The following is a 63,502-nucleotide window of genomic DNA, read 5'->3' on the forward strand; positions in this document are numbered from 1 at the left end:
TGGCGGGTGGCGGGGCTCCCTCCTGACCACCACGCTCGGGGCAGTTGCCCACATCACCCACCCATAAGGTTGGCCCTCCCCCCCCCAGCAGCTGCTGCTCTTTGGCCGCCCAGCTCTGAAGGCAGCGTAGACGTAAGGGGGGCAGTACTGGGACATATTTCCCGCCCCCCCCAGACAGATTTCACAGGGGAGACCAGATTTCACAGGCTGTGATGCATTTTTCATGGTCATGAATTTGGTAAAGCCCTACTCACGGGGCGGGACTGGGGCTTTAGGCAGAGCAGAACTCTGGGCGGGGCTGGGACTCAGGTGCCCCGCGCAGTCACAGTTCCTCTCCTCGGTCCTCCTCACTGGGCTGGGGCCTTGGGGTGTCATTTTTAACTGCCCCAAACCTGCAGTAAGTTAATACCCTGCAATGCTTCCCAGGGTACCCAGGGCTGGGAGGCACCTCGCCACCACCTGCCCTTTGCCTGAGGGAGCCTTGTCTGTGCCTGCCAGGGGTCAGCTCCCCAACTCCACTGGCCACACGCACTCGCTGCTGGGCCTGCCGTCACTGCAGGGTAGCAATAGGCCCACTCTGCCCTCAAGCCCTATGAGCATCTGTCTGGAGCGAACAGTCCCTGGTCCCCTGGGCACTGGCAGGATTCACAGATTCACTGTTTCCAAAGGAACAGTAACATCCTTGGCCCCAGCTTACCAGGTCCAGCTCAGATCACTGCTCCACTTAACACACAGCACTGCCATAGGCTCACAGCGAAATCACCCCTCAGTTCAACAAAGCCAAGAGTCAAGTAGAAGTGTTGGAAACAAACAGTTACATATAACAAAGTCATAACATGTGTTCTAGAGCCTAGACCGAACTAACAAGGTATTCTCCTGTCTAACCAAGTACAGCTCACCCGAAATCCTTGCAGCACTTCACAGCCAGGCAGGCTCGGACCCTTCTTTCTTGAGACACGTGTATGGTCAGTTTGTCTCCGAGGGGAAGGATCCAGTAGGTCTCTGCGCACCGAGAGAGATCAGACCGATCCTTTGTCTTTATGCTTCAACACCACAGATGGACACACACACAGCCCCCTGCTGTGAGTTTCTTCCTGTAGATTTCCCTTTTTTGTGGATTTTGCACTCTAATTTTGCACCTGGCTCAGTGCGCAAAGAGACATCCTACATCAGGCACAGAATACACAGATGACCAGACAGGGAGGTAACTTCAGTTGTCTCCTGTCTGAAAGGAGCATCTGGGGTACATCACCTCCCGTGACCTGCCTTAACTCCAAGACCTTAAGGGCACCATTCTCCGTCTGGAGACACAGCTCCTTACATAGTATCCGTACAGAGGTCTTGCTCCGATTATGGTGACCATTGGGCTACTGGCTCTTGACACAGAGAGAGTGCGCGCCAATCTCAGGGCAGACTGCTGGGAACCAGGGCACAAATCCAAACTGGCTGAGAATTCTTGACCTAGATTTCACCAACCAAACATGCAGGGTAACCTCCCCCGGCATCCTAACAGCCTAGCCATGCAGTCCCCTTGGGTTCTCCGATCTGTCTCGCAACCCAGGTGAGCCTGCCTTTGAGAGACAGATGGTCTCTCACACTCAGAATCACAACAGTATTCAGGTTACTCCCAGTCCCACAGGCCCAGGCACCCCAGGTGAACTGCACCTTAGACGTCACACCAAAGACCACGCATGTAGCCAGTCTTATTCTATGACAATTTATTAAAAAGGAAATAAGATTTATTTACAAGGCTAAAGCAGGTGAACATACATACCTTTTGAAACTTTGTAGCTTAGTTGTGTAACAGAAGCATCTATAGCAGACATGGGGACTTTGGCATGACCTGGCACCTGGTCTGTCTGTGTCACACCTACCCCCTCCCTGCCCTTTTCAAACCCACTGGGCTCCAGGAAGGGAGAGAACAGACATTTCTCCTCTTGCTCCTACGTTCCAGGCCCTAGGTGTCCCACGAGGAGTGTAACAGGGGGTCTACTCCCTTGGCAGGTACAGCGCTCTTAAAACTAAAAATGGAAAATTGAAACCAGTTTAAAACATTCATGCTTTTATCCAAAGCAATATCTGGCAACAGCAAAAACCAGGAACTGGTGGTGTAAACTTGCAAACTTCAAAATCAATTGGGTTTTCAAAAGACCCCAAAAACTGACCCATAAAAAAAACTTTGTTAAAAAGTTCCTGGGCGGGGGGGGGGGCGGGCAGCGGCGCGGGAATGTAGAACATCCCCCCATAGCTCTATGCCAGACCACCGAATGGGAATGATGAATATTTTTCAAAGATTCCATACATAATTTTCTAGAGTAAAAAGCTTCTGTGGGGGAATGTCAGGGCAGCGAAAGCTGAGGCTGGTGCCTTGGCTCAGTTAGGCAGAGCTCCTGGTCCAGCTGAGGTAGGTTAGAAAGGCTGGATTTGAGCCGTTCCACTGGCGGAAAAAGAGACGGCACGGGTGGGGGGACAAGATGTGCAAACAGCATCTCTGGTTTTCACCTGAGTCCACAGTGCTCTGTCCAGTGATGCGCAGAGCATTCCCTGATATTCCGGAATTGCTCAGATGTGATCTTGTAAAGAGATCAGTCCGGCTTTTCCGGGACTAATTCCACAGTACTCTCCTTACGAGCCCCCTACCACGGCAGCCTCCTGTGCCTCTGTAAATGCATCGGGTTTGGTGCAGATCCAGGGTCTCTCACTGCTGCATCGCCAGCTGCTGACCCCATTCACATCGTTCAGATACGCGCAGTCTCCTCCTCCTCCTATCGGAAACCTGCAAGACAGAAGCCAGGGAGCTGGTGTCAGGTAGGAGTTGGACATTTCCCATCAGTCACAGGCAGGGAGAGACGCTCTCGCACAGTGCAGGGAGCTGCTGCACTCACAGCCCCTCACGATTCCCCTTCCTGCACCTGCCACAGGCCCCAGCTAGAAAGGGGGCAGTGGGGCAGGAAAGCCAGGAAAGGTTCGAAGATCAAGTGACCTCCATGGAGCATTTATGCTGGGTGGGTATTAACCCAGTTCCTACTCTCCCCCCCTACACACCCAGCTGGGTCTGGATGGGCCCCTGCAGGCCCAACCCACCCAAACTGCCCTGGGCGCAGGTTCCAGGTGACTCTCAGCGTGGCGAGGAGCAGCAGCAACGCTGCACAGAAGAGCTGGGTCCAGGGCTCCCTGGACAGTTTACATCAGCTCTCAGGCCAGAGGCCTGTCAGGACAGGCTGTATTGCAGGGGGTGGCTGGAGTGAAATGCAGGCAGCACAAACCCAGCAGCCATGGGGTGACCCCAGCCACTCACACAAAGCTTCCCGTGAGAGCTGGAGGCCAGCGCTTCCCACCTGGGAACAGGGTGGGATCCAGGTCCACAGGCAAATCCTTCCCCATGGTCCCATCCTGGCTACTCACAGTAGACATGTGCTCGGCTAGGAGAAGGCCCAGCACTATTCTTTGGGCAGGCCGGGATCTCCCTGCCCTCAGGCCACCAGCCTCTGGCTCGGGGTGAGATCTGTCCCAGAGAAGGGAGAACCCAGCTCACAGCCACCTGAGCAGATGGCTGTGGGTGGCTCCCCCACCGGCATCACCCCAGACGAGCTCTGAGGAGATGGCAATGATGCACCCAGAGCCTTCTGCTGGGGTGGGCGCCCACAAGGTGGCAGATTTCAGGGTTAACACCGCACTGAGATGCCTGTTTACCCAGTTCTGGTAAATTGGCATCACATTAGCTATCCTCCAGTCATCGGGTACAGAAGCGGATTTAAATGATAGGTTACAGACTACAGTGAGTAGTCCTGCAATTTCACATTTGAGTTCCTGGTCCCGGTGACTTGTTACTGTTTAGTTCCTCGATTTGTTTCAAAACCTCCTCTAATGACACCTCCATCTGGGACAGTTCCTCAGATTTGTCACCTAAAAAGGACGGCTCAGGTTTGGGAATCTCCCTCACACGCTCAGCCATTAAGACCGCTGCAAAGAATTCATTTAGTTTCTCTGCAATGGCATGGTGCCAGCTGCGGTGTGGACAGACCCCAAACAGGCCGGCTAACAGATGGGCTCATGAGGCAATCACAAAGACAGACTGCTGCCGACATCAGGGTATCCTTGCTGGAATATGTGAAAATATCTGACTGGGATCAAACAACAGGTCATCAACTGACTTGTTTTCTAAGCCTCCTCTGGGCATATTTTCCAGCTTCCCATCAAACGCCAAGGGCTCTTTTAAAAATGCCATTCAGCTGTAAGTACCTAAGACTGGCCACATGAGTCAGACCAATGGCCCATCTAGCCCAGTGTCCTGTCCTCCGATACTGGCCAGCGGTAGGTGCTTCCAAGGGAATGAACAGAACAGGGTCAGTATCGAGTGATCCATCCCATTCACACCCAGCTTCTGGCAGTCAGATGTTTATGGACACTCAGAACATGGGGTTGCATCCCTGACCATCCTGGCTGATAGGAACGGTAGAGCTATCCTCTGTGAACTTATCTACTTCTTGTTTGAACAGAGTTATACTATTGGCCTTCACAACATCCCCGGCAACAAGCTCCACAGGTTGACTGTGTGTTGTGTGAAGAAATACTTCCTAATAACATCAGCCACACTATCAGAGGCTCGTTCACCTGCACATCCACCAATGTGATATATGCCATCATGTGCCAGCAATGCCCCTCTGCCATGTACATTGGTCAAACTGGACAGTCTCTACGTAAAAGAATAAATGGACACAAATCAGATGTCAAGAATTATAACATTCATAAACCAGTCGGAGAACACTTCAGTCTCTCTGGTCAAGCAATCACAGACATGAAGGTCGCTATCTTACAACAAAAAAACTTCAAATCCAGACTCCAGTGAGAAACTGCTGAATTGGAATTAATTTGCAAATTGGATACTATTAATTTAGACTTAAATAGAGACTGGGAGTGGCTAAGTCATTATGCAAGGTAGCCTAATTCCCCTTGTTTTTTCTCCACCCCCCCAACCCTCCCGACATTCTGGTTAAACTTGGATTTATGCTGGAAATGACCCACCTTGATTATCATGCACATTGTAAGGAGAGTGGTCAGTTTGGATGAGCTATTGCCAGCAGGAGAGTGAGTTTGTGTGTGTATGGGGGTGGGGGAGTGAGAAAACCTGGATTTGTGCTGGAAATGGCCCACCTTGATTATCATGCACATTGTAGGGAGAGTGGTCACTTTGGATGGGCTATTACCAGCAGGAGAGTGAGTTTGTGTGTGGAGGGGTGGAGGGTGAGAAAACCTGGATTTGTGCTGGAAATGGCCAACTTGATGATCACTTTAGATAAGCTATTACCAGCAGGAGAGCGGGGTGGGAGGAGGTATTGTTTCATGGTCTCTGTGTTTCATGGTCTCTGTGTATATAATGTCTTCTGCAGTTTCCACAGTATGCGTCCGATGAAGTGAGCTGTAGCTTACGAAAGCTCATGCTCAACTAAATTGGTTAGTCTCTAAGGTGCCACAAGTCCTCCTTTTCTTTTTCCTTTTGTTTGTGTCAGACCTGCTGCCTATTCATTTAATTGTGACAGGTTTCAGAGTCGCAGCCGTGTTAGTCTGTATTCGCAAGGAGAAAAGGAGGACTTGTGGCACCTTAGAGACTAACCAATTTAGTTGAGCATAAGCTTTCGTGAGCTACAGCTCACTTCATCGGATGCATTCAGTGGAAAATAACAGTGAGTAAATTTATATATACACAGAACATGAAAAAATGGGTGTTTAAAACTATTCCCCCTCCTCCCCCCACCACCACCACTGTTCCTCAGATGCTCTTGTAAACTCCTGGAAATGTGCTGGAAATGGCCCACCTTGATTATCACTTCAAAAGGTTTTTTCTCTCTCTCCCCCCACCCCACTCCCCTGCTGGTAATAGCTCATCTTAAGTGATCACTCTCCTTACAGTATGCGTGTTAAACACTCATTTTTTCATGTTCTGTGTGTATATAAATTTACTCACTGTTATTTTCCACTGAATGCATCCGATGAAGTGAGCTGTTAAATGTTAAATTTAATTACATTATGGTCACTATTACCGAGCAGTTCAGCTACATTCCCCACTTGGACCGGACCCTGTGCTCCGCTTAGGCCTAAATCAAGAATTGCCTCTTCCCTTGTGGGTGCCAGGATTAGCTGCTCCAACAAGCCGTCATTGATGGTGTCTAAAAATCACTTCTCTGCATCCCATCCAGAGGGGACATGTTCCCAGACAATATGGGGATAGTAGAAAACCCCCATTATTATTGGGTTTTCTGCTTTTGTAGCCTCTCTAATCTCCGTAAATTTCACAGTCCCCATCCTGGTCAGTAATATATTCCTGCTGCTAGATTCCTATTCTTCAAGTGTGGAATTTCTATTCTGAGAGATGCTAGGATACAGTTGCATTTGTTTAAGATTTTTACTCTACTTTACTCTATGCTTTCCTGGACGTGTAGTGCCATTCCCCCGCCAGCGTGACCTACTCTGCCGTTCTTTCAGTGCTGATGGTCCAGGGTCAAACCCTGCTATCGGCTCAACTGCGGTTTGGTTATTTGATCACACCCAGATCCCACTGAAATCCCTCTTGGGATGTCATCTGGGCCATCTCTACTGTACCCCCGTTGTCATGGCAGCCCCAGGCACTCAGCATTTGTGACTATCAGGCATCTTTAACGCAGATGGCCCCACTAAAGCCAGACAGATCTGAAAGCTTTGGCCAGTCTCCCAGCAGACAACACTTGCTTCCACCCATCACTAATACACAGATTACATAGCACTGACTGGTGAGTCGGCTGAACTCGCTATCTCAGACACCAGGGACCCAAAGCCCAGGCAATTCACAGAGGACTTACAGGTTGTTGAATTTGGTGCCATTGGCCCATTTCCAGAGCTGCCCACTGTCCCTCCAGAGGCCAATCCAGTGGTCAAGTCTGCCTTTATAGCGCAGCACGAAAGCCTAAAAACAGCAGAGGGAGAGGTGGGGTCAGAGCACAGGCTCTGTGCACCAGAGAATCACAGGTAGACACTGAAGGGCTCTGTTTTCAGGGAACGGCTGGGGATTTTCACCTTCCTCTTGCCCAGCTCTGGGTAATTCAGTATTAACTTTCCCATCCCAAACCCAGCTCCCCCTCACACCAATCTGCCCTGGGCTGGAGCAGCTCTTGGGTGCTGCTGGGTCTAAGCTGCCCCCCCCCCCACCTCTCTATAGAAGGCCACATTCTCTGTCAAAGCCTCGCCTTACAGAACAGCTGAGTTCCCCTCCCCATCAGAGGGGAAGGAAAGAGCCCAGCTGAGCTCAATAAGGGATGCTGGGAAGGACCAGGGATGAGAGAAGAGCCACCAAATCCTCAGCCAGAAGGGGCCAGGGCTAAGAGGAGCCCCCCCCATCCTCATCTGGCTGCCCAAGAGCACTGGCTCTTCAAGTCAATCTGGGATCTCAGTACCCCTTTGGCCCCACGCCACCCAGAAGACACTCAAGCCAGCCTAGCCCGAGAGAGGGGCGGTCTCCTTTGAGAGGGCTGACAGTGAGTGATCCCTGCAGTCAGACACGGACACTAGAGGTGCCCCGGGCCAGCCAGCCAGGCCTGGCATTCAGCAGCTGGAAGCTCATTTACTCAGAGCTGCTCCTCGAGCCCAGGTTCTCCTGCAGCAGCTGCTGAGCCAAGACCAGAACGTTGCAATTCGAGCATCTCTCACCACTTCCTGCTCACTGTTGATCTCAGCCAGGGAGGCGCTGAGCACAGAGCAGTGGGTCAGGCTGCAGGTCCAGGTCCTTTCGGCCTCAGAGAAATAGTAGCATTTCCCTCGGTATCCGATCCAGCAACGGGCCCCGGTTCAGGTGATGGAAGCTTAGGTCTCCACACTGAGCACTGAGAATGAGACAGCGACACGTGGTGTGAGCGAGACCCGCCACCCGCCAACGAGGAGAACAGGGGAGATCATCCCCTGCGCCCCAGGCTTCTGAGACACCTCGAACCAGGGTGGGTACTGAAAGGCCATGAGGGAGCCAGGAGGACACTGGGAATCCAGCCCCAGAGAGGGTTTATCTGACTCTGCTCTCACTCTCTTGGGTTCACATTCAACAGGGATGCAGCTGACAAACCGCTCATGCCAGGAAGCCCAGGACAGAGAGCTGGGCCCAAGCTCCGTATTACAACACGGGGTGGTCAGAGAGCTGCAGAGGGAGGGGACAGTTACCAGGGGGCCAGCAGGGGGGCAATAATTAATGGGTAGGAGATTAACTTCAACATGATTTGCCAGGTCTAGTACCCCAAGGAGTTCTGCTAGCCTGGACTGCTGCCCCCTCCCCCTGCTCTGCGCTTTGCTTCCCTGGAGAGGCAGGTTGAGATGAAGACGGGAACAAACTCCCTTCCCTTCAGGAGACCGAACGCCCGCTGCCCGGCCTGTCCAGCGCAGCCAGCCAGGTTCACGATCACCATAAGCAGCTGCCATCTGCGCTCGCACACGCTGTCTGTGCAGGCGGGGACGTCAATAGCGCGACGAGACCCTGCCCTGCCGAGGTCACCAATGGGTGGGTTTCACACTGCGTTAAGGGAGGTGTCCGTACTGCGTTCCACGGCTCCTTTCAGTGACACGCCAGCACCTGCCCAGCACTGGGCACCACCCGGGGATGCAGGAAGGCCAGGCTGGCACCTCAGGGCGACACGCTGCAGGCAGAGGGCCCAGCTCATTGCTGCCCTGCACCGTCAATCACCCCCACTCTGCACGGGTATCAGTGACCGTGCCTGGGGCCCGGCAACAGTGACTTGGACCCAAAGTGCTCAGAGATGGGCTGGGGGGAGCTAATGTCAGTCCCGACACAGAGAGTGCCCAGGTGCAGGGGTCTGGGAGGGAGCAGGAGGAGGGTTGGGGTCTGAGAGGGAGCAGGAGGGGGGTCTTGGAGGAACATCCCCCAGGAATCCTCTGTCCCAGGGGCAGAAGCCAGACAGGCCAGGAAGAGAGACTGACTGTGGTGGCTCCCGGGGGAATGGGATGTGAAGAGAGGGGGAAGGGAAGGGAACGGTGAGAACTCACCTGCCAGGAGAATGATGAGAACTAAGAACATGGTTGCGAGGGCGACTAGGAGCACAATTGTACATTTCTTGTAGTTACATTTCCTGCAGTTAGGACGAGGGTCTGAAACAGAAAGACCCATCAGGCAGGGCCGCGAGAACACGTCTCCCCGATGGCACCAGGGCTGGAGCTGCCTTAGAACAGTGGTTCTCACCCACCGGTTCGTGTACCCCTGGGGGTAAGCAGATACGCGCAGTCTCCTCCTCCTCCGATAGGAAACCTGCAAGGATCATTTTCAAAGATCAGTCTGACTGTGTCAGGAACATGCCCGTGCTCCACCAAAGAGCCCAACCAACCATTATTCCTGGTGGGCTGTGGAATCAAGGTGGAATACAGGCTGGCCCACCAGGGCTCCTCATCCTCAATAGGTGGCAAAATGTCCAGCCATTTTGTATCTGGGCAGGACACGAATGCAAGGAAATGAGTAGGGGTGAGTGTGAGTGTCTGTAGTTTCTCTTGCGATGTGGCTGAGAGGCTCACTGGCTGGATAAATATGAGTCAGCTGAAATGGGAGATTCTAAGTGATGGGTGGGAGCTGATGCGGCAGGGGCCTGACATCATGCTCCAGAGAGCCAGGGGATATGGGCAGGTGGGGAACACCTTGCCTGAGAACAGCCACAGAGGCAGGGGACAGGGTAGATTTACCTCCTGGACCACACAGTGGGGGACATGTGGGGTGGGCAGTGCTATATACTGGGCAAGCATACTGGGGTCCACTCAATTCTGCGAGCCATAGTCAAGAAGGTCACTGACTTGGGTGACACCAGCGAAGACCAGCCTCCCATGTGCCACAAGATCTGGTTTGTGCAACAGGAGTTCAGGAAGGAGGTCTCCACCCTCGGCTGATGTGAGAGATCTGGTTGCGGAGAACTTGCAGGGCCTGAGGAGACCTCTGTCAGTTCACAGAGATTTTGGAGGAGACATCTCACATGAAGGACAGCAGGCTGCTGGTCATATCAGAAGACTAGGAGGCAGCAGAGGAAGGCATAAGACCACAAGACAATAAAAATGGCCCTGGGGGACTCCACAATTTTCACCAGTTCCTCAGGGCATGAAGGTTCCTCTTCTCCACCAGAAGGGTGTGCACAGCCCTTCTGCATGACAGGAGGAGCACCATGCTGCCCAGTGGTTCTGCCCAGATGATGGCAAGGTCCAAGCCAAGGCCATCCCAGAATGTGTGGTACAACTGCTTGTCAGCCATTGATGCCTGCAGATTTTGTTAATGGGCATGAAACAGAGGTCTTCTGAGAGCTTGTCCAGAGTGAAAGGAAACAAGAAGTCCACGGACTTAATGGAGCCCGCAGACTCGTGGTCTATCTGAGTAAGGCACACAGTGTCATTCCCACTCCAACTGCCAGGGAGGGACAGCTCCTCTCCCCCCTCCACATCAACCTCCATTGAGCCCCAGTGCACCACCTCCTGAACCACATGGTCCATGTGCCTTGATGCAGGCGGAAGGAGCCCCAGCGGGAGGGGAAGAGAAGGCCCAACGAATGCCACCAAAGCCTGCGCATATAGTGACACGTGGGACAAGGCAGCTGCCACAGGAGGTAATGATCCCCTTGCCTCCTGGTTAGGCCTGGAAGGAGCAGGTGCCACGGGTAGAATTAGCAGAGGCAGTTGTCTTTGATGTAGTAGATGTTGAATTAACCGCAGACACTTGAGCATAGGCCTGGGAGTGGGCCCTGCTGGTGGGCAGATGCCTTGCAGAAGGAGGGGAAAATGCACCCATCAGCCTTCTCTTTGGCAGGGGGCTTGCATTTGCTCTGAAAGGAGGAGGAGTCATTATCCTTCCAGGGATAACTAATGGTCAGACCTATTGAGGGGAGTATTGTGACAAAGTGGGGATTTTCCCTTGTTATGCTGCATGTGAGTCTATGTGAGTCTTACTGTGTTGCATGAATTCTGTTTGTGACTTTTGCAGAGGCTGCTCCAGCTGCCTGCAGGGATGCTATGGGCACCCCTTCATAACCTGAGATCCAGGAGGGGAATACAACCAGGTGACTTTGGCCCGGGAAGTGAGACAAAGGCTGGAGGCGGAGCAACAGGCAGGGCAAGGGCCAGGCAGCCGGAAGCGAGTCAGTCTCGGCTGCCTTGGGGGGCAGGGAGAGGACCAGAGCCCTGGCTCTAGGGTGACCAGATGCTAAATCCAAAATATCGGCACCACCGCAGCGGGAGCGCCTTTTCAATTGTTACAGTCACCCGGCACATTCGGCGGGGGGAAATAAATCTTGCCGATGAAGAAAGAAGTACCTGCTGCCGAAGTGCCGCCGAAGCCCGTCAGCGACTGAGTTGCCGGCCGCCGAAGTGCAGCCGCAGACCCGGACGTGCCAGGCTCCCCCAGCCCTCACCACCGCCTAAGCAAAAAAAAAAAAGGCTGCCACACCAGAAGCTACGTTGGTCGGGACACGGGACACACTGCTCAGTATCGGGATGTCTGGTCGCCCTACCTGGCCCTGGGCTCCCCTCCCCCCAGGATGGACTTGGCTGAAAGTCACTGATTTCTGTGCTAATAAGTTCTGCCCTACACCGCGTTCCTGTCGACTAATTAACCTTCTGTTTTACCGGCTGGCTGCGAGTCACGTCTGACTGCAAAGCGGGGTGCAGGGCCCTCTGGCTTCCCCAGGAGCCCAGCCCAGGCAGACTCGCTGCGGGAGGCGCACAGTGGGGCAGGGGATGCTGAATGCGCTGAGGTCAGACCCAGGAAGGTGGAAGTTGTGTGAGCTGTGTGTCCTGAAGACAGTCTGCTCAGAGAGAGGAGGAGGCTCCCCCAGAGTCCTGCCTGGCATCACAGGGAGTAGATCCAGAGCATCGCCCTGATGACTCCGTGACAACTGGTGGCAGAGGTGGGATAAACTGCACCCCTATGGACAGAGCATCCTGCAGTAAGTGACTGGTGAGCAGTAAAACAAAGGGGGATTAGCGAGAGATGGGCGTGCTGAAGGCTCCAAGAGGTGCAGTTCCTGGAGGTGGAGGAGTCTACGGCTTAACCCAGAGAGAGAGTGGACCCCCGAGAAGGGCTGTCGCATTGAAGGGGTTCCTCCCAGGAATCATGGGGAGCTGAGAGAGCACAGGCCTGTAAGTCCGTGACCACTTGGGAACAGCTGGGAACAGCATGGTGATGGCCTATAACCACCTCCTTATGAAGGACATTGTAGAGCTGTGCAGAGAGAGAGGGCTGTGCATTGGAAAGCTCACTAAGGCACAACTGATTGCTCAGCTGGAAGAGGACAATCACTCTAAGGAGCCAGTTCCTGACTCAGCTGGGGCTGCAAGAGAGGCTGGGAGCAGCCAGGCAGCCCCAGGTCCCACACCGGTTCCTGACCCAGCTGGGGCCATGAGAGAGGCTGGGAGCAGCTGGGTGTCCAAGAGACCCGTGTCCCCAACCAGCAGGGGGTCTCCAACTGGTACCCCGTTGGTGGATCTGAGACGGATGGAATTGGAGCTGAGAGCAAAGGAGTCAGAGGACCATAAGAGACAGGGAAGGCATGAAGCAGAACAACAGGAGAGACAGAGGCAGCATAAACTGGCGATGGCTAAGCTGAGAAGCAGAAGGACCCATCCAGGGGATCCAGACCCTGCCCCTGTAACAGCTGAGGATTTGAAGACAGAGAAGGGCAACAGGGTTTGTTACAGGGATTCGTTCCTGGGTTAGTGTTTCTGTGGTGTAATATTTGCTACAGGTTGGGGGGCTGTCTGTAAACGAGGATTGGCCTGCCTCCCAAGGCCTGTAAGTGGGGGATTGTTTTCCAGGATAGGTTGTAGATTGTTGATGATGCGCTGGAGAAGTTTTAGCTGGGGGCTGTATATGATGGCCAGTGGTGTTCTGTTATTTTCCTTGTTGGGCCTGTCCTGTAGTAGGTGATTTCTGGGTACCCGTCTCATTCTGTCAATCTGTTTCCTCACTTCCCCAGGTGGTATTGAAGTTTTAAGAGTGCTTTATAGAGATCTTGTAGGTGTTTGTCTCTGTCTGAGGGATTGAAGCAAATGCAGTTGTATCTTAGGGCTTGGCTGTAGACAATGGATTGTGTGGTGTGTCCTGGATGGAAGCTGGAGGCATGTAGGTAAGTATAGCGAACAGTAGGTTTCCAGTATAGGGTGGTGGTTATGTGACCATCACTTATTTGCACTGTAGTGTCCAGGAAGTGGATCTCTTGTGTGGACTGGTCCAGGCTGAAGTTGATGGTGGGGTGGAAATTGTTGAAATCATGGTGGAATTCTTCAAGGGCCTCTTTCCCGTGGATCCATATGATGAAGATGTCATCAATGTAGTGTAGGTAGAGGAGGGGCGCTAGGGGACGAGAGCTGAGGAAGCGTTGTTCTAAGTCAGCCATAAAAATGTTGGCATACCGTGGGGCCATGCGGGTACCCATAGCAGTGCCGCTGACTTGAAGGTATAAGTTGTCCCCAAATCTGAAATGGTTGTGGGTGAGGACAAAGTCACAAAGCTCAGCCACCAAGTGGCACATGGCCTCATCAGGGATACTGTTCCTGACGGCTTGTAGTGCATCCTTGTGTGGAATGTTGGTGTAAAGAGCTTCTACATCCATGGTGGCCAGGATGGTGTTTTCAGGAAGATCACCGATGGATTGTAGTTTCCTCAGGAACTTGGTGACGTCTCGAAGATAGCTAGGAGTGCTGGTAGTGTAGGGTCTGAGGAGAGAGTCCAAATAGTCAGATAATCCTGCTGTAAGAGCAACAATGCCTGAGATGATGGGGCGTCCAGGATTTCCAGATTTATGGATCTTGGGTAGCAGATAGAAGACCCCTGGTCGGGGCTCTAGGGGTGTGTCTGTGTAGATTTGTTCCTGTGCTGTAGCAGGGAGTTTCTTGAGCAGATGGTGTAGTTTCTTTTGGTACTCCTCAGTGGGACTGGAGGCTAGTGGTCTGTAGAATGTGATGTTGGAGAGTTGTCTGGCAGCCTCCTGTTCATAAGGGCTGCATTAGGGAGGCTGTGTTGGTGAGTATCTGAGTGTCTGCTGTGGGGACAGTTTGACAGTTTGACCGTGTGTTTGATTGGTGGTTTGAAAATTGTGAATTGGGAGTGCTTTGTTCCAGGTGAGCCTTGAGTGGGCCTGACTGTATAAAAAACCAGTCAGTTGCGAACCAGCTGAGCAGCGAACAGCAGAGCGGCTAACAGAGGGAGTTTGCCTGGGAGTTCGCCTGGGGAGAGCCCACTGAGGCTTACATCTTGCCAGCTTCTCTGAGTAGATACTACAACTCCTGAAGAAGCTCGTAGAAGGAAGGTAATATGGACGGGGGGTGTTCAGCTGTTGTGACCTGCACTGGATGTGCCATGTTTATCTTTCTTCCACAGGACAGAAACGTCTTTGTCTGTACAAAGTGCAAGCTGGTCTCCATATTGGAAGAGAAGGTTCAAGGTCTGGAGCAACAGGTATCGACCCTGCATTGCATAAGAGAAACTGAAGATTTCCTGGACAGATGTCAGGATATGCTTCTACGGGCACAAAGTTCTGAAGATTCAGAGCAGGCTGCGCAGCGGGGACAGGAGGATGGGGAAGAAATTTGGCAGCATGTGATCTCCAGAAGAAGAAAGGGGAGCGTCCATGTACCAGCAACGCAGATACAGGTAAGTAACCATTTTCATGTTCTCTCCACAGGTACTAATGCGGAGAGTGGACTAGATGATACATCTGAGGGAAGGGAACAGAAGGAGACTCCGCCGATTGAAAGGCATGAGATGCACTGTCTTGGGTTGGGGGTTCCATGACCACCGCTCCCAAGAGAAGGAGGCAGGTGGTAGTGGTTGGCGACTCTCTCCTCAGGGGGACTAAGTCATCTATCTGCCGTCCCGACCGGGAAAACCGAGAAGCCTCCTGCTTGCCAGGAGCTAGGATTCATGATGTGACGGAGAGACTGCCAAGACTCATCAAACCCTCGGATCGCTACCCCTTCCTGCTTCTTCACGTGGGCACCAATGATACTGCCAAGAATGACCTTGAGCGGATCACTGCAGACTACGTGGCTCTGGGAAGAAGGATAAAGGAGTTTGAGGCGCAAGTGGTCTTCTCGTCCATCCTCCCCGTGGAAGGAAAAGGACTGGGTAGAGACCATTGAATCGTGGAAGTCAACGAATGGCTACGCAGGTGATGTCGGAGGGAAGGCTTTGGATTCTTTGACCATGGGATGGTGTTCCAAGAAGGAGGAGTGCTAGCAAGAGACGGGCTCCATCTAATGAAGAGAGGGAAGAGCATCTTCGCAAGCAGGCTGGCTAACCTAGTGAGGAGGGGTTTAAACTAGGTTCACTGGGGGAAGGAGACCAAAGTCCTAAGGTAAGTGGGGAAGTGGGATACTGGGAGGAAGCACGAGCAGGAGCGCGCGAGAGGGCAGGGCTCCTGCCTCATACTGAGAAAGAGGGACGATCAGCGAGTTATCTCATGTGCCTATACACAAATGCAAGAAGCCTGGGAAACAAGCAGGGAGAACTGGAAGTCCTGGCACAGTCAAGGAATTATGATGTGATTGGAATAACAGAGACTTGGTGGGATAACTCACATGACTGGAGTACTGTCATGGATGGATACAAACTGTTCAGGAAGAACAGGCAGGGCAGAAAAGGTGGGGGAGTTGCACTGTATGTAAGGGAACAGTATGACTGCTCAGAGCTCAAGTATGAAACTGCAGAAAAACCTGAGTGTCTCTGGATTAAGTTTAGAAGTGTGAGCAACAAGGGTGATGTCGTGGTGCGAGTCTGCTATAGACCACCGGACCAGTGGGATGAGGTGGACGAGGCTTTCTTCCGGCAACTCACAGAAGTTACTAGATTGCAGGCCCTGGTTCTCCTGGGAGACTTTAGTCACGCTGATACCTGCTGGGAGAGCAATACAGCAGTGCACAGACAATCCAGGAAGTTTTTGGAAAGTGTAGGGGACAATTTCCTGGTGCAAGTGCTGGAGGAACCAACTAGGGGCAGAGCTCTTCTTGACCTGCTGCTCACGAACCGGGAAGAATTAGTAGGGGAAGCTAAAGTGGATGGGAACCTGGGAGACAGTGACCATGAGATGGTCGAGTTCAGGATCCTGACACAGGGAAGAAAAGGAGAGCAGCAGAATACAGACCCTGGACTTCAGAAAAGCAGACTTTGACTCCCTCAGGGAACCGATGGGCAGGATCCCCTGGGAGAATAACATGAAGGGGAAAGGAGTCCAGGAGAGCTGGCTGTGTTTTAAAGAATCCTTATTGAGGTTACAGGGACAAACCATCCCAATGTGTAGAAAGAATAATAAATATGGCAGGCCACCAGCTTGGCTTAACAGTGAAATCCTTGCTGATCTTAAACACAAAAAAGAAGCTTACAAGAAGTGGAAGATTGGACAAATGACCAGGGAAGAGCATAAAAATATTGCTCGGGCATGCAGGAGTGAAATCAGTAAGGCCAAATCACACCTGGAGTTGCAGCTAGCAAGAGATGTTAAGAGTAACAAAAAGGGTTTCTTCAGGTATGTTAGCAACAAGAAGAAAGTCAAGGAAAGTGTGGGCCCCTTACTGAATGAGGGAGGCAACCTAGTGACAGAGGATGTGGAAAAAGCTAATGTACTCAATGCTTTTTTTGCCTCTGTCTTCACAAACAAGGTCAGCTCTCAGACTACTGCACTGGGCAGCACAGCATGGGGAGGAGGTGACCAGCCCTCTGTGGAGAAAGAAGTGGTTCAGGACTATTTAGAAAAGCTGGACGTGCATAAGTCAATGGGGCCGGATGCGCTGCATCCCAGAGTGCTAAAGGAGTTGGCGGATGTGATTGCAGTGGCATTGCCCGTTATCTTTGAAAACTCGTGGCGAACGGGGGAAGTCCCAGATGACTGGAAAAAGGCTAATGTAGTGCCCAACTTTAAAAAAGGGAAGAAGGAGGATCCTGGGAACTACAGGCCAGTCAGCCTCACTTCAGTCCCCGGAAAAATCATGGAGCAGGTCCTCAAAGAATCAATTCTGAAGCACTTAGAGGAGAGAAAAGTGATCAGGAACAGTCAGTATGGATTCACCAAGGGGCAAGTCATGCCTGACTAACCTAATTGCCTTCTATGATGAGATAACTGGCTCTGTGGATGAGGGGAAAGTGGTGGACATGTTGATCCTTGACTTTAGCAAAGCCTTTGACACGGTCTCCCACAGTATTCTTGCCAGCAAGTTAAAGAAGTATGGGCTGGATGAATGGACTAGAAGGTGGATAGAAAGTTGGCTAGATTGTCGGGCTCAACGGGTAGTGATCAATGGCTCCATGTTTAGTTGGCAGCCAGTATCAAGTGGAGTGCCCCAAGGGTCGGTCCTCGGGCCGGTTTTGTTCAATATCTTCATTAATGATCTGGGGGATGATGTGGATTGCACCCTCAGCAAGTTTGTAGATGACACTAAACTGGGAGGAGAGGTAGATACGCTGGAGGGTAGGGATAGGATACAGAGAGACCTAGACAAATTAGAGGATTGGGCCAAAAAAAATCTGAGGAGGTTCAACAAGGACAAGTGCAGAGTCCTGCACTTAGGAAGGAAGAATCCCATGCACCGCTACAGACTAAGGACCGAATGACTCGGCAGAAGTTCGGTAGAAAAGGACCTAGGGGTTACAGTGGACGAGAAGCTGGATATGAGTCAACAGTGTGCCCTTGTTGCCAAGAAGGCCAATGGCATTTTGGGATGTATAGGTAGGGGCATTGCCAGCAGATCGAGGGACGTGATCGTTCCCCTCTATTCGTCACTGGTGAGGCCTCATCTGGAGTGCTGTGTCCAGTTTTGGGCCCCACACTACAAGAAGGATCTGGAAAAATTGGAAAGAGTCCAGCTGAGGGCAACAAAAATGATTAGGGGACTGGAACACATGACTTATGAGGAGAGGCTGAGGGAACTGGGATTGTTTAGTCTGCGGAAGAGAAGAATGAAGGGGGATTTGATAGCTGCTTTCAACTACCTGAAAGGGGGTTCCAAAGAGGATGGGTCTAGACTGTTCTCAGTGGTAGCAACAAGGAGTAATGGTCTCAAGTTGCAGTGGGGGAGGTTTAGGTTGGATATTAGGAAAAACTTTTTCAGTAGGAGGGTGGTGAAACACTGGAATGCGTTACCTAGGGAGGTGGTGGAATCTCCTTCCTTAGATATTTTTAAAGTCAGGCTTGACAAAGCCCTGGCTGGGATGATTTAGTTGGGGATTGGTCCTGCTTTGAGCAGGGGGTTGGACTAGATGACCTCCTGAGGTCCCTTCCAACCCTGATATTCTATGATTCTATGATAATCCGACCTCTTCATGAGGACTACAGAAGCTCCTTTGTCAGCCCCTTTGATTATAATGTCAGAGTTGCTTCTGAGGCTGTGGATGGCGTTGCATTCTGTACAGCTGAGATTATGGGCAAGTGATGCTGTTTGTTCAAAATTTCAGCCTGTGCACATCTGTGGAAGCACTCTATGGAGAAGTCCAGTCTGTCATTTCGACCATCAGGAGGAGTCCACACAGAATTCTTCTTCTTGTAGTGTTGGTAGGACGGTTCCTGTAGGTCAGTGCTCTGTTCAGTGGTGTGTTGAAAATATTCTTTGAGTCAGAGACAGTGAAAGTAGGCTTCCAGATCACTGCAGAACTGTATAATGTACGTGAGGGTGGTGGGGTAGAAAGAGGCTCTGAAATAGGACAGACTATTCTGCCAGGCTAAGTGTGTGGTTGGATAGATTAACAATATTGTTGGGTGAGTTAAGGGTACCACTGTTGTAGCCCTGTGACATGTATAAGTTTAGATAGTTTACTGTCCTTTTTCCTCTGTAGAGAAGTAAAGTGTGCATTGTAAATGTCTTGTCTTGTTTTTGTAAAGTCCAGCCACGTGGAAGTTTGTGTGGAAGGTTGGTTTTGTATGCAAGGTAATGCATTTAGGGATTAATAACAAGAGTTTTTGTTATAAACTGGGGACGCATCACTTGGAAGTAACAGAGGAGGAGAAGGACCTCAGAGTATTGGCTAATCACAGGATGACTATGAGCCGCCAATGTGATATGGCTGTGAAAAAAGCTAATCCGGTTTTGGGATGCATCAGGCGAGGTATTTCCAGTAGAGATAAGGAGGTGTTAGTACCATTATACAAGGCACTGGTGAGACCTCATCTGGAATACTGTGTGCAGTTCTGCCCTCCGATGTTTAAGAAGGATGAATTCAGACTGGAACAGGTACAGAGAAGGGCTACTAGGATGATCTGAGGAATGGAAAATCTGTCTTATGAAAGGAGACTCAAAGAGCTTGGCTTGTTTAGCCTAACCAAAAGAAGGCTGAGGGGAGATATGATTGCTCTCTATAAATTTATCAGAGGGATAAATACCAGGGAGGGAGAGAAATTATTTAAGCTCAGTACCAATGTGGACACAAGAACAAATGGATATAAACTGGCCATCAGGAAGTTTAGACTTGAAATTAGATGAAGGTTTCTAACCATCGGAGGAGTGAAGGTCTGGAATAGTCTTCCAGAGGGAGCAGTGAGGCAAAAGACATATCTGGCTTCAAGACTGAGCTTGATAATTTTTTGGAGGGGATGGTATGATGGGATAGCCTAATTTTGGCAATTAATTGATCTTTGACTATTAGCGGTAAATGTGCCCAATGGCTTGTGATGGGACACATATTTATCATCATAAATGATCTGGAGGATGGTGTGGATTGCACTCTCAGCAAATTTGCAGATGATACTAAACTGGGAGGAGTGGTAGATACGCTGGAGGGGAGGGATAGGATACAGAAAAACCTAGACAAATTGGAGGATTGGGCCAAAAGAAATCTGATGAGGTTCAATAAGGATAAGTGCAGGGTCCTGCACTTAGGACGGAAGAACCCCATGCACAGCTACAGACTAGGGACCGAATGGCTAGGCAGCAGTTCTGCGGAAAAGGACCTAGGGGTGACAGTGGACGAGAAGCTGGATATGAGTCAGCAGTGTGCCATTGTTGCCAAGAAGGCCAATGGCATTTTGGGATGTATAAGTAGGGGCATAGCGAGCAGATCGAGGGACGTGATCGTTCCCCTCTATTCGACATTGGTGAGGCCTCATCTGGAGTACTGTGTCCAGTTTTGGGCCCCACACTACAAGAAGGATGTGGATAGATTGGAGAGAGACCAGCGAAGGGCAACAAAAATGATTAGGGGTCTGGAACACATGACTTATGAGGAGAGGCTGAGGGAGCTGGGATTGTTTAGCCTGCAGAAGAGAAGAATGAGGGGGGATTTGATAGCTGCTTTCAACTACCTGAAAGGGGGTTCCAAAGAGGATGGCTCTAGACTGTTCTCAATGGTAGTAGATGACAGAACGAGGAGTAATGGTCTCAAGTTGCAGTGGGGGAGGTTTAGATTGGATATTAGGAAAAACTTTTTCACTAAGAGGGTGGTGAAACACTGGAATGCATTACCTAGGGAGGTGGTAGAATCTCCTTCCTTAGAGGTTTTTAAGGTCAGGCTTGACAAAGCCCTGGCTGGGATGACTTAACTGGGAATTGGTCCTGCTTCAAGCAGGGGGTTGGACTAGATGACCTTCTGGGGTCCCTTCCAACCCTGATATTCTATGATTCTATGATTCTATGACACTAGATAGGATTCTTTTCTGGGTGTCTAGCTGGTAAGTCTTACCCACATGCTCAGGGTTTAGCTGATAGCCATATTTGGGGTTGGGAAGGAATCTTCCTCCAGGGCAGATTGGCAGACGCCCTGGGGGGTTTTCACCTTCCTCTGCAGCGTGGGGCACAGATCACTTGCTGGAGGATTCTCTGCACCTTGAAGTCTTTAAACCATGATTTGAGGACTTCAATAGTTCAGACATAGGTGAGGGGTTTGTTACAGGGTGGGTGGGTGAGATTCTGCGGCCTGCGTTGTGCAGCAGGTGAGACTAGACGATCGTAATGGTCCCTTCTGACCTTAAAGTCTGTGATTCTATGAGAGTCTCCAGTTTTGAGAGCGCATTCTTGATCTTCTCCTGTTTGCTGTACAGGATACTGATCAGGTGGTTCCTCAGTTTCTTTGAGAGCGTGTGGCAAAATCTCTGACCATAGTCACTGTAGCATGTCAATTGCAATGGATTTTTTACCTTCAGTCTATTTGATATGATGTCCATCTGTTTGCACTTGGGGAGGAAAATGATGTCTGTCTGTATTTGTGCGAGTTTTTTCATGAAATTGATGGATTTCCACTTCATACGATTAAATTCTGTGCCGCAAACATGCAGCTATTCGGCCTTGCTTCTGAGTCCTCAAAATTATTCCAAGCTATGTGGTATTTGGCTTTCAGCTAGCAGTGGCTAGAAACACAAAATCGCTGATTGCATTAATGTCAACTTTATTTCTCCCACAACACACCCCTCTTTACAGACTGTATATTTTTTAATATTAATATTTGCACAAACACATATAAAACAACTTTAGTGAGGCCCAGCATAGACTTAAGGCTTTTAACAGAAACCAATAATTTTTTTTTTTTGCTGGCACTTTTAGTTTTTACTTTTGGTTTTTCTCATATTTAGAGACCAGATTGTATGTACATTGTTTGGGGGGAGTACTCCTGGTTTGCAAAAGCATGAGCTTTGCAACCATTTATTAATTTAGCACATTAGCACCAGCAACAATAAATTCTGTCCAAATATCCCTCCTTCAAATTTTACATTGTGTGAACCTCCCGCTCCGCCACCATCACTGCTGTCCAAACATGCCACTATCAGAGGACCTAGGGGCATCTATCCTCCCTAAGGAGAGGCAGTGGAAAGGACACTCTTTCCTTCATGTTTAGACAGCCTTAACAAAAGTTCTGGGTTGCATAAGCCATTTTTTTGGCTTGTATTTTAGGAGCTGTTTTTAAATTTTTACCCACCAAGGAGTAGGGGCTTGTCATACTTTTGTAGGGCATGTCTGTGTTTGTTTGCTTTTTGTGCTTGCTCTTTTTTAGTCATGTTTGGGAGGGCTATTACTTAAAACGGAGTTGCTTCAGGCAGAGCCACAGATCCTTTTACACCCATAGAATCATAGAATATCAGGGTGTGAAGGGACCTCAAAGGTCATCTAGTCCATCTAGTCCCCTGCTCAAAGCAGGACCAATCCCAAACTAAATCATCTCAGCCAAGGCTTTGTCAAGCCGCACCTTAAAAACCTCTAAGGATGGGGTAACCCATTCCAGTGCTTCGCCACCCTCCTAGTGAAATAGTGTTTCCTAATATCCAACCTAGACCTCCCCCACTGAAACTTGAGACCATTCCTTCTTGTTCTGTCATCTGCCACCACTGAGAACAGCCGAGCTCCTTCCTCTTTGGAACTCCCCTTCAGGTAGTTGAAGGCTGCTATCAAATTCCCCCCCACTCTTCTCTTCTGCAGACTAAATAATCCCAGTTCCGTCAGTCTCTCCTCATAAGACATGGCCCCAGCCCTCTAATCATTTTCATTGCCATTGCCCTCCGCTGGACTCTCTCCAATTATTCCACATCCTTCTCGTAGCGTGGGGCCCAAAACTGGACATAGTACTCCAGATGAGGCCTCACCAATGCCGAATAGAGGGGAACGATCACGTCCCTCACGTCCCTTGGCAATGCTCCTACTAATATAGCCCAAAATGCCATTGGCCTTCTTGGCAACAAGGGCACACTGCTGACTCATATCCAGCTTCTCGTCCACTGTAACCCCTAGGTCATTTTCTGCAGAACTGCTGCCTAGCCACTTGGTCCGTAGTCTGTAGCAGTCCATGGGATTCTTCCATCCTAAGTCCAGGACTCTGCACTTGTCCTTGTTGAACCTCCTCAGATTTCTTTTGGCCCAATCCTCTAATTTGTCTAGGTTCCTCTGTATCCTAGCCCTACCCACCAGCATACCTACCACTCGTCCCAGTTTAGTGTCATCTGCAAACTTGCTGAGGGTGCAATCCACACCATCCCCCAGATCATTAATGAAGATATTGAACAAAACCGGCCCGAGGACCGACCCTTGGGGCACTCCGCTTGATACTGGCTGCTAACTAGACATGGAGCCATTGATCACTCCCCATTGAGCCCGATGATTCAGCCAGCTTTCTATCCACCTTCTAGTCCATTCATCCAGCCCATACTTCTTTAACTTGCTGGCAAGAATACTGTGGGAGATGGTGTCAAAAGCTTTGCTAAAGTCAAGGAATAACACATCCACTGCTTTCTCCTCATCCACAAAGCCAGTTATCTCATCACAGAAGGCAATTAGGTTAGTCAGGCATGACTTGCCCTTGGTGAATCCATGCTGACTGTTCCTGATTACTTTCCTCTCCTCTAAGTGCTTCAAAATTGATTCTCTGAGGACCTGCTCCATGATTTTTCCAGGGACTGAGGTGAGGCTGACTGGCCTGTAGTTCCCCAGATCCTCCTTCTTCCCTTTTTTAAAGTTGGGCACTACATTAGCCTTTTTCCAGTTATCCGGGACCTTCCCAGATCGCCATGAGTTGTCAAAGATAAACGCCAATGGCTCTGCAATCACATCCGCCAACTCCTTTAGCACCCTCGGATGCAGCGCATCGGGCACCATTGACTTGTGCTCATCCAGCTTTTCTAAATAGTCCTGAACCACTTCTTTCTCCACAGAGGGCTGGTCACCTCCTCCCCATACTGTGCTGCCCAGTGCAGTAGTCTGGGAACTGACCTTGTTCATGAAGACAGAGGCAAAAAAAGCATTGAGTACATTAGCTTTTTCCACATCCTCTGTCACTAGGTTGCCTCCCCCATTCAGTGAGGGGCCCACACTTTCCCTGACCTTCTTGTTGTTACTAATAGACCTGTAGAAACCCTTCTTGTTACTCTTAACATCCCTAGCTAGCTGCAAGTCCAAGTGTGATTTGGCCTTCCTGATTTCACTCCTGCATGCCTGAGCAATATTTTTATACTTGGTCATTTGTCCAGTCTTCCACTTCTTGTAAGCTTCTATTTTGTGTTTAAGATCAGCAAGGATTTAACTGTTAGGCCAAGCTGGTCACCTGCCATATTAACTATTCTTTCTACACATCAGGATGGTTTGTTCCTGCAACCTCAATAAGGATTCTTTAAAATACAGCCAGCTCTCCTGGACTCCTTTCTCCCTCATGTTATTCACCCAGGGGATCCTGCCCATCAGTTCCCTGAGGGAGTCAAAGTCTGCTTTTCTGAAGTCCAGGGTCCGTATTCTGCTGCTTTCCTTTCTTTTTTGTGTCAGAATCCTGAACTCAACCATCTCATGGTCACTGCCTCCCAGGTTCCCATCCACTTTAGCTTCCCCTACTAATTCTTCCTGGTTTGTGAGCAGTAGGTCAAGAAGAGCTCTGCCCTAGTTGGTTCCTCCAGCACTTGCACCAGGAAATTGTCCCCTACACTTTCCAAAAACTTCCTAGATTGTCTGTGCACCGCTGTATTGCTCTCCCAGCAGATATTGGGGTGATTGAAGTCCCCCATGAGAACCAGAGCCTGTGATTTAGTAACTTCCGTTAGTTGCCAGAAGAAAGCCTCTTGCACCTTATGCCCCTGATCCAGTGGTCTATAGCAGACTCCCGCCATAACATCACCCTTGTTGCTCACACTTCTAAACTTAATCCAGAGACACTCAGGTTTTTCTGCAGTTTCAGTGGCATTTGGGGAGAAAGGAGTTGGACACCAAGTAATGTTCAAAGTAAAAGAACCAAACAATTATCAAAATTCAGAATTGGGATAAAAACAATTAATTAGAAATAATTATCTATTAATTGCTTCTCATATGGCTAGTTCAGGAAAACGAAACCAAAAGATGGAATTGTTTGTGTATTGTTACTAGTGGGATTGCATTCAGCTTACTAAGAAGACTGAAATATAATTTATCAAGGATTCTTTTTCTAGTACATGATGGGATGTCCAAAATAAACAATTCAACTAGACTTTGAAATAAACATTTATTTAAGTAATCAGAAATGACAGAAGGAAACCAATAAACAGTTAATTCAAGAAGAATGATCCAAGTGATATTAACCAGATTTTTAAAAAAGGTAAATAAAGAGTGATACAATATAGCAACTCCTAAAAGCAACCTTTTAACTAAAACTTGAAATTCTATAGTAGAAAGTAAATTAAAACAAGGTTGGTTAACTATATTGAGTGTTATAAAACTGGGTATAAAATTCTAAAACCTATGAACATTAACTACAATGAAATTTGTTTATTTTTCATAAGATATTAACCAAATCTACAGGTTTGCCCTAATTGAAATTAACATTAATTCTGTTAATGCTTAATAGCGAATTAACAGAATTCAGTACCTCAACTTAAAGAACTAGGTCTGCTCTACATTTCAAAGTTAGACTTGATGTAAGTTGCCTTGCATAAACCTGGATCTGCATGTGTCTATGCTGAAATTTGTCTCCCGGCTATGTAAGCAAGCAATTACAGTGACACAGTAATACCATCTCCTTGAATGGTGTAGAGCCATGGGTGACCTACTGTGGTTAATGCAGTGCAAGATGTGACCTATGTCAATCATAGACTCATAGAAGATAAGGGTTGGAAGAGACCTCAGGAGGTCATCTAGTCCAATCCCCTGTTCAAAGCAGGACCAACCTCAACTAAATCATCCCATCCAGCGCTTTGTCAAGCCAGGCCTTAAAAACCTTTAAGGACAGAGATTCCACCACCACCCTAGGTAATCCATTCCAGTACATCACCACCCTCCTGGTGAAATAGTTTTTCCTAATATCAACCTAGACCTCCCCCACTGCAACTTGAGAGCATTGCTCCTTGTTCTGTCATCTGCCACCACTGAGAACAGCCTAGCTCCATCCTCTTTGGAACCCCCCTTCACGTAGTTGAAGGCTGCTATCAAATCCCCCCTCACTCTTCTCTTTTGCAGACTAAATAATCCCAGTTCCCACAGCCTTTCCTCATAAATCATGTGCCCCAGCCCACTGATCATTTTCATTGCCCTCCGCTGGACTCTCTCCAATTTGTCCACATCCTTTCTGTACTGGAGGGACCAAAACTGGATACAATACTCCAGATGTGGCATCACCAATGTCGAATAGAGAGGAATAATCACTTCCCTTGATCTGCTGGCAATGTTTCTACTAATGCAGCCCAATATGCAGTTAGCCTTCTTGGCAACAAGGACACATTGTTGTTCATATCCAGCTTCTAATCCACTGTAATCCCCAGATCCTTTTCTGCAGAACTGCTGCTTAGCCAGTCAGTCCCCAGCCTGTAGCGGTGCATGGGATTCTTCCTTCCTAAATGCAGGACTTTGCTCTTGTCCTTGTTGAACCTCATCAGATTTCTTTTGGTCCAATCCTCCAATTTGTCTAGGTCACTCTGGACCCTATCCCTACCCTCCAGCATATCTACCACTCCCCCCAGCTTAGTGTCATCCTCAAACTTGCTGAGGGTGCAATCCATCCCATCATCCAGATCATTAATGAAGATGTTGAACAAAACTGGCCCCAGGTTCAAACACTGGGGCACTCCGTTTGATACCGACTGCCAACTAAACATCGAGCCATTGATCACTACCCGTTGAGCTTGTCAATCTAGCCAGCTTTCTATCCACCTTACAGTCCATTTATCCAATCCATACTTCTTTAACTTGCTGGCAAGAATACTGTGGGAGACTGTATCAAACACTTTGCTAAAGTCAAGATGTATCATGTCCTCCGCTTTCCCCATATCCACAGCGCCAGTTATCTCATCATAGAAGGCAATCAGGTTGGTCAGACATGACTTGCCTTTGGTGAATCCATGTTGACTGTTCCTGATCAACTTCCTCTCCTCCAAGTGCTTCAAAATGGATTCCTTGAGGACCTACTCCATGATTTTTCTGGGGACTGAGGTAAGGCTGACCAGTCTGTAGTTTCCCAGATTCTCCTTCTTCTCTTTTTGAAAGATGGTACTTCTCTTTTTGAAAGATACTTTGAATTGACAGACACTGTCACTTAGGATTCAGATGGTAACTCATTTGTCTCTATGTGTTCGCTTGCTTTAACCTGTCAATAACTCTCATTTCTTTTCCTTAGTTAATAAACCTTTAGATAGATAATTTATTACAGGACTGGCTACAGACATTGTCTTTCGTGTAAGATCTAGGGTACCAATTGATATTTGCCTTTTTCCAATCATCCAGGACCTCCCCCGATCACAACGAGTTTTCAAAGATAATGGCCAATGGCTCTGCAATTACATCAGCCAACTCCCTCAGCACCCTCAGATGCATTGCATTTGGCCCCATGGACTTGTGTATGTCCAGCTTTTCTAAATAGTCCTTATTCTGTTCTTTCATCACTGAGGGTTGCTCACCTCCACCTCATACTGTGCTGCTCAGTGCAGCAGTCTGGGAACTGACCTTGTCTGTGAAGAATGAGGCAAAAAAGCATTGATTACTTCAGCTTTTTCCACATAATCTGTCACTAGGTTGCCTCCCCCAGTCAGTAAGGGTCCCACACTTTCCCTGACCTTCTTGTTGCTAACATACCTGTCGAAACCCTTCTTGTTATCCTTCACATTCCTTGCTAGCTGCAACTCCAATTGCTTTGGCCTTCCTGATTGCTTGAGCATGCAGGGATGTAATCTTTTCATATGCCTCCCTAGTCATCTGTCCAAGTTTTCACTTCTTGTAAGCTTCCTTTTTGTGTTTAAGCTCACCGAAGATTTCTCTGTTAAGCCAAGCTGGTCGCCTGCCATATTTGCTATTCTTGCTGCACATTGGGATGGTTTGTTCCTGTGCCCTCAATAAATCTTCTTTAAAATACAGCCAGCTCTCATGGACTCCTTTCCCCCTCATATTAGCCTCCCAGGGGATCCTGCCCATCAATGCTAAGAGTTTTCCATCAGCTGTCCCACAATGCCCAACACTGACCTCTCTGGTGACAATTGTGAACTCCACTGTCCAGGGATCATGGAGACCAGAAGCCACACACAACCTTTTAAAACACCATGTATTTTTGACATGTTTTATTCTGATTGCCCAGTTTGAGCAGCTAACTCTCCCTTGTTGTATGCAACTGCCCATGTTAATTACATACACTAGACATGTTCCTGCAAGGAGTAGACAGGAGATATTGGAAATGGTCATGGCCCCATTGCTGCAGTTCTTCTTGTGGGTCTGCAAATACCATCGCATTATTCATCATTCAAAGCTGTGCAGACTCCATGCTTTTGTCAAATATGGAGGATAGTGAAAGTGCGATGGGGGTAAACATGGCCCTAATGTCAAATAACCAAGTATATGTTCAATGAAGTAACTTGATTAAAAACTATAATTTGACTTGACATTAAAACTTTTAAACAAAAAATGAAAGTGGACAAAACTAGATATGTTGGATTGGACAATCAAGTTTAAATCAGTGTCAACAAAATTAGCAAAACCATTAATACTTTTCTTACTTTGTCTAAAGAAGTATTCTTAGGCAAGCATGATTCTTAAAGAAAATTCACAGTCATATGATTATTACAGTTTGAAATTCAGCAGCATTTAGCATGTCAATAGCTGAAAATGGTTAGAATAATACACACAAAAGCTGGGGTACACGAATCACCCAGTGTTATTATTATGCAATAGAGCAGAGTTGATAGGTTTGGCTCTGATTTGGTGCAGTCAATAGACAATTTTACAAGTGATCAAATTCAGAAAGCAGTTTGATTAACTTTAATTTGAATACAGTAACTCCTCACTTGAAGTCATCCCAGTTAACATCGTTTCATTGTTATGTTGCTGATCAATTAGGGAACATGCTCGTTTAAAGTTGTGCAATGCTCCCTTATAACATTGTTCAGCAGCCGCCTACTTTGTCCACTGCTTGCAGAAAGAGCAGCCTGTTGGAGCGAGCTGGGGGGGGGGGGGAGGCTTGGAACCAGGGTGGACCAGCAGCCTCCCTATCAGCTCCCTGCTCCCCTAAGTTCCCTGTGCAGCAGCTGCCCAGCAGGCTACCAATTGCTGGGCAGTTCAGCTGTCCCTCCCCCCACTGCCATGTGCTGCTCCTGCCCTCTGCCTTGGAGCTGCTCCCGGGAGCCTCCTGCTTGCTGTGCTGGAGACGGGGGGGGGGGGGGGGAAGAGGGGTGCTAATGTCAGGGTGTTCTCCTCCTCCCCCGCTCCTGCCATCACCCCCCCAGGTTCTTTACCCCATCGGGCCATCTCCACAGAGCAGGTAGGGGGGACACGACAGGGCTCAGGAGGGAGGGAGCTTGCTGGCAGCAGCTGCTGTCTCAGCTTGCTGATCTACTTAAAAGGCAATGGACTTAGAGTGGAGTCAGCATACTTAAAAGGGGCAATACGCCTCTCTCTCTCTCTCTCTCTCTCTCTCTCTCTCTCTCTCACACACACACACACACACACACACACACACATACACACACACACACGGTGTGTGTCTCTGTCTCTCTCTGCCATGCTGTCTCCCCTCCCCCCATTCGTGGTGCTTTGTAGAGTGTGAGGCTAAATTAACAACGTGTTAACCCTTGAGGGCTCAGCTGAGTGCTAGTTCATCATTTAGCAGTAAGGCATTCCCGGGAAATATCCCACCCTCTTCCACCCTCTAACTTCACCACCTCAACCAAGCTTCACAATCATCATTGCTGTGTACAGTATTAAATTGTTTAAAACTTATACTGTGTATGTGTGTATATATATGTCTTTTGTCTGGTGAAAAAAAATTCCCAGGAACCTAACCCCCCGATTTACATTAATTCTTATGGGGAAATTGGATTTGCTTAACATCACTTTGCTTAAAGTAGCATTTTTCAGGACCACAACTACAACATTAAGCAAGGAGTTACTGTACTTTGGTTGAGGTAGTGTTCTTAGAGAGTTGATAGGTAGACATTGTGTTGCAGGGAGATCCTGGTGTTTGAATTAATTGGCATAAGACAAAGATTGATTATTAAAGGTAATTATGTATACCAATGGGACAACACTAATGTTCAAATATAGAAAAAGTACTATCACAAAGTACCTGGCTTTTGGTATTTAAAATAGACAATGGTAAAATAGTAATTCTTTCACCAAGATTGGAATGAGGCTAGTGTGAGGTGTCAGGTATTAACACATTAAATACTCTCTAGTTAAAAACACAACATGACTAGCATAAAATTATTCTAAAGTTTAGAACACACAAATAAAGATTTACGTCAGATTTTGAAGTCAGAAGATAGCTTTTCTCACTCACGCAGTGTACTATTACAAGGGGGAGAGTTCTAAGAATGCTTCTCTTAGCAGGTAATTCTCATTCACACATGCAAAGACAGCACAGCTGCAGGGGTGAGGGTAAGACACACGTCAGAGCTAAATAGTGATTATAGTTGCTAATTCTCAAAAGCACTTAATGTTATGAATTAAATTGACACAGGACAACAAAACAAAATTAACCATCAAACAATGAATTTCCTCAAAGCTATGATAACACAATAAGTACAGATGAGTTTTAGTTATGTATTCTTCAAACCAAAGATTGAAGGGTGGCTCATTTAAGCAGTAAATTAGTAAGGTAAGTGAAGTGAGCTCTGCACGATACACACAAGGCATGAACAATAAGTGGCAGTTATTTGCAGTGCAAGCACACAGTTTAAAGCAGCACTAAATCAGTTTTAGTTACAGACCAGATGCCAGCTCTTGCCAAGGCTGCAAGCATTAGCTAAGAACTGACAAACTCAGCGCTGGAAACCAGTCCAGTTCATCTGTATGTTAGTTTTGCTCAAAGTAGGTATTAGTCTTGTAAGAATGTATTTAGTGTTTAGACTCTATGAAATGCTTGTAAATTGCTGTATGCATTAATCTCACTTGTAATATTCGTATTCCAGGCTATAAGGAAATATGTAAGTTTTGCTTATAACTTTGAAAATGTTTGCTCTGAACTTGTGAACCCAGTTGTGGAAATAATCCACCCAGCCCATCCAGGAGAACTATCAAAATTTAAATAGGCCATTATAATACAAAGACTTTGTTAATTGTCCCATCCACTCATGGAGAAGTATGTGCAGAAGCCTTGTCCCAGAGCTTTGAATGCTAGAAGAGGGAAATAAAAATAGTTGATATGAAGATTTTTCCTTTCTTTGCGTTTGACCTCTCACAGGGCCAGAGAAACCAAACTGAAGCCAGAGATCCCTAGGGGTTATCTCCTGGGTTTGCCCTGAAAGATACTTTGAATTGACAGACACTGTCACTTAGGATTCAGATGGTAACTCATTTGTCTCTATGTGTTCGCTTGCTTTAACCTGTCAATAACTCTCATTTCTTTTCCCTAGTTAATAAACCTTTAGATAGATAATTTATTACAGGACTGGCTACAGACATTGTCTTTCGTGTAAGATCTAGGGTACCAATTGATCTGGGGTAAGTGACTGGGCTCTTGGGTCTGGAAGCAACCTGAATATTTTGTGATCTTTGGTATAAGTGACCATTTATCACTCATCACTGCCTGGGTGGCAAGACAAACAGGAGGCACTGATGGGAGTGTCTGTGAGTCCATGGCAAGACTGGTATCGTGATGCAGGAGTTCACATTTGTTTCTGGCTTGGTGAACCCTAATTATAGGGACACAGCTCCAGCTCCAGGTGTCTGCCTGATTTCTGACAGTCTGCACTCATGGTCATGAGCCACTTAGGCTTATTTAATATGTTACATATAAATCTACAACAACAGATGGGAGAGGAGGACAGGTCACTTGTTTAGGGTCTAGAACATGTAGGGACATAGAAACGCCTTTGTTTATTCCTTCTCTTAAAGCTATACACTCCTCTTCAAGGTCATAAGACAACTTTTATATTGTTAGAAAAGTCTGTTAACTCTGGATTCAGAAAAGAGGGTAATAAAACCATTTAACTCATTTCAGGGTTCAACTGTAGGTAACTTGGCCTAAAATCAGGCCTTGCTTATGTTTAAATGCAAGAATACATGATTCAAGTGTGAGCTATTTCATTAAATCGTAATGGTATCACTTTTAAGGAAAAGCGTATGAAAATTGCATACTCAGCGGTCAAAATCAGACATTTACGCACCACAGAAGGAATCACAACACCATTAATGTCCACAAAGGTTGATCAGCTATTATTACATTCCAGGGAATTAATTTCTATGTATTTTCATTGTCCTGAGTCTAAAGTGTTTTTTTTATATTTTTGTGCTAAATGCCTGCATCAGAAAAATGAAATAAGAAGTTAATAACAGTGGAACTACAGTGTATTTAGTGAACCTGGATTCTACATGTAATCAGATTAATTATGAATTCTGTGGAATGTAGTCATAGAGGACTTTGTAAAGGATACAGGTCTCAAAATGGGGAACGGCAGATCCATGACAGAAGAAGTGTGTAACGCTACTGGTAATAGTCAGTAACTCAGACATCTAGTTAAACCTTCCAGATCTATGAGTTGATGGGAACTAATAGGAATAAAAAACAGAACCCCAGTGTAATCACACTTGATAGTTTATACTGTGTAAAACAGACCCATAAGAGACTTTCTTGGAGGCCCCAGCTCCACAAATGCCCATTTTCATACCCTGGGACTCAGATCCACCCCATTCTTCCAGAATCATAGAAGATTAGAGTTGGAAGAGAACTCAGGAGGTCATCTAGTCCAATCCCATGCTCAAAGCAGGACCAACCCAAACTTTCTGGTTCAAAGCAAGAAAGTCACAAATAAATCATTGTCCTGCTCAGTGCCCAGAGCCAAGTCAGGACATCACATTGACAATCTAACTGAGCCCATCTCTTCATCTGTATGTATGCATTGTACTAAGTAAGGTGGCGGGGGAGATTCAAAGGTTCTTAGGCACCTTTCTAGGCACCCCTGTGATAACAGCACTCCCACTCAGGTGCCATCTATCCCTGTAGGCTCTTAACCTCACTCGGCACCTACGTTTTTGCAGTAAAAATCCTCTAGATCAGTGGTTCTCAGACTTTTGCACTGGTGACCCCTTTGACATAGCAAGCCTCTCAGTGCAACCCCCCTTATACATTGAAAACACTTTTTAATATATTTAACACCATTGTAAATGCTGGAGGCAAAGCGGGATTTGGTGCGGAGGCTGACAGCTCGTGACCCCCCATGTAATAACCGCACGACCCCCTGAGGGGTCCCAACCCGCAGTTTGAGAACCCCTGCGCTAGATGCCTGTGTTCCTGCTTCTGGATGTGCATGCGGCTGCCTCACCCTAGGCACCCAAGCCCTAGCCTCTCCCCTAAGCCTCAGCGCAATTCACAGGTGAGGGGAAGGTAGCCAGAGGCTCAATCTGGCAGGCATGTTCAGAGGCTGCCTAGCTCCACACAAAATAGCTGGGAGGATGGGGGAGGGTGAAAGGAGATGGCCCTCCCTCCTAATTTTCATCCCAGTGGTTAGGGTGCTTGAAAAGGATGTGGGAGACGATACCCCCCCGACACACACACTTGAAGTGTCCCCTCCTCTGCCTGATGAGAAGGGATTTGAATAGGAATCGACTATCTCACAGGACAGTGCCCTGTGAATAGATACTGAAAGCATCATTGGAGCAAGGGACTGGACTCTGGGTCTCCCACCTTGCTGGAGGGTGTCCTATAACATCGTTTTCAGTCTCTTTGGCCCAATGAGTCTTTTAGTATTTTTGCACAGTGGAACAGCTTCCACAGGGTAGACTGAGAGGCACCACCCACCCATCGGTATATCCCATAGCTCAGTACCTGGGCACTCACCACAGAGGTTGCAAAGCCCTTCTTCTGATCAGGCAGACTTGAACTGGGTCTCTCCCCTCTGGTAAGTGCCCTAACCACTGCGCTAAAGGTTATGAGATAAAGCCTCCTCTTCCCCCAGTCAGGTTGTTTTGAGTGGAGTTAGGCAGCCTCTGAACACTCCTACTGAATGTGGCCCCATAGCCAGAGGAGTGCCTGTCATTCCTGGTTTGTGAATGGTAAGCGGAGATTGGTGTCTCCCTGCAGACTGAACATAGGCATCTTTCTCCATGACAGGGGCGGGCTTAAGACACCCTCCCCTCCACTTAAGACACTATCAGGAATAAACAATTTGCAGCTTATAAAATAAAGATGGTTCTAGGTTACTAGCTCCAAACTAAACTGTAAGAGCCGATCAGAGGATGTTCAGAACTTCTTGAGAAGTTGTAATCAAACCCCATCACAATGTGTGAATCTTATCTCAGTCTCTTGCTCCGCATGGCTCTGTTCCAAGAAGGTGGTTTCATTCTCTGCTTTAATAACTGTTGCATGTCCTTGTTAGACGGCCAGTCCAGCCTGGCCTGACCCTCTCAGATTGATGGGAACCAGCAAAGGTGTTATTCACTTGGCCCATCACTAGTATGACACTTCTAGTGCTTTTGTCCCCTGTGGATTCTCTGGTGTTTGTTAAGGTTTGAGCTCTGATTGAAGCATTTCCCACAGTCGTAACAATTATAGGGTCTCTCCCCTGTGTGGATTCTCTGGTGATTAATAAGGTTTGATTTCCAACTGAAGCTTTTCCCGCAGTTGGGGCAGTTATAGGGTCTCTCTCCCGTGTGGATTCTGTGGTGTAGCAGAAGCTGTGAGCTTTGAGGGAAGCTTTTCCCACATACAGTGCATCTGTAGGGTCTCTCTCCCGTATGGGTTCTCTGGTGCTGAGTGAGTTCTGACTTGCTTCTGAAGCTTTTCTCGCAGTTGGGGCACTTATGGGGCTTCTCTCCACTGTGGGTTCTCTGGTGTTTTGTGAGGTCTGAGCTGCAACAGAAGCTTTTCTTACATTCAGGACACTTATAGGGTCTCTCTCCTGTATGGAATCTCTGATGTGTAGTGAGGTTTGAGCTCCAACGAAAGCTTTTCTCACAGTCAGGGCACTTATAAGGCTTCTCTCCACTGTGGATTCTCTGATGTTCAATAAGGGTTGAGCTCCGTCTGAAGCTTCTCTCGCAGTCAGGGCAGTTATAGGGTTTTTCTCCCGTGTGGGTTCTTTGGTGTCTAATCAGGTCTAATCTCCAACAGAAGTTTTTCCCACAGTCACCGCATGTGTTGGGTCTCTCTCCAGCAGGGATTCTCTGCGGAACAGTTTCTTTTATTTTCTTCGCCTTTCTGCTCCGATGAATCAATTTATCCCATCTCTCCCCTGGCTGGATTCCCTGCTGTGTCTCTGGCCTGTGCTGGCTCTCATGGGCTTCTCCCTGCTCAGGACTCTGGGAAACGTCCTCTTCGGCTCTTTCCAACAGCACTCCATGCAGTTCCTCTGGCTGAGGATTCTTCTCCTTATTCTCACTCACCGTCCCATTAGCTGCTGGGATAGAGAGAGAATCCAGACAGGAGTCAGTCCCTGTGCCTAGGGGCAAAGGAAACCTCAAAAAGAAGCATGGCAAAAGGGTAAACAAACCAAAGTAGCTGCTGTGGGGATAGAAAATTGCTGAGAGGAATCCCTTCCAGATCCTTCCCCAGAGTAGAGACAGGAGGGGACCAATTCTGCCTCCTCCTCACATCCAGATATGGATGAGGGGATGAGTTACTTGGGCAAACAAGTTTGTTGAAAACCCATGAGTAATGGCTGCCAAGAGGATATAAAAACTGAATCATTTTAGCCAATTACTCACCTGTGTGGGCATCTCTTGGGCTCTCCCTTTCTTTGTACCCTTTGATATCAGAGACCCATGACTCCTCCCCTCGTTCCAGCCAGGAGATCACAACAGGTTTGGAAATTGGAAATCCTGCTTGGGGGCAAAGAAACAAGCATTGTTCTTGTTTGTTACAGTCACTGCTATTACTACTCCCAGACCCAGAATCTGAGTCACCCACTCAAAGAGGCCCCTTCCTCTTTCCCCCACCACATACAGAATCTGGACTATAAATTGCAAATGATCCTCTTGTTTGGAGCAAGACTTCATCCAGTCTGCCTGGGAAATGGCCCTATCTGGTGCCCCTGGGTGGATGAGCAGAATTGCTACACTCTCTAGGTGTCTGGTTTTCAACCTAGGGCTAGTCTACACTAGAATGCTCCATCGGCGCAGCTGTGCCACTGTAGCATGCCTAGTGAAGACACATTATACCGACAGGTGAGCGCTCTCCCATTGGCCTAATTACTCCGCCTCTCTATGTCAGCAAGAGATGTAGCACTGGTTTGGACAGCACTTAGGTTGATGTAACTTACGTTGCTCCAGTGGGAGTGTATGTTTTTCACATCCCTGAGCAACGTAAATTACATCGACTTAAGCTGTAGTGTAAACCAGCCCTAAGTCTCCATCACTGCGAATTCCCAGCTCCCACACCTACATATGCCATTCCATCTATGGCACGAGCCAGAAATGGAAGATATTACTTAGACTAGGAGCTCTCTGGGGGAGGAGGGAATAGTCTCTCACTATGTGCTCATGCAGCACCCATCTCACTGGGGCTGTGATCCTTTACTTGGGCCTCTAGGGAGTGCCCTGATACAAGCAGTGATGAAATAAACAGAGGAAACACCGCCCAGGCCATGGAAAGAAGATTACTAGACACCTGCCCCCAGTGGCATGCAGAGAGTAAAGAGCCTCCTCTCATCAGGTGATGATCGACTAGCACTAGGGTCCATCCCCATAGTAATCAATAGTCATTTGGTTCTTCCGTGAGTCTTGCTTTGCCCCCACAGACACCCAGCTTGCTGAAACCACAAGCCTTGGGCTGGCTCTCCTCACCCCCTCAGCCTGCTTCATACACCACAGACCCAGAGAGGACAGATCTAGAGGAGAAGTCATTCTCCTCTCACCTGGGTTCAAATGCGGAAGACGCTCCCTCCCAATAAATCTCACAGAGCTCATTTGCATAGGATCCCAGGTACACCACTGAGCAAAGAACTTATTCTTGATGCTTGAGTCCCATTCACTTTAATGGGAGTTAAGTGCATGCTTAGGACTTTGCTGAATAGGATTTTTCTTTTTTCTTTTTTTTTTTTTTTTGTAACTGGTGCCTGAGTCCAGAGACAAGACTAACAACATACCTGGGTAGACATAGGATCAGGCATCTGAGGGCCAAGGGACAATTATAACAACAAGGAGTCCACATTTTCATTCCATGCATCTGAGGAAGTGGGGGTTTTATCCATGAAAGCTTATGCCCAAATAAATCTGTTAGTTTTAAGGTGCCACCAGACTCCGTGTTGTTTTTGTGGATACAGACTAACACGGCTACCTCTCTTGTAAGGGACAATTATGTTCATCTAGTCTGACCTCCTGCATGACACAGGCCAGAGAAACTCAATCAGCTATTTCTTTATCATGTTAGCATATAAGTCATACTCTCATAAAGTTTTGTATAGTTCTGTGAAGAGAAATAATGGAAAATTACTACCAGAAGAACTTTGTATTGCTAATGGAATTATATCTAGAGTATAGCCTATTTTTGCAGCTACATAGGAAGTTCCAAATGCAAAGGGCATATGGGTAAACCACAAATCATATAATTAAGTATTGTAATAGCATGTGCTATGTTAAGATAATATGGAAAATTACTTATAGTTAAACTGCTGTGACCATTGCTTCTTTTGTATAAAAGAAGGGAAAAAGTAGAAGACAGTGATCTGACTGGAGACAGTGTCTGCCTGCAAGATGTAAAATTGTGGGGTTTGTAGCTGAGAAGAAATATGACAATCAATTAGAATAGTTGTAAACATGTAGGGTATAAAAATCCACAAAACTGTAACCAGTTTAGAAGAGGATAAGCTGTGAAGCTGTCCACAGAAGGGGATTTATGTTAACCTTTGCCTTTCTGTATTTGTGCTGATCTGTCTTTACTTAATAAACCAAATGAATGTGGCTGTCTGACATCTTGTTGATTATTAATCTAAGTCAAACCCTATTACAAGCAAGCCCATATTTTGTGGTTGAACTTTTAGAATGACATATTTTTGGAATTCTTTAACATTTTTACATTTTTTTAGAAAGATGTCCAGTTTTGATTTAAAGATGTCTATAGATGGAAAATCCACCATGTTTCTGGGTAAGTCATTCTAATGGTTAATTCAAATCACTGTTACGCATTTGTGCTTTATGTCTAGACTGAATATGTCGAGCTTTGGCTTCCCACCATAGGCTCTCATTTTGCCTTTGTTTGCTAGGTTGATGAGACCTCTGCTCTTCCCCATTTGGTACTTGTAGACTATGATCAAGTCAACACTCAGCCTTCTCTTTGCTTAGTTAATTATACTGAGCTCCTTAAGACTCTTACTCTATAAACTCTTCTTGGAATATCTAAAAACTGGAGATGAAAATGTCCTAATTCAAAACATGCTGCATTCAACACACGGGAGTTCTACAGTAGCTCTCATCTTGACAGATAAAGAGGAACTTATCAGAAAACTAAAAAATAGCGATTGCTTCAGGGCAAGTCATAGAATCATTGAAACAGAATCATAGAAACATAGGGCTGAAAGGAATCTCAGCAGGTCATCTGGCCCATCCCTGTGCTGAGGAACGATTAAGTATAGTTAGGCCATCCCTGACTAACCTATTCTTAAAAACCCCCAATGATGGGGATTACAGTAACTCCTTGCTTAATGTTGTAGTTATGTTCCTGAAAAATGCGACTTTAAGCAAAACGATGTTAAGTGAATCCAATTTCCCCATAAGAATTAATGTAAATGGGGGGGTTAGGTTCCAGGGGGAAAATTTTTCCACCACACAAAAAAAACTATATATATACACACACACACACACACAGTATAAGTTTTAAACAAACTATTTAATACTGTACACAGCAATGATGATTGTGAAGCTTGGTTAAGGTGGTGAAATTAGAGGGTGGAAGAAGGTAGGATATTTCCCAGGGAATGCCTTACTGCTAAATGATGAACTAACATTCGGCTGAGCCCTCAAGGGCTAACACATTGATGTTAATGTAGCCTCACACTCTACAAGGCAGCACGAATGGAGGGAGGGGAAACCGCATGGCAGACAGAGACAGAGACACACACAGGGAGAGAGAGAGATGCGCATTGCCCCTTTAAGTACACTGACCGCACTCTAGGTACATTGCCTTTAAAAAAAGAACAGGAGTACTTGTGGCACCTTAGAGACTAACACATTTATTTGAGTATAAGCTTTCATGGGCTACAGCCCACTTCATCAGATGCATAGAATGGAACATATAGTAAGAAGATATATATACATACAGAGAACATGTGTTCATTTTCATGTGTCTTGTTCACAACATTCCTGCTAATACATCCCAGAATGATGTTCGCTTTTTTTCCAGCAGTGTTACACTGTTCACTCATATTCGGCTTGTGGTCCACTATGATCCCTTTCCACAGTACTCCTTCCCAGGAAGTCATTTCCCATTTTGTATGCATGCAGCTGATTGTTTCTTCCAAAATGGAGTACTTTGCATTTCTCCTTTTTGAATTGCATCCTATTTACTTCAGACTATTTCGCCAATTTGTCCAGATCATTTTGCATTTTCATCCTATCCTCCCAAGCACTTGCAACCCCTCCCAGCTTATCATTCACAAACTTTATAAGTGTACTCTCCATGCCATTATCTCAATCATTGATTAAGATTTTGAATAGAAACATATCCAGACCTGATCCCTGCAGAACCCCACTTGTTATGCCCTTCCAGCCTGACTATGAATCACTGATAACTACTCTGTTGGAACTGTTTCCCAACCAGTTTTGCACCCATCTTATTTTAGCTTGATCGAGGTTGCATTTCCATAGTTTGTTTATGAGAAGGTCATGGAAGACAGTATCAAAAGCCTTACTAAAGGCAAGATAGACCATGTTGATCACTTCCCCCCATCCACAAGGCTTGTTACACTGTTAAAGAAAGCTATCAGGTTGGTTTTACATGTGAGACTGCTTGAATTAGCTACATCAGATGGCCTTTTTTAGCAAAAGTAAGACCTGTCGCTGCTGCAGGTAGTACAATCCTACAGATAGCATTTTCACACACACATGCATGTAAGAAACTGCAGTGTGTAGGGATGTGCTACCCGTAACACTGCTATATATGTGTGAGGCTAATTCCTACAGATAGCAGTTTCTCACATCATAGGTATGTGAGACTGCTATCTGTAGCAATTTGCAACAAACTATTTTGCCAAGCACTGGTGTCTCAGTCCCACTGTTACCCCCTCTGCCCCTGCCGGGTTTTGCCCTCTGACACCCTCTGCCAGTGCCTCACCCCTGGGCTTAACTCCGCCTTCCCCCCCCCCATCCCTGATTTTGCCATTTAGCCCCTCTCCTAATGCTGCCTCCAGCTGCTTGACCCCCTTGACCAGTAAATTTCCACCCCCTGCTCAGACCCTGGCCAACCCCCTCCTCTGATTCTCCCTTTTTGCCACTTTTTAACCCCTGTCAAAAGCAGTCCACAGAATCTTACGGCTAATAAGGGCAGGGTGAAGGGCAGTGGCTTCAGCAGATGTACTGAGCATGCTCAGTACACCGTAGGCGGCACATTCCTATGCAGAGCAATTTACTACACCACACCGGCAATTGATAGCCTGCTGGGCGGCTGCTGCACAGGGAACTTAGGGGAGTGGGGAGCTGATAGGGGGCCTCTGATCCACCCTGGTTCAAAGTCCCCACCAGCTAGCTGCAATGGGCTGCTCTTCCTGCAAGCAGTGGACAAAGCAGGCGGCTGCCAAACAACGTTATAAGGGAGCATTGCACAACTTTAAACAAGCATCCCTAATTGATCAGCAACGAAACAACAAAACAACGTTAACCGGGACGACTTTAAGTGAGGAGTAACTATACACAACTTCCCTATGTAACCTGTTCCAATGCTCAACTATGTTTAAAGTTAGAAAGTTTTTCATAATATTTAACTGAAATCTCCCTTGCAGCACACTAAACCGGTTCCTTCTTATCCTACCCTTGGTGGTCATGCAGTACACGTTATCACCGTTCTCTTTATAACAGCCTTTTACATATTGGAGATCTGTTATCATTTGTCCCCATTGTCTTCTCTTGTCTAGACTAAACGTGCCCATTTCCTTCAACACTGCAAAAATTACCACAGTGTAACAATTTCACCCATCACCTGGAGACAAGAAAAAGAAAAAATGTTTCTGGATCAGGCTCATTAATGTCTTCTGCTTTGCAATTATTCTGAGGCAAATAGCCCAAATCATGCCACAGAAAAATTTCAAAAAAGTAAGATGCTAAGGCTAAGAGTTCACTACCCTTTTGGCACTACTGGAGAATTCTATATCTTTTGCAGTGCACTTTATGCAGATCTTTGGTTGTTACAAATGCAGACTTAAGCCAGAGGTAATGCTCCAGTTTAGCATGGACATTACATGACAATACAGCTCTCAGCAATGCCCAGATTGCATTTGCAAATATCAAACAGAATGAAGTCCAGATCAACAAGATATACATAATTTGTGCTTTAGAAGGGCCATTTCACAAAACTACAATTATCTGGCAAACAGGGTGGATAAAAATCAATGATTTTTTTAAAAAAAAATCTAAAATTGGATTTTTTTTTTATTTAAATAGGATTTTTTTGATAAAATGCTTTTTGAGGAAATAGCCTATCTTAATTAAAACTAAGATATCTCATCGTGCAATAGGGATTATAAATTCTAATTCTATAGTATGAGACAATATACTCATTTAATATTTAAGAAAAGTTTTGTAAATGAGTTCCAATAGTTCATGGATTAGGGACCCAATTTTATGGGGCTCCAGGGGCTTCTGAAAAGATTATTTAGGTTAATCTTTCTATCTACCCTATGGGACTCACTGCTCAATCTAGAAGATACCATCAGGGATGCTTAGTTTTGCAGTTCTCAAACTGTGGATTTTGGTGTCCAGAGATAACATGCTTGTTAACAGCAAAAATGTTTTAAATAAATAAATATTAGAGGTGAGAAATAACAGACCTCAACCCTATTGTCCCTCTGCACATGTGTGTACACAGACTCGATCCCTTACCTCTCTCTAAAAGTGAAAAGTTTCAAAAAGTTCTGCGAATAGAAGATTGTTGGGGGCAGAATAGATCTGGACAAGGAGAAGGAGTCTGGAGATAAATGTGAGAAGGGAGGGACAAGCAGTAGAAACAAAAGTGAAACTGCTTGAGCAGCATATTCCAGAAGTCTTGAGGTCTTTCTGAGTGTAGCCTTCATTGATTTGACATATACCATACCATTCTCTCACTACAAGGGAAAACCTATGATGGCAGTAGGCCATAAGAGAGACCCAGTTTGGGAATATTTTAATGAAGTTCCTCTACTTGTGGGTAAGACAGGCAAGCATGCAAAATGTAAACAGTGCAGCAAAGAAATGCAAGGCCTGGTTGCAAAAATGAAACAACATCATGAGAAGTATTCCTTCTTTGGAGGAAGCCGCACTGAAGATGATGAAAGGAACATGTCTGAACATGCAGGGTCTTCAGGCTGGTAAAGTTTTTTATTTCATACCTCCTTCTTAAGGACTGCCTGTCTTCCTTCTGGACTATTCTTGAATTCTCATGTTTGAGCAAAAAATATAGTTATTACTCTATGATACTATCATTTTAGATGCAGTTGTGATAAAAAATAAATAGCTGAAATAGGCAGTTCCTCCTTTTACAATTTCACCTTTAAAGTAGTACTGAGTGTCAGTGAATGCAATGAGTAATACTAAATGAGCAGTATGGTAATAATAATTAAATAACTGATTGACTTATTTTGTTTAGGAGAATCCAATCCCCAACATACAGGATTCTGAAAACTATCCACCTTCAAGATCACCATCATTTTCTATAGTTTCAGAATTATCTGCCAATGATAGTGTTTCAGTCACATCATGTATGTCACAGAGTCACAATATATCACCTGTAGCAAAAAGAAAAAAAGTCTCCGTCATCCAGAAACAACCCTAGATAGGCTTGTGATAAGAACCAGCAGATTACAAAAAGAGATAACTGATGAAAAAATTGCCCGGTTTGTTTATGCAACAAACTCTCCTTTCTGTATGATTGAGAACCCACACTTCATTAACATGGTTCAGCCATTAAGACCAGGATACAATCCACCCAACAGAGCACATGTCGCAGGCAAATTGCTGGATAAAGTGTATGAAAAAGAAATTGAGCAGTGTGCAAAAGGTCTAGAGGGTGACATTGTTAACCTGAGTCTTGATGGGTGGAGCAATGTCCACGATGATCCTGTTGTGTGTGCTTGTGTGACAACAGAAGAAGGGAATGGCTTCCTTGCAGAAACAATTGATACATCAGGAAATACACACACAGCAGAATACTTACAAGTAGTAGTAGTAAAAGCTGTAACAAACTGTGAAAAAAAATTCAAATGTCTAGCACACAGCTTGGTCTCAGACAATGCTGCAAATGTATCCAAGATGAGAAGAAATTATTTAGAAGAGAGTCCCAAGCTAATAACATATGGTTGCAGTGCTCATTTGATGCACCTCCTAGCCAAAGACTTCAGTGTTCCAGAAATAAAGATGAATGTTGTTGAAATTGCAAAATACTTCTGTAACAACCACTTTGCAGCAGCTGCTCGGAAAAAAGTGGGAGGACCCAAGCTAACTCTCCCGCAAGACGTGCAATAGAACTCAGCAGTGGACTGTTTTGAGCACTAGATCAAGAACTGGCCTAATCTGATGACAGTTTGTGAACAAAATTGTGAAAAAATAGATGGCACTGTCACAGCCAAAGTTCTCAACCTGGGGCTTAAGAGAAATGTTGAACACAGGCTGAGTGCCCTGAAACCTATTTCTGTAGCCTTGAACAAAATGCAGGGAAATCGCTGTTTTATTGCTGACACAGTTGAAATTTGGAAGGAACTGAGTGAGATCTTAAAAAGAGAAATATGCAATGACAGAGTTAAATTACAAGCATTAAAAAAAAGAATGGGACAGAGGTCCCAGAGGTGTAACCTGCCCTGGGAATGGTGGGAGAAAGTGAGCTTGTCCCACTTGACAGCCTTGGTTATGGGGAGAACAGCACTGTCATTATGTCGGTGAAACTCCTATTCCATGTAAGGAGTGCAGAGGAGAGAGACTCTCACACATGTGTTGCGGGGGTTTCAGGGACTGATCCCTCTGAAATCTGGGGGACCAATGAAGAACCCTGCACAGAATCAGACCCAGATGCTTTAGAGACCACCAGCCTCTAGTACCCAAGGGGACAGGATTCCTTACCCAGTGAGGTCACAGTCTCATAATTCTCCTGCATGACGTCCCTGTAAAGGGCTCTCTGGCCACGGTCCAGCAGAGCCCATTCCTCCTCGGAGAAATACACAGCCACCTCCTCGAACGTCACCAGCTCCACTGCAGCCATTTCCCTTCCCTGTCTCTTAAGGGGATGGGATGATCTGTAGTGAAACATAGACGTTATTCTGCAGCCTGGCAGGGTGAGAAGGGTGATTGGGGCAGTTTCAGGGGCTCTAGACAATTTCACATCCCAGTTCATCCCTGTCCCTTCCCCTGGAGACAGATGTTCTAGCCTCTGCCATTCTGAGGTGATGCTTTAGCCAAGATTTTCAAAAAGAGCAACCTAAAGCTAGGCTCCTAAATCCATATTCAGGTCTCTCACTAAGTGGCCTGAATTTCAAAAATGCTGAGCCTCCAAATTTGGGGTTGAGTGGCCAGCACAGCTGATCATCGGGCCTCCTATTTAGCTGCCTGAATATGGACTGAGAAAATCAACTTTAAGCTCCAGTGCGTAAAATTCTTGGCCATGGTGACTTAACTACAGCACAGACCCAGCCCCTCCCACCAGGACTAAATCCACAGAGACAATTTTAAACCCTCACAGTAATAGACGTTAAATGAAGGCAACAGGAGCACTCAGATGCTCAAAGACATAAATGTGTGTAAAAAACTTGCAAGATTGGATCTTAAGTATTTAAACTAATTTTCCTGAATGGGAAAAACTCAGCCTGTGTGGGGGATATGTACACTTGGACTCAGAAATCAACCAGGCTGCAGAGAGGAGACTGTTTGAACTAGGAATTCTCTCTCTATCAAATCTGCAGCCCAAGGCATTAGATTTACAATTAGAATTGCTCAGAAATTGATATTTTAATAGTAATATGTGTACTTTTCCCCACCAGCTCTTTCTCAGCTATAAACTACATGGTTTTCCCCCAACTTTCTAAAGTACTCACCCCTGGATGGAGACTTTCCACCCTAAAGAGGAACATGGGATTTGCCAGACTGGATCAGACCTGAGGTCCATCCAATAACTGTGAGCATGTTAAAAGCAACGGAAAAAGTCCCTTTACCCTGAAATTATGTCGCCAACACAGAAGGCTTGGCACACCCTTAAATGGCTGTAGCAGCATGGCTGCATTGCTGGACCAGCACTGCTGCAGCACGTCAGTGCGGACACTACCTGTGCCAGCAGAAGGGGGTCTCTTGTCGGCACAGGTAACCCGCCTGCCCAAGTGGTGGTAGGTAGGTCAGAAAAATTCTTCCTTTTACCTAGTGCTGTCTACATGGGGACATAGGTAATTTTAGCCATGTCACTCAGTGGTGTGGATTTTTAAACCAACCTAATTCTCTAGTGTGGACAAGGTGTGTCAGGGCAGTGTGTGTTCCTGGCGGGAGACGTGGATTCCCTTCGAACATTCATCCATAAATTCATCCAGGGCAGAGACTGTCTACCCTAAAGCTCTTAGCTATGCTACCTAGCTGAGGTAATATCTTTTAGTGGACCAACTTCTGTGTATATTGGTATGTATGTATTGGTCCAATAAAACATATTAGCTCACCCACCTTGTCTCTCTAGCTTCCTGGGACTGGCACAGCTACAACCACATGACCTACCGTAAAGACAAGACAGTCACGGCCAGACGGTATCAGATCCGAGGTCCGTCTACAAAATTTGAGAATTTTATAAGCAACTGAAAAGTCCCTTTAGACTGAAATTGTGCAGCGACACTGTCAGGATCACTGTGAGCTCCAGCTGCCATGAAAGAGCAGAATCCGAGGAGCCGCTGCACATCCCCCAGCAGCGCGGGGACCAGGCAGAGGCAGGAACTGGCTTTTCCTCTCCCTGCTCCTCCCCTTCTCCCCAGGACAGTCAACCCGCCCGGGGTGCTGCAGGGAATGGGGCTGGGCAGGGAGCCGCGAACCTCGCTCCCCACTGACTGCCCCTGCCAGTCTCTGCCCCTGTCTCCCTCCTGCCCCCTCCCCTCCCCTCGGGCTGGGAGACTTGGTCCCTGGCCCGGCCCGGTCGCTCTCCCGGCGCTGGCTCGGCTCCTGCCGGCGCTCAGGGGGGCAGAGCCGGGGAGGGGGAGGCAGCAGCTCCGGGACTCGCAGACCCCCCGCCGAGGCCGCTGGTGCAGAGTCACTTTCCTGCCCGGCCCCGGCCCTTCCCCCGGGTCTCTCCCCTCACCTGCAGGCTCCGGCTCCGGGGCTGGTGTCGGCAGAGGCCGGGGCTGGTTCCAGCCCCCGGAGAAAGTCCCCCCGGCTGGGCCCCGAGGGGCGCTGGGGAAGGGCTCTCCCCGCACACACCCCGCTGGGCAGCGGCAGCGGCTCAGCCCGGGCTCCCGGCTCACGATGGAGGCGGCGGCAGCGTCTGACCCGGGAAGCTCAGCCCCGGAGCTGCGGAGCAGTAACAGCTGCTGAAGCCTCTGCCCTCACTCTGCCCTTGCTACCACCAGACTCTGCTTCCAACTGGGGCGGGGGAATCAGAGGGGCGGGATGGGCACGGCGTGTACAGGGGGCAGGCGTGGGGCAGGTAGGTAAAATCAGGGACAGGAACTGGGGTTAAGGAGAAGATGTTTTCAGCTCCCCCTCCCCAGGGCTGTGATATTAAAGGCAAAGTTCAGCCCAATGCCTTGACAGGGCAGATCTTCTCCATTTGAGATGATACACTGAGCTGCCAAATGAGATCCGATTCAGTGAAATATTTTACACACCCATGCTAAACAATTCATAATTTCCATATGTGTTTTTGGTGTTTAATACATTCCTTGTCAGTTGAGGAGCTGTAACATGCAGATACATACAGACTCACAGCAGTTCACTAACTGGATTTGTCTGCTGTTCTGATTGCCTGAACTGGACTCTCTTTCCTGTAATTCACTGTGAATGCAGTTTCACTCCTTTTAATTTTTTATTTTAAAAAGCTGTTTTGCTGACTCTTATTGCTTGAATGCTCCATCATTTATGTGGTTTAATAGTGTGCAGATGGCTGTCATTTAGCTACTTTATGTTCTTAATGGTAAATCATCATGAACAATATAATTATTAAGATTAATTAATATTAAATTATATAAAAACTTAAGCAATTACATCTCTACATGCATCCGATGAAGTGGGTATTCACCCACGAAAGCTTATGCTCCAATATGTCTGTTAGTCTATAAGGTGCCACAGGACTCTTTGCCACTTTTACAGATCCAGACTAACACAGCCACCCCTCTGATACATCTCTCAGTGTTTCCCAGTATAATACTTTGTGTGTTTTTATTATGATATTGTAACATACAATTATTTTTCTAATTTTGTGGGGAAGGGGGTTCCCCATAGCACTAATTTATTCTTCGTGATGTTATTACTGCAAGACTGACTGAATGTTTGGCTTGTCACCAAATTCCTCCTGTTGCCTTTGATCTAGCAATGAGGACCGTTTCTGTCAAATGTCACCCAGGAGGAGATTCACTCAGAAAGACACACATCTCTGGTGTGTCTGGGCCAGGGACACAGGTGCTGGAGATGTCCCCAGAACCCAGGAGACCCAGACTGGAACTGCTGTAGTGCAGAGCTCCAACACTCAGCATTATGCACTGTATTGCAATAGAATTGTACAGGCACATTTAAACAACTTTCTTCCAGGTATAGGGTGAGTGTTGCCCTGTTGGGCGAATGGGAGCTATGAGCGCTCACTGCCTGACCTGCTTCCCACATCCCTACCCCCAGTGTGCTCAGGGTGGCTTTGACACTTCAGACTAAGCTGTGTGAAAGGTTTATTTCCCTGAAGTATCAAATCCCACCATTGGCCAAACGTGCCACCAACTTGCTTTCCCATGCTTCTTGGTGCCCTCTCTTCTCCCCTGCTCAAGATAATAGCCCCGTGTTGGTTAAAGAAATGTTATACATTGCAAGACAGGCATGTTTATTGTGGCAGGTGGATAAAGAAATAGGAAAAGCAATAGAGAAATTCCTTTGGCTCATAGTGTGATCAATGCCCTAAGCTTTTAGCTCCCTTTACATTCCCAAACACACCCTGTATTGTGAGGCTAATTCCCCAAATGATGCTGCAGAGATATTTCCCAATACATAGAAAATAAGGCATTTGTGACTACCGTTAAACACCTAAGGTACAGTCCAGTTACTGCAGAAGTTTATTTTGCAGTGATCTTTTTGTGGTTATCTATAGGTGTTATAAAAGAGAAATTAATGCACAGGGAAAGATGTATTTTGGCACACATAGAATCATAGAATATCAGGGTTCGAAGGGACCTCAGGAGGTCATCTAGTCCAACCCCCTGCTCAAAGCAGGATTAATCACCAACTAAATCATCCCAGCCAGGGCTTTGTCAAGCCTGAACTTAAAAACAACTAAGGAAGGAGATTCCACCACCTCCCTAGGTAACGCATTCCAGTGCTTCACCACCTCCTAGTGAAAAAGTTTTTCCTAATATCCAACCTAAACCTCCCTCACTGCAACTTGAGACCATTACTCCTTGTTGTGTCATCAGCTACCACTGAGAACAGTCTAGATCCATCCTCTTTGGAACCCCTTTCAGGTAGTTGAAAGCAGCTATCAAATCCCCCTTCATTCTTCTCTTCCGCAGACTAAATAATCCCAGTTCCCTCAGACTCTCCTCATAAGTCATGTGCCCCAGCCCCCTGATCATTTTTGTTGGCTTCTGCTGGACTCTCCAATTATTCCACATCATTCTCGTAGTGTGGGGCCCAAAACTGGACATAGTACTCCAGATGAGGCCTCACCAATGCCGAATAGGGGGAACGATCACGTCCCTCGATCTGCTGGCAATGCTCCTACTAATATAGCCCAAAATGCCATTGGCCTTCTTGGCAACAAGGGCACACTGCTGACTATTATCCAGCTTCTCGTCCATTGTAACCTCTAGGTCCTTTTCTGCAGAACTGCTGCCTCACCACACAGTCCCTAGTCTGTAGCAGTGTATGGGATTCTTCTGTCCTAAGTGCAGGACTCTGCACTTGTCCTTGTTGACCCTCCTCAGACTTCTTTTGGCCCAATCCCCTAATTTGTCTAGGCCCCTCTGTATCCTAATCCTACCCTCCAGTATATCTACCACTCCTCCCAGTTTAGTGTCATCCGCAAACTTGCTGAGGGTGCAATCCACACCATCCTCCAGATCATTAATGAAGGTATTGAACAAAACTGGCCCGAGGACTGAACTTTGGGGCACTCCAGTTGATACCGGCTGCTAACTAGACATGGAGCCATTGATCATTACCCGTTGAGCCTGATGATCTAGCCAACTTTCTATCCACCTTCTAGTCCATTCATCCAGCCCAGGCTTCTTTAACTTGCTGGCAAGAATACTGTGGGAGACCATATCAAAAGCTTTGCTAAAGTCAAGGAATAACATGTCCACTGCTTTCTCCTCATTCACAGAGCCAGTTATCTTGTCATAGAAGGCAATTAGGTTAGTCAGGCATGTCTTGCCCTTGGTGAATCCATGCTGACTGTTCTGGATCACTTTCCTCTCCTCTAAGTGCTTCAGAATTGATTCCTTGAGGACCTGCTCCATGATTTTTCCAGGGACTGAGGTGAGGCTGACTAGCCTGTAGTTCCCCGGATCCTCCTTCTTCCCTTTTTTAAAGATGGGCACTATATTCTCCTTTTTCCAGTTATCCGGGACCTTCCTGGATCACCATGAGTTTTCAAAGATAATGGCCAATGGCTCTGCAATCACATCCGCCAACTCCTTTAGCACCCTCGGATGCTAAAGCAGCGCACCCGGCCCCAGGGACTTGTGCTCGTCCAGCTTTTCTAAATAGTCCTGAACCACTTCTTTCTCCACAGAGGGCTGGTCACCTCCTCCCCATGCTGCGCTGCCCAGTGCAGTAGTCTGGGAGCTGATCTTGTTCATGAAGACAGAAGCAAAAAAAGCATTGAGTACATCAGCTTTTTCCACATCCTCTGTCACCAGGTTGCCTCCCTCATTCACTAAGGAGCCCACACTTTCCTTGACTTTCTTCTTGTTGAATCTCCAGTAAATTTGTAAATTTCTCTGGGACTGGATCCACTACTGGTGTTGCAGACATTGGCCTGGGGTCCGGGTCCATCACCTCTGACCGGGTCCTGATAGAAGTTTCCAGAACAGAGCTAGGCCTCACGATTTGTTTAGCCTGGCTGCGGGTGACCATTCCCACCCTCTTGGCCTGCTTCACATGATTGGCCAAGTCCTCCCCCAACAGCATGGGGATGGAATAATCATCATAGACTGCAAAAGTCCACGTTCCTGACCAGCCCTTGTACTGGACAGGCAACTTGGCTGTAGGCAAATTGAAAGAGTTGGACTTGAAGGGTTGAATCGTCACTTGGATCTCTGGGTTGATTAAATTGGGGTCCACTAAGGAAGCATGGATAGCTGACACTTGTGCTCCGGTGTCCCTCCACGTGGTGACCTTCTTCCCGCCCACACTCACAGTTTCCCTCCGCTCCAAAGGTATCTGGGAGGTATCTGGGCCTGCGGACCTCTGGTGTGATTCTGGTGCAATGAACTGTTGGGGTTCTTGGGGCAGTTGGCCTTTACATGCCCCAGCTCGTTACATTTAAAACATCTTCCATCTGACAGGTCACTGGGGCAAGATGGGTTGCTGGAGAATGGGGTGGTGGGACGATAAGGTGTCTGGAGGGTTCTTTGGGAGGTAGGTGGGGCCTTGGGTGGCCCCCGGTAATAGGGTGTGGTCTGGGGTTGTCCCTTCTGGTCTCCGCTCCAACTGCGACCAGTTTTCTTCTTCTCTGCCACCTCCACCCATCTGGCTCCAATCTCTCCTGCCTCGATTACAGTTTTGGTCTTCCCATCTAGGATGTATCTTTCTATTTCCTCAGGAACACCCTCTAAGAATTGTTCCATTTGCATTAGGAAGGGCAAATTTACTGGAGATTCAACACTTGCTCCTGATATCCAGGCATCCCAATGTTTCACAATGTGGTAGGCATGTCGAGTAAATGACACGTCTGGTTTCCACCTTAGGGCTCTGAACCTCCGACGAGACTGCTCGGGTGTTATCCCCATTCTGACTCTCGCCTTGGATTTAAACAGTTCATACTTGTTCATGTGTTCTTTAGGCATTTCAGCTGCCACCTCAGCTAAGGGTCCACTGAGCTGCGGCCTCAGCTCTACCATGTATTGGTCAGTAGAGATGTTTTGTTAAAGAGGGGAAATGGGAACAGGGAATGGGGGTAAGGAAATTGCAATCATGTTTTGCTAAAGGGGGAAATGAGAACAGGGAATGGGGGTCAGGAAATTGCAATCCTGTTTTGCTAAAGGGGGAAATGGGAACAGGGAATGGGGGTAAGGAAATTGGAATCCTGTTTTGCTAAAGGGGGAAATGGGAATGGGGGTAAGGAAATTGGAATCATGTTTTGCTAAGGGCAGGAATGGGAACAGGGACACAGGTGTAAGGCTCTGTGGTGTCAGAGCTGGGAAGGAGGATACTAAGGAAGGAAACTGGAATCATGCTTGTTGGAAGTTCACCCCAATAAACATCGAATTGTTTGCACCTTTGGACTTCGGGTATTGTTGCTCTTTGTTCATGCGAGAAGGACCAGGGAAGGAAGTGGGTGAAGGAATCTCTAACATCTTCGTGCCGGTGACTTGGATGCATCGCATCCGATAGGTGAGTGGCAGCCTGTAAGTCCCCCTCCCCAACAGTCTGCGCAGCTGCTTGGAGGGGGTATCGCGAACTCTCGTGATGGTAGTTGCGGGTTCTGGCAAGCCAGGTTAAAGGATTTTTTGGATAAATGGATAAGGAAGAACCAGGGCCCATACCAGATGCAGGGGTCAACCTGGGATGAGATTAAAAAGGAAATGGAGGAAGTGTTAGGGGACCCAGAGGTTTGGGGGGTGGCTGAGGAGCCCACCCTCCTTGGTATATGGCTAGTGGAAGAAGGTCCCTGCCCATGGGGACTGAATACCTTCCAGGGAAAGGAGGCACTTCAGTCCCCTTGTGAGAGGTTTGAAGTAAGGGCAGCATTACGGGAAGCTGCCAGGAATCTTTCAAGTTTGGTGCTGCTTCAGCAAGGGCTGCTGAAGGGTTGTAAATTAGTTAGGGGTGGTGAAAGATGATTTGGCACAAAAGGGTTTATAGTCAAAAGCAGAGTTAACAGATGACCTTTAGAGACTGGAGCTGGGACTTGGTCCTGGGGGAGTGGAGAGAAAGAAAAAAAAAAGTTTCAAAGTGCAACCTGCCCTTCCACACTATTTTGTTTTTCTGAAGTTTTAATGGAGGGTACTTTGGATACTTATGTGAGATGTCAAGAAATAAGTTTTTGTTTAATGATAAAACCCAGTTCTATAAATGTAACTGTATGTGCAACTCTGTGCAGTCACATTGGATGGAAGCTTGGTAATTAAATTATCCAAGGGGGTCAGGTCTAGTGGCTACTACCACCACTATGCTTCTGTCCCCAGAAGCCTTTATAGCTATTCTGAGGGAAAATAGGCCCTTTTCCCACAGAAATGGTCTATAAGGGACTGCTGCAGGCAGCAGGCGGAGAGAGAATCTGATCAAAATTATTTGACTTTTGGGTAATGTAATCAAAATCACTAAAGGTGGAAGGGGTTTCTATTGGAACTTAACTTGGCTGACCCTGGTTGTGTCTAGTTGTACAAGATGTAATTGGGGTACAGTTGTGTAAAAGAGTAAACCAGTGCAAGGAATGTTAGGTAAAAGAGCATTTTGTATGTGCACAGGTAAAAGGAAAAGGAGAGGAATGATGGGAACACTGAGCCTTGGGGTGGCTCTGGGGGATCAGATTGTTGCTTTGGTGGGTGCATGAAAACTCTGTGGGCATAGGGGAGGCAGTTACACCTTGTGTAAAATTAATATGGCTAATATAATGTTATGGAGGTTAAACTATATGGAAGGAATGTGCATATTCCCAGGACGTGTGCAGTGTATATTGGAGAAGGGGTAAAAGAAATTCAAATAAAACATGGTACTTAATTAAAATCCTATTAGGGCTCCAAAAGGGGCCACAATAGGTTGTGCTTTCTTTTTCAGATCTCTGTGTGTTTTGGAGCAGGAGATGAAAGTGGAAAGTAATCAGAACTCTGGTGGAAGTAAAATGCTTCCCTTTTAAGACAGTGTCTGAGCTGCTAACAGCTTTGGATCCAAAAGCAAGCTAGTAAGCCTCTGTGTGTAAAGGCAAATCACCTAGCTGATGGGCACAAAGGAGCTGCAAATAACAAATACATCTGGTCAGCAAACAAGCTGCTAGAAGTCTCAGATTATGGCCCTCCAGGAAAAGGAGCTGAAAAAAAAAGTCAAGCCTGAAAATAAGGGGGACAGGTTAACCTTAAGGGATGTGTGTGTGTGTGTGTGTGTGTATAGTGCTAACATCAGAAGCTGTCTCTCAGCTATTACCTGGGAATAAACTTAAAGCTTGGTACAGCAGAGAAACTATTGCAAACATGGTCTGTTGAACAAGAGGGGAAACTGAGGTAAACCACCTCAGGAATTTCATAAGTGACCAGTGAGTGGGGTAATTCACTAGCCTGACTATAGAACAAAATAAGGACAGCCAGGAGGTAATTCTTCTGTTTTTCCTGCAATTAGCAAGGAAGTTTGTAAAAGAAAGTGGTATTATTATTAAGCCATAGTCTGTCCCCGCCAGGGGGGTGGAAATTGTTTCTTTTGCTTTTCAGACACTCTACAAGCAAGCTGGCGCCAGCGGAAGAATAACTCAGAATACCATGGATCTATGTTTTGTGTTGTTTGTCTGTGGTGTTTGTCTTGTTGCTAGCATTGCTGTGTTTCAATGAACAAAAAACCTCATGACATGGGTGGGGGATGGCTTCAAAAGGCTGACCTTGGGGGGGAGATGTGTATGGGAATGCAAAATACTCAACTAGGAGGCCAGCACCTGTGTAATAGCTACCGTGGTACCTGGAAATGGAATGGCAACTAAGGTGGTCCCCACAAGCCCTATGGAAATAATGAGAAGGGGAGGAGCTCACTGGGAATCAATGGCGGGGTGTGTAAAATAGTGTAAATCAACAGAAGATGTTTGGATGTGCCCCTCTCCTATGACTATAGAGGAGCAGGATCAATGGCCTATGCGAGGGGTGGACAATTGGGTGTACTGTGTATAAGGTGTTTTGCTGGGAATGTACATATTACTGGGGGCACAATTACATCAGCTCATAACCAAACTACTCACATTTACATGCTGCTATCTGGACTTTGGTGCACAAATGGATCTGTGAATCTTATTGTTGTGAATAATCAAACCGGGGCCTACTGCCTGATTCCATACCAAGTGGTCAAGCTGGTTTGGACAATATCCCATTTCTCTGTGAACATTCAATGGACTTACGATGTGGACAAAAGCAAGGAAAACCTGCAGGGGCAACTGCCAGCAACTGGACACATCAGATCGTGACCCTGTCGAAGGAGGAGAGGCAGTGTTTTGGGGGTGTCTCGGATGTTGGACCTTACTGCAGTGGTCAGGACTCGGTGTTGCTGTGGATTTTGTATTGTTAACTGTACTTGTGTTACGTTGCATAGGGAGATAACCTATAAGTAATGTAGTAAGCCCTCCAAACCCTACAGTGTACTAGACAACCCGGACCCAACCTTCTCGGGCCCGCTATAATGGGAAGTCTGGAACACTAATTGGAATAGGTGTGGTATGCCTGTACGAGAGAAGGTGCAGGGCACTATACTACACAAGGGGCAGTGGGACAAATGAAATATCGACACCTTCCACCTTGATGCCTGGCCCTATCAGGAAATGTGTCGCCATATGTCCTATGCTTTTCCAGGGATACCTGGGCAGAAGGATCCCAAAAAAGAAAAAGAAAAAAAAGGGGTGGAGTGTTAGGATATAGATATTCAGGCCTGTCTGCAAAGGCCTGTACTTTAAGAATTTAGGTGTATTCTTATCACTTGGCTAGTTCTAGAGGTATAAAAGAAAGAATCAAAATCACTGTCTGCTGGTGTAAGGGCCTTCTCTTACTGTCACAGTCTGAGGCCCTGTTCTTAGGCTAAGGCCTTTGGCTAAGCAGCAGAGGCAGCCATAAGCTAGGAAGCGACCTGTCACCTCCTCACATCCCAAACTAGTCACATTGAAATAAGGTGCTATTGGGCTGTTAGAAATACAGTCCTGTCCTGATAGTGCCTATCACCTCCAGAGAAAGGGAAATGCCTAGAAAATGTAAAAGGAAACTTAATTTGATAGCATCCTGTCTGGCAAGAACTCACTTATCAGTACTGGGATGTGAAATCCTCACTTCTGTATTGTTTTGTCATTATAGTTCCCACTTTGCTATTGTTTGTCTGTATAATCTCTGTCTGGTTCTGTGATTGTTCCTGTCTGCTGTATAATTAATTTTGCTGGGTGTAAACTATTAAGGTGGTGGGATATAATTGGTTACATAATCATGTTACAATATGTTAGGATTGGTTAGTTAAATTTCAGGAAAATGATTGGTTAAGGTATAGCTAAGCCGAACTCAAGTTTTACTATATAGTCTGCAGTCAGTCAGGAAGTGAGGGGGTGGGTGTGTGGGTGTGAGAGATGGGAACAGGGAATGGGGGTGGAGAAATTGGAATCATGTTTTGCTAAAGAGGCGAAATGGGAACAGGGAATGGGGATAAGGAAATTGCAATCATGTTTTGCTAAAGGGGGAAATGGGAACAGGGAATGGGGGTAAGGAAATTGGAATCATGTTTTGCTAAAGGGGGAAATGGGAATGGGGGTAAGGAAATTGGAATCATGTTTTGCTAAGGGCAGGAATGGGAACAGGGACACAGGTGTAAGGCTCTGTGGTGTCAGAGCTGGGAAGGAGGATACTAAGGAAGGAAACTGGAATCATGCTTGTTGGAAGTTCACCCCAATAAACATCGAATTGTTTGCACCTTTGGACTTCGGGTATTGTTGCTCTTTGTTCATGCGAGAAGGACCAGGGAAGGAAGTGGGTGAAGGAATAAGCCCCCCTAACATACCTGAAGAAATCCTTCTTGTTGCTCTTAACTTCCCTAGCTGGCTGCAACTTTAAGTGTGATTTGGGCTTCCTGATTTCACTCCTGCATGCCTGAGTAATATTTTTATACTTCTCCCTTGTCATTTGTCCAATCTTCCACTTCTTGTAAGCTTCTTTTTTGTGTTTAAGATCAGCAAGGATTTAACTGTTAAGCCAAGCTGGTCACCTGCCATATTTACTATTCTTTCTACACATCGAGATGGTTTGTTCCTGCAACCTCAATTAGGATTCTTTAAAATACAGCCAGCTCTCCTGGACTCCTTTCCCCTTCATGTTATTCTCCCAGGGGATCCTGCCCATCAGTTCTCTGAGGGACTCAAAGTCTGCTTTTCTGAAGTCCAGGGTCTGTATTCTGCTGCTCTCCTTTCTTCCCTGTGTCAGGATCCTGAACTCGACCATCTCATGGTCACTGCCTCCCACGTTCCCATCGACTTTAGCTTCCCCTACTAATTCTTCCCGGTTTGTGAGCAGCAGGTCAAGAAGAGCTCTGCCCCTAGTTGATTCCTCCAGCACTTGCACCAGGAAATTGTCACCTACATTTTCCAAAAACTTCCTGGATTGTCTGTGCACCGCTGTATTGCTCTCCCAGCAGATATCGGGGTGATTGAAGTCCCCCATGAGAACCAGAGCCTGCGATCTAGTAACTTCCTTTAGTTGCCGGAAGAAAGCCTCAGCCACCTCATCCCCCTGATCCGGTGGTCTATAGCAGACTCTCACCATGACATCACCCTTGTTGCTCACACTTCTAAACTTAATCCAGAGACTCTCAGGTTTTTCTGCAGGTTCATACCAGAGCTCTGAGCAGTCATACTGCCCTCTTACATACAGTGCAACTCCCCCACCTTTTCTTCCCTGCCTGTCCTTCCTGAACAGTTTATATCCATCCATGACAGTACTCCAGTCATGTGAGTTATCCCACCTAGTCTCTGTTATTCCAATCACATCATAATTCCTTGACTGTGCCAGGACTTCTAGTTCTCCCTGCTTGTTTCCCAGGCTTCTTGTATGTTAAGATAACTCGCTGATTGTCCTGCTTTCTCAGTATGAGGCAGGAGACCTCCCCTCTTGCTGTAGATAAATCTCTGCATTAAGGATCTTCGCATAACTGTGTATCATCTTCATATGACTTTGAATTTTGCCTCTTCATATAACTTTGTTTTAAGTCTTTCCATATATAATCTCTATTTTCATACACTGTAACCCTTCTGCCTGTCAGAGTTGGCAGCAACAAGGGCCGGGTTCAGTATCTAGGGGATCCATTTCAATAACACAATGCAAAACTGGCTCGAGCCCCCACCCAGTGACCTGGGACAAATATTTACCACCCCCGCTGGGCGCCTCCAAGAGGCAATACTTCCCCTCTCGCAAGCACATAGTCTGAGTGTAGCAAAAAGCCTTTTAATAACAGAGAGAAACAATGTGGCATTATGTTGGGGAAACACCACCAACAGGATTCATAACACAAGCCATGAGCAAAAAACCCACCCCAAGCAAATTGGGGCGTGTCCTTTCCCTTTGGTTCTTGAGTCCAGCAATCCAAAATCACCCAAAGTCCCAAAAGTCCAATGACCCAAAAGTCTCTGTCCTTGGTCAGGGCAGCCCCAGAGTTCGAAAATTTATCTGCAGAGTTTTATCTCCCAACCTGGGTAGAGATGGGGGGGGGCGCTAAGGGGCACCTTACATGGTCCAAAGCTGATGGCCCCACCTCTCCATGGGGCTCCACTCTGCCAGCTGCCCCAGGAGCTGCTCTAGGCATCCGACAAGCTGCTCTGCTCACCGTCCCGCAAACTGCTCTGCTCCACAAGCCGCTCTGCTCTGCTCGCTGTCCCACAAACTGGATAGCATCCACTTTGGCCTGTAGGGGACTGATAGTTCCTTGACCCACCTGGTGTCCAAGGTAAGTCACTCTGTTTAAATCATAGAATCATAGAATATCAGGGTTGGAAGGGACCCCAGAAGGTCATCTAGTCCAACCCCCTGCTCGAAGCAGGACCAATTCCCAGTTAAACCATCCCAGCCAGGGCTTTGTCAAGCCTGACCTTAAAAACCTCTAAGGAAGGAGATTCTACCACCTCCCTAGGTAACGCATTCCAGTGTTTCACCACCCTCTTAGTGAAAAAGTTTTTCCTAATATCCAGTCTAAACCTCCCCCACTGCAACTTGAGACCATTACTCCTCGTTCTGTCATCTGCTACCATTGAGAACAGTTTAGAGCCATCCTCTTTGGAACCCCCTTTCAGGTAGTTGAAAGCAGCTATCAAATCCCCCCTCATTCTTCTCTTCTGCAGGCTAAACAATCCCAGCTCCCTCAGCCTCTCCTCATAACTCATGTGTGCCAGACCCCTAATCATTTTTGTGGCCCTTCGCTGGACTCTCTCCAATTTATCCACATCCTTCTTGAAGTGTGGGGCCCAAAGCTGGACACAGTACTACAGATGAGGCCTCACCAATGTCGAATAGACCTAAATAGGTTTAGGCCTATTTGACACTTCTTAGCCTTAACAGTTAGTCCTGCCTCCCTTATGTGCTCAAGGACTTTTTTAGATGTTCCAGGTGTTCTGCCCAGGAATCCGAAAATATGGCCACATCTTCAAGGTAGGCGACTGCATATTCTCTTAATCCAGCTAGAAGACCATCCACAAGTCTTTGGAAGGTGGCGGGTGCATTTCGCAGCCCGAAAGGGAGGACATTAAATTCATACAGCCCGAGATGTGTGCTGAAGGCTTACCTTTCCTTGGCAGATTCATCTAGCGGTACCTGCCAGTACCACTTGGTTAAGCCCAGTTTCTCTAATAGTTCATCTGTGCGTGGCATTGGATAGTTGTCTGGGCGAGTTACAGCATTTAGCTTATGGTAGTCCACGCAAAAACGTATCTCCCCATCTGGTTTGGGAACTAGAACCACTGGAGATGCCCATGCACTTTCAGAGGGGCGGATTACACCCATTTGTAATATATCCTGGATCTCCCGGTCTATAGCAGTTTTAGCTTGAGGAGACACCCGGTAAGGTTGGACTCTAATTGGGTGAGCATTACCTGTGTCAATGGAGTGGTATGCCCGTTCAGTCAGTCCTGGAGTGGCTGAGAACGTTGGCGCTTAGCTAGTGCACAGCTCCTTGATCTGCTGTCGCTGCATACGCCCAAGGGTCATGGAGAGGTTCACCTCTTCCACACCACCAGCACTTTTCCCTTCATAGTAGACACCTTCAGGCCACTCAGCGTCGTCTCCTCCCTGGGCTGTAAACTGACAAACCTTTAATTCTCTGAAATAAAAGGGCTTTAGAGAATTAATATGGTATACCTTAGGCTTTTGGTTGGAGGTGGGGAATGCTATGAGATAATTAACAGCTCCCAGGTGCTCCTGGACCGTGAATGGCCCTTCCCACGATGCTTCCATTTTATGGGCCTGGAGCGCCTTTAAGACCATGACCTGGTCCCCTACTTTGAAGGAACGCTCTCTGGCATGTTTATCATACCAGGCTTTTTGCTCTTTTTGTGCATCCTGTAAGTTTTCTTTAGCAAGGGCTAAAGAGGTTCGGAGGGTGTTTTGTAGGTTGGTTACAAAGTCCAGAATGTTAGTTCCTGGAGAAGGTGTAAATCCCTCCCATTGCTGCTTCACCATCTGTAATGGCCCCTTAACCTCACGGCCATATACAAGTTCAAATGGGGAAAACCCTAAACTGGGATGTGGTACAGCTCTGCAGGCAAAGAGCAACTGCTGCAACACTAGGTCCCAATCATTGGAGTGCTCATTTACGAATTTACGTATCATGGCCCCCCAAGTCCCATTCAACTTCTCCACCATGCCATTTGTTTGATGGTGGTAAGGAGTGGCAACCAAGTGATTTACCCCATGAGCTTCCCAAAGGCTTTCCATAGTTCCTGCCAGGAAATTAGTCCCTGCATCTGTGAGGATTTCGGAGGGCCAACCTACCCTGGCAAAAATGTCTGCTAGTGCCTGGCACACTCTTTTAGCCCTGGTGTTGCTTAGAGCTACTGCTTCCGGCCATCGGGTGGCAAAATCCATGAAAGTCAGTATGTACTGCTTTCCTCTGGGTGTCTTTTTCGGAAAAGGACCCAGAATATCCACAGCTACTCACCGAAATGGAACTTCAATGATGGGGAGTGGCTGGAGAGGGGCTTTGACCTGGTCTTGGGGTTTTCCCACTCTTTGGCACACCTCACAAGACCGGACATAGGTAGAAACATCCTTACCCATTCCCTCCCAGTGGAATGACCCCCCCAAACGGTCTTTGGTCCTGTTCACCCCAGCATGGCCACTAGGGTGATCATGGGCTGAGCTCAAGAGGTTGACCCGGTATTTAGTTGGAACTACCAACTGTCTCTGAGGATGCCAGTCTTCCTGGTGTCCACCAGAAAGAGGTTCCTTGTATAAAAGTCCTCTTTCTACAACAAACCTGGATCGATTAGAAGAGCTGAGAGGCGGTGGGTTGCTCCGTGCCGCTGTCCAAGCTCTCTGGAGGCTTTCATCTACTTCCTGTTCGATCTGGAACTGTTCCCTTGATGCTGGAGACATCAGTTCCTCATTGTATGGTGGACCTATACTTGGTCCCTCTGGAAGCGATGTAGGGGATGGGGCTGTTTCCGTTGACTGTGAACCGCTCTCCGCTGGGACACTCTGTTGGGGTTCAGGCTCTGGCTGAGTCTCTTGTGTAGAGTTATGGGTTGCTGCCAGTTCAGGTTTGGTGGGGCCCTCTGGTGTTGAGGTTGCAAGTACTGGATTCAGTGCTGGCAATGGGTCTGGTGCTGGTTGTTCCGCTGGTTCCAGTTCGGGGACTGGTTCCGTCTGGGTCTCTGGGACTGGATCCACTACTGCTGTTGCAGACATTGGCCTGGGGTCCGGGTCCATCACCTCTGACCGGGTCCTGATAGAAGTTTCTGGAACAGAGCTAGGCCTCACTGCTTGTTTAGCCTGGCTGTGGGTGACCATTCCCACCCTCTTGGCCCGCTTCACATGATTGGCCAAGTCTTCACCCAACAGCATGGGAATGGGATAATCATCATAGACTGCAAAAGTCCACATTCCTGACCAGCCCTTGTACTGGACAGGCAACTTGGCTGTAGGCAAATTGAAAGAGTTGGACTTGAAGGGTTGAATTGTCACTTGGATCTCTGGATTGATTAAATTGGGGTCCACTAAGGAAGCATGGATAGCTGACACTTGTGCTCCGGTGTCCCTCCACGTGGTGACCTTCTTCCCGCCCACACTCACAGTTTCCCTCCGCACCAAGGGTATCTGGGAGTTATCTGGGCCTGCGGACCTCTGGTGTGATTCCAGTGCAATGAACTGTAATCTGTTGGGGTTCTTGGGGCAATTGGCCTTTACATGCCCCAGCTCGTTACATTTAAAACATCGTCCAGCTGATGGGTCACTGGGGCGAGGTGGGTTGCTGGAGAATGGGGTGGTGGGATGATAAGGAGTCTAGAGGGTTCTTTGGGAAGTAGGTGGGGCTTTGGGCAGCCCCCGGTAATAGGGTGTGGTCTGGGGTTGTCCCTTCTGGTCTCTGCTCCAACTGCGACCAGTTTTCTTCTTCTCTGCCACCTCCACCCATCTGGCTCCAATCTCTCCTGCCTCGATTACAGTTTTGGTCTTCCCATCTAGGATGTATCTTTCTATTTCCTCAGGAACACCCTCTAAGAATTGTTCCATTTGCATTAGGAAGGGCAAATTTACTGGAGATTCAACACTTGCTCCTGATATCCAGGCATCCCAATGTTTCACAATGTGGTAGGCATGTCGGGTAAATGACACATCTGGTTTCCACCTTAGGGCTCTGAACCTCCGACGAGACTGCTCGGGTGTTATCCCCATTCTGACTCTCGCCTTGGATTTAAACAGTTCATACTTGTTCATGTGTTCTTTAGGCATTTCAGCTGCCACCTCAGCTAAGGGTCCACTGAGCTGCGGCCTCAGCTCTACCATGTATCAGTCAGTAGAGATGGCAGGCCCTTTTGAAGTTTTCTACGAAGGCCTCTGTATCATCGCCCGCCTTGTAGGTGGGGAACTTTCTGGGATGGGAAGTGGTACCTGGAGAAGGATTGCTAGGGTTTGTTAGTATATTCTGCTGAGCCTTTGTCTTCTCCATCTCCTCCACATGCTTCCTCTCTTTTTCCTTCTCCTCCAGTTCTTTGTCTTGCTTCCATAGCTCTCCTGTGAGCAGCCGCTTGGTGTTGTTCTGCCTCTTTCGCTGCCTCACTTTCTTTGTCCTTTGCCTCTATCTCTTTGTCACTTGCCTTCATTTCTCTGTCCCTTGCCTCCATCTCTTTGTCCTTTGCCTCCATCTCCCTCCTGTGGGCAGCCTCCTGTACCTCCTTCTCCATCCGCAGGAGTTCTATCTGTCTTTCATTTTCCTTTTGTTTTTCAGCAGCCTCAAATCTGGCTAATTCCAGCTTTTGTTGAGTCGTGGAGTCTGTCATCCTAACCTCTCTGTTTTTAACTAACTTTACACCCGACGTTTAGAAATAAACAAACAAAACTTGGCTGTAAAATTTTGCTGTGCTGGAATAGGATACCTATTCTCTGATAGTGATTGTCAGCCTACAGAAAAAGACAATTCCCTTTGTGTCTGCTCTGGCCCCAAATTAAAGGAAAAAACCTCCAACTACTTGGAAACCTGCTTACCAGCAGCCCAAAGGAAAAAAAATTGCTTTTCAAACCTGTGCTCCTTGAAAAACAAAATCAAAATCCTAAAAAAAACCAAAACCCTGCCACTTTTGTCTCTGGGCAAATGGGTAGAACACCCCCCCACACTTACTTTTAGGGGGAAAAAAACCTATGGTTTGCGAAGACTGTGAATTTCCCTGTAGGAGGGTAAGTGCCCTGCCTCCTGGCAAAGAAAACCTGCAATTCACAAAGGTAATCCCCTTTTGTCTCTGCTCTGGCCCCAAAGCAGAGAAAAAACTAGCTGCTTTCAGTTGAACCTCCTTTCCAGCAGCCCCAAAGGAAAAAAAAATATTTCCTTTTTAAAATCTGTTTTTCTGGTTCTAAAAATCTCAAATTGATCTCAAAAGGATTTCAGATTAATCCCACCACTCTGCCACCATGTCAAGGTTCCTTCCCCACTCTGAACTCTAGGGTACAGATGTGGGGACCTGCATGAAAACCTCCTAAGCTTACTTTTACCAGCTTAGGTTAAAACTTCCCCAAGGTACAAATTAATTTTACCCTTTGCCCTTGGATTTCCACTGCCACCACCAAACTTTATCTGGGTTTACTGGGAAACATAGTTTGGACACGTCTTTCCACCCCAAAATCCTCCCAACCCTTGCACCCCACTTTCTGGGGAAGGTTTGGTAAAAATCCTCACCAATTTGCATAGGTGACCACAGACCCAAACCCTTGGATCTTAGAACAATGAAAAAGCATTCAGTTTTCTTACAAGAAGACTTTTAATAGAAGTA

At 47.1% G+C, this 63,502-nt stretch overlaps 1 protein-coding gene and 1 pseudogene across 1 annotated transcript; both read right to left on the reverse strand.

Moving 5' to 3' along the window:
* Positions 1-2,208: 2,208 nt before the first annotated feature.
* LOC140898104 (C-type lectin domain family 2 member B-like) lies at positions 2,209-10,494 on the reverse strand (annotated as a pseudogene).
* A 17,931-nt stretch (positions 10,495-28,425) lies between these two features.
* Positions 28,426-46,461, reverse strand: LOC140898234 (uncharacterized). The gene is made up of 5 exons (XM_073311783.2): positions 46,259-46,461; positions 45,688-45,736; positions 44,059-44,231; positions 35,530-35,643; positions 28,426-35,222 (listed from the first exon to the last, which is right to left on the reverse strand). The coding sequence occupies exons 3-5, from the start codon at positions 44,195-44,197 to the stop codon at positions 34,291-34,293; spliced, it is 1,185 nt and encodes a 394-aa protein (XP_073167884.1). The 5' UTR covers positions 44,198-44,231; positions 45,688-45,736; positions 46,259-46,461; the 3' UTR covers positions 28,426-34,290.
* Positions 46,462-63,502: the final 17,041 nt, after the last annotated feature.

Source organism: Lepidochelys kempii, chromosome 14 (genome assembly GCF_965140285.1).
Source record: "Lepidochelys kempii isolate rLepKem1 chromosome 14, rLepKem1.hap1, whole genome shotgun sequence".
In the NCBI taxonomy this organism is placed as follows: domain Eukaryota; kingdom Metazoa; phylum Chordata; order Testudines; family Cheloniidae; genus Lepidochelys; species Lepidochelys kempii.

What these genes read in the sequence shown, in the direction of transcription:
- LOC140898234 (XM_073311783.2), bottom strand. Translation starts at nt 44,197, where the DNA reads ATGGCTGCAGTGGAGCTGGTGACGTTCGAGGAGGTGGCTGTGTATTTC. An exon ending in TGAGACTGTGACCTCACTGG is followed by an intron (nt 35,644 to 44,058) that starts GTAAGGAATCCT and finishes GCCCCCAAGCAG; the next exon opens with GATTTCCAATTTCCAAACCT. An exon ending in CCCAAGAGATGCCCACACAG is followed by an intron (nt 35,223 to 35,529) that starts GTGAGTAATTGG and finishes TCTCTATCCCAG; the next exon opens with CAGCTAATGGGACGGTGAGT.